Genomic DNA, 60948 nt, shown 5'->3' with positions numbered 1-60948 from the left:
AGACCAGGGAGGGAGAACACAGACCAGGGAGGGAGAACACAGACCAGGAAGGGAGTACACAGACCAGGGAGGGAGAACACAGATCAGGGAGGGAGAACACAGACCAGGGAGGGAGTACACAGACCAGGGAGGGAGAACACAGACCAGGGAGGGAGGGTAGAGGGAGAACACCGACCAGGGAGTGAGAACACCGACCAGGGAGGGGGGGTAGAGGGAGAACACAGACCAGGGAGGGAGGGTAGAGGGAGAACACCGACCAGGGAGTGAGAACACCGACCAGGGAGGGGGGGTAGAGGGAGAACACAGACCAGGGAGGGAGGGTATAGGGAGAACACAGACCAGGGAGGGAGGATAGAGGAAGGGTAGAGGGAGAACACAGACCAGGGAGGGAGGATAGAGGAAGGGTAGAGGGAGAACACAGACCAGGGAGGGAGGATAGAGGAAGGGTAGAGGGAGAACACAGACCAGGGAGGGAGAACACAGACCAGGGAGGGAAGGTAGAGGGAGAACACAGACCAGGGAGGGAGGATAGAGGAAGGGTAGAGGGAGAACACAGACCAGGGAGGGAGAACACAGACCAGGGAGGGGGGATAGAGGGAGAACACAGACCAGGGAGGGGGGATAGAGGGAGAACACAGACCAGGGAGGGGGGATAGAGGGAGAACACAGACCAGGGAGGGAGGGTAGAGGGAGAACACATTTTTTCTGAACAGCCTCCTATGTTATTATCCCTGAGCCTCTGAATGATAAACATGTTATATAACTGATCATATTAGAAAGTGATGAACAATCCCTGATGGTTGTCGTTGTACAGTATTAATCAACTGCTACTACTTGACATTAAGATGAGGAAGAGAGTGGTACTTCACACTGCCTCCTCTTCCTCATCTTTACTTACTGAGAATCTTGAAAATGTTCAACTACAACTTCAACTACCTCTTTTGCAAGTACAGCAATTCCAACTGGAATTGCTGCTGGTCCTGCTACCACCGCTGTGACAACAGTTGCTACCAATCCCAAAACCTTTCCCAATAGGTCCATTGACTTCTCTCTCGCCTTCTCTATCTCTCTCGCCTTGTCTGCCTGTTTCCTGATCTCCTCTCTCGCTTCGTCTACCTGTTTCCTGATCTCCTCCTGTTTCTTCCTCTCCTCCTCTCTCACCTTCTCTTCACGTTTCCTGATCTCCCCCTCCAGTTTCTCATTCTCTTGCTGTTCTCTCTTCTCCTCTTCCTGTTTCTTCCTCTCCTCCTCCTCTTTGATTTTCCTCTGGACCTCCTTGTACATCTCGTTAATGTAGTGTTTTCCTCCATTTTTCTTCACCATCTCATCTATCTTCTTCAGCAGCTCTTTGACCTGAGTGGTGTCATTCTTCTTTTTATTATTGAAGAAATGATGTCTGCCCTTAAAGACCTTGACGAGTTTCATAAGCTCCTCACTCTCATTCACCAAGTCCTCCACTGATACGTCCTTCAGCTGGTCTCCACCGGTGAACAGAATGATTGTGTAGTTTGATGCTTCTTCTCCAAAGAATTCCTGGATCCACTTCACAGTGTTCCTCTCCTCCTCTGTGAACCTCCCCAGTCCGATCACCAGCAGGAAGGCGTGGGGTCCTGGAACTGACATGTAGATGGCCTTCTCTATTTGACTTTTCATCTCTTCTTTAGACAGTTTTGTGTCATAGAGCCCCGGGGTGTCGATGACATCAATCTTCCTCCCATCCACCACTCCACTCTGTTTCTCACTTTTTTCAGTTACAGACACAAAGGAGGCCTCTTCTTTAAAGGCACCTCTCCCCAGGATGGTGTTTCCTGTTGCACTCTTCCCTGATCCAGTCTTCCCTACCAGAACAATCCTCAGTTCAGAGGAATGCCCTGAATCTGTGAAAACAGACAAGATAAATCAAATCAAAGTTTATTTGTTGCGTGGGACGAAAAAAACAGGTGTAGACATTACAGTGAAATGCTTACTTACAAGCTCTAACCATTAGTGTGAAAAAAAGGTATGTGTGTGTGTGTGTGTAGGTAAGTAAAGAAATAAAACAGTTAAAAGACATTTGAAAATAAGAGTAGCAAGGCTATATACAGACACTGGTTAGTCAGGCTTATTGAGGTAGTATGTACAGTGGGGCAAAAAAGTATTTAGTCAGCCACCAATTGTGCAAGTTCTCCCACTTAAAAAGATGAGAGAGGCCTGTAATTTTCATCATAGGTACACTTCAACCATGACAGACAAAATGAGAAAAAATAATCCAGAAAATCACATTGTAGGATTTTTAATGAATTTATTTGCAAATTATGGTGGAAAATAAGTATTTGGTCACCTACAAACAAGCAAGATTTCTGGCTAACAAAAATGTATCTCAATACTTTGTTATATACCCTTTGTTGGCAGTGACAGAGGTCAAACGTTTTCTGTAAGTCTTCACAAGGTTTTCACACACTGTTGCTGGTATTTTGGCCCATTCCTCCAAGCAGATCTCCTCTAGAGCAGTGATGTTTTGGGGCTGTTGCTGGGCAACACGGACTTTCAACTCCCTCCAAAGATTTTCTATGGGGTTGAGATCTGGAGACTGGCTAGGCCACCCCAGGACCTTGAAATGCTTCTTACGAAGCCACTCCTTCGTTGCCCGGGCGGTGTGTTTGGGATCATTGTCATGCTGAAAGACCCAGCCACGTTTCATCTTCAATGCCCTTGCTGATGGAAGGAGGTTTTCACTCAAAATCTCACGATACATGGCCCCATTCATTCTTTCCTTTACACGGATCAGTCGTCCTGGTCCCTTTGCAGAAAAACAGCCCCAAAGCATGATGTTTCCACCCCCATGCTTCACAGTAGGTATGGTGTTCTTTGGATGCAACTCAGCATGCTTTGTCCTCCAAACACGACGAGTTGAGTTTTTACCAAAAAGTTATATTTTGGTTTCATCTGACCATATGACATTCTCCCAATCTTCTTCTGGATCATCCAAATGCTCTCTAGCAAACTTCAGACGGGCCTGGACATGTACTGGCTTAAGCAGGGGGACACGTCTGGCACTGCAGGATTTGAGTCCCTGGCGGCGTAGTGTGTTACTGATGGTAGGCTTTGTTACTTTGGTACCAGCTCTCTGCAGGTCATTCACTAGGTCCCCCCGTGTGGTTCTGGGATTTTTGCTCACCGTTCTTGTGATCATTTTGACCCCACGGGGTGAGATCTTGCGTGGAGCCCCAGATCGAGGGAGATTATCAGTGGTCTTGTATGTCTTCCATTTCCTAATAATTGCTCCCACAGTTGATTTCTTCAAACCAAGTTGCTTACCTATTGCAGATTGTCTTCCCAGCCTGGTGCAGGTCTACAAGTTTGTTTCTGGTGTCCTTTGACAGCTCTTTGGTCTTGGCCATAGTGGAGTTTGGAGTGTGACTGTTTGAGGTTGTGGACAGGTGTCTTTTATACTGATAACAAATTCAAACAGGTGCCATTAATACAGGTAACTAGTGGAGGACAGAGGAGCCTCTTAAAGAAGAAGTTACAGGTCTGTGAGAGCCAGAAATCTTGCTTGTTTGTAGGTGACCAAATACTTATTTTCCACCATAATTTGCAAATAAATTCATAAAAAATCCTACAATGTGATTTTCTGGATTTTTTTTCCTCATTTTGTCTGTCATAGTTGAAGTGTACCTATGATGAAAATTACAGGCCTCTCTCATCTTTTTAAGTGGGAGAACTTGCACAATTGGTGGCTGACTAAATACTTTTTTGCCCCACTGTACATGTAGGTATGGTTAAAGTGACTATGCATATATGATGAACAGAGAGTAGCAGTAGCGTAAAAAGAGTTGGTTGGCGGGTGGTGGGACACAATGCAGATAGCCAAGCAAATAGTCCGAGCACTGGTTGGTCGGGCCAATTGAGGTAGTATGTACATGAATGTATAGTTAAAGTGACTATGCATATAAGATAAACAGAGAGTAGCAGCAGTGTAAAAGAGGGGTTGGGAGGGGGCACACAATGCAAATAGTCCGGGTAACCATTTGGTTACCTGTTCAGGAGACTTATGGCTTGGGGGTAAAAACTGTTGAGAAGCCTTTTTGTCCTAGACTTGGCACTCCGGTACCACTTGCCATGCAGTAGTAGAGGGAACAGTCTATGAATGGGGTGGCTGGAGTCTTTGACAATTTTTAGGGCCTTCCTCTGACACTGCCTGGTGTAGAGGTCTTGGATGGCAGGCAGCTTTGCCCCAGTGATGTACTGGGCCGTACGCACTACCCTCTGAATTGCCTTGCGGTCGGAGGCCGAGCAATTGCCGTACCAGGCAGTGATGCAACCGGTCAGGATGCTCTCGATGTTGCAGCTGTAGAACCTTTTGAGGATCTTCACATCTGTCTCGGTGTGTTTGGACCATTCTAGTTTGTTGGTGATATGTGGACACCAAGGAACTTGAAGCTCTCAAACTGCTCCACTACAGCCCTGTCGATGAGAAGGGGGCGTGCTCGGTGCTCCTTTTCCTGTAGTCCACAATCATCTCCTTAGTCTTGGTTACGTTGAGGGATAGGTTTTTATTCTGGCACCACCCGGCCAGGTCTCTGACTTCCTCCCTATAGGCTGTCTCGTTGTTGTCGGTGATCAGGCCTACCACTGTTGTGTCGTCTGCAAACTTAATGATGGTGTATGAGTCGTCCCTGGCCATGAAGTCGTGGGTGAACAGGGAGTACAGGAGGGGACTGAGTATGCACCCCTGGGGAGCTCCAGTGTTGAGGATCAGCCAGATGTGTTGCTACCCACCCTCACCACCTGGGGGCGGCCCGTCAGGAAGTCCAGGATCGAGTTGCAGAGGGAGGTGTTTAGTCCCAGGTTCCTTAGCTTAGTGATGAGCTTTGAGGGTACAATGGTGTTGAACGCTGAGCTGTAGTCAATGAATAGCATTCTCACATAGGTGTTCCATTTGTCCAGGTGGGAAAGGGCAGTGTGGAGTGCAATAGAGATTGTGTCATCTGTGGATCTGTTTGGGCGGTATGCAAATTGGAGTGGGTCTAGGGTCTCTGGGATAATGGTGTTGATGTGAGCCATTACCAATCTTTCAAAGCACTTCATGGCTACGGACGTGAGTGCTACGGGTCTGTAGTCATTTAGGCAGGTTGCCTTTGTGTTCTTGGGCACAGGAACTATGGTGGTCTGCTTGAAACATGTTGGTATTACAGACTCAATCAGGGACATGTTGAAAATGTCAGTGAAGACACCTGCCCGGAGCACACGTCCTAGGATTCCGTCTGGCCCCGCAGCCTTGTGTATGTTGACCTGTTTAAAGGTCTTACTCACGTCGGCTATGGAGAGCGTGATCACACAGTTGTCCGGAACAGCTGATGCTCTCATGCATGCCTCAGTGTTGCTTGCCTCGAAGTGAGCATAGAAGTGATTTAGCTCATCTGGTAGGTTCGTGTCACTGGGCAGGTCGCGGCTGTGCTTCCCTTTGTAGTCTGTAATAGTTTGCAAGCCCTGCCACATCCGACGAGCGTCGGAGCCGGTGGATTATGATTCAATCTTAGCCCTGTATTGGCGCTTTGCCTGTTTGATGGTTCGTCGCAGGGCATAGCGGGATATCTTGTAAGCTTCCGGGTTAGAGTCCTGCACCTTGAAAGCGGGAGCTCTACCCTTTAGCTCAGTGCGAATGTTGCCTGTAATCCATGGCTTCTGGTTGGGGTATGTACGTACAGTCACTGTGGGGACGACGTCCTCAATACACTTATTGATAAAGCCAGTGACTGATGTGGTGTATTCCTCAATGTCATCGGAAGGATCCCGGAACATTTTCCAGTCTATGATAGCAAAACAGTCCTGTAGTTTAGCATCTGCTTCATCTGACCACGTTTTTAGACCGAGTCACTGGTGCTTCCTGCTTTAATTTTTGCTCGTAAGCAGGAATCAGGAGGATAGAGTTGTGGTCGGATTTACCAAATGGAGGGCGAGTGAAAGCTTTGTACAATGTGTGGAGTACAGGTGATCTAGAATTTGTTCCCTCTGGTTGCACATTTAACATGTTGATAGAGATTTGGTAGAACTGATTTAAGTTTCCCTGCATTAAAGTCTCCGGCCACAAGGAGCGCCACCTCTGGGTGAGTGGTGTCTTGTTTGCTTATTTCCTTATACAGCTGACTGAGTGCGGTCTTAGTGCCAGCATCTGTTTGTGGTGGTAAATAAACAGCCGCGAAAAGTATAGCTGAGAACTTTCTAGGCAAGAAGTGTGGCCTGCAATTTATCACAATATACTCTACTTCAGGCGAGCAAAATCTAGAGACTTCCTTAGATTTCGTGCACCAGCTGTTTTTTACATATATGCACAGACCTCCCCCCCCCCCCCCCCCATCTTACTGTGTGCTTACTGTGTGCTGTTCTATCCTGCCGGTGCAGCGTGTATCCCGCTAGCTGAATATCCATGTCGTCATTCAGCAACGATTCCGTGAAACATAGGATATTACAGTTTTTGATGACCCGTTGGTAGGATATTCGCGATCGTACCTCGTCTAATTTATTGTCCAATGATTGCAAGTTGGCGAGTAATATTGACGGTAACGGCAGCTTTCCTAGTTGCCTTCTGCGGGTCCGGAAGAGGCATCCGGCTCTTCGTCCTCTGTACCTGCGTCGCTTCCTCTTGCGAATAAATGGGATGTCGGACCTGCCGGGTGTTTGGAGAATATCGTGTGAGTCCTGCTTGTTGTTGAAAAAATCTTTGTCTAATCCGAGGTGAGTGATCGCTGTCCTGATATCCAGAAGCTCTTTTCTGCCATAAGATATGGTTGCAGAAACATTATGTACAAAATAATTTACGAATATTGCGGGAAAAAACACATAATAACACAATTGGTTGGGCGCCCGTAAAACTGCTGCCATTCCTTCCGGTGCCATTTTACAAATGTGTCTGCCATTGTTGTTCAGAACCCACCGCTCGCAAGTTGTCAAGTTCAATGCCCCCCACCCCGTCTACTGGTTGTGCTTGTTTCCCAGTCTGCCCTGGAAGGAGACGCCCAGCTTGAGAGACCTTAACATTTGTTTAACACTTGATTTAGCCTACATCATCATCTGTATTCAGTCTGATTGGCTAATAGGAGCAGCAGAGAGGGTAAGAAAAAACAAAGGTAAATTACAATCAGTAAAATAAATAAAGCTAACCAGCAGATTAACATCAATCATCAACATCAATGATCAGCTGATAGCCCGTCCTCTTTTCCCCGTGTCAATCATGTCTTTAGGAGGCACTGAACTGAGTGTGTTGTTGCAGAAATAAATAACCTTTAAAATGTACACTACAGAGGCAATTTTTATTTTATTTTTAATTTTGAGCACCTTTCCCCTGAAAGGTCTGTGCATGGCCCTGGTGTGTGTACGTGCACGCATGTGTGTATGTGGGTGTGTGTACGTGCACGCATGTGTGTGTGTACGCGGGTTTGTGTCCTGTACCTTGGCATTGACCAGTGAAGGCTTGAAGACAGAGTGTCAACAGGAACAGAATCTTCAGAGTCCCTCCTCTTCCTCGTTCCATCGCTGCTACAGTCGGCCAATCAAAAACAATCAGAAACAGACGATAACCTCATGACAAAAACTAAGTCCACATAAACTAAATTGGGATTTCTTCTCAGCTATTTCGCTTTAAAACAATGTGAACTATAAGAAGATTGATGCTATGTGGTGTAACTGTTGTAAAACAAAGTACATTCCCTAACAACGTAACCAGCATCAGGTGAACATAATGTACTCATATAGGGGGTGTCAAATGACATTCTAAACATGCGTATCATTCTACAGTTGACATACTGCAGTGTGTTGGGACCAGATGGACCAGTTCCTGTACACCAGGGATGGGCAACTCCAGTTTTCTGGGGACTGATTGGTGTCACACTTTTCCCCCAGCCCTACAGCTAAAACACCTGATTCAACTAATTACATTCTAACCTGAAGACCATCATTAGTTGATTACTGGAGCCAGGTGTGTTAGCTGGGGCTAAAGTATGATCGTGGTTCCCTGCACAGGAGTTTCATTGCATCAACCAATGGTTGCATGCCACATCATCAACTGTGCTGTCGGGCACCAGATTGCCATAGCATATGATGTGGATATCTGATATCAGTGGAGGCTGGTGGGAGAATATTTAAGAGGAGGGTCTCATTGTAATGGCTGTAACGGTGTCAAACACGTTGTTTCCATGTGTTTGATGTGTCGGTACCATTAAATGTATTCCATTCCAGCCATTACAATAAGCCATCCCTCCTATGGCTCCTCCCACCAGCCTCCTCTGGCTGGTATGTAAAATACCTATCCAGGCGTTGTAATATCTGTCATGCATCATCAATGTAGTCAGTCAGGAATGCACTCAAAGTCACCAAACAGGCCCCAAATGAATGGAGATGCCCATCCCTGCTGTACACTGTGGCATAATGACCTGTCACTCAATATCAAGAAACCTGCAGGTCAGTCCCTCAGTACCAAGAAACCTGCAGGTCAGTCCCTCACAGCAACAACCTGCTATAAGGTGTGTTGACTCAAAGTTTGCCCACTTCAATAAGATATATAGCAGGGTTACCCAACTCGCGGCCCACAGGCTGAATTTGGCCCGCAGGTGGTTTAATTTGTACCATCAATTTTTATGAGCAAAACATTAAGACTGAAACAACACGAGGAAATCGGCTCCAATACATTTTTATTTAAGAAATCTGTCCCTAAATATTCCCACGCATAATAGAGAGACGTGATCGTACACAAATGTAAACAAGTTATGAAATTATTAAGTTTTAGTCAACATATCTGTTTGGGCTTCTTGCGGTCAATTTGCAGTCTACAAATGATTTGTAATTATGTTCCGGCCCCCCGACCGTCCCCTCCAGAAAAAAACTATCGGACCGTGGCTGAATCTAGCTGATGATCCCTGCAGGCTACTTAACCCTTGAACTCTCTTAGGTAAATATCATAGACCTGGACCTGTGCTGCACTACCTTGTCCTAGGCCCTCTGGTTTCTATTCAATAAAACAAGATAAATGTTTCAGGTAAAAGTGAAAAACATCCTTCTCCTTTCATTGTTTTACAATATTCAACCACATGTATAAATACAAACAGAAGAATGTGATTGTTGACTTTCCAAGAAACTTGTTTATTTTGATTGAATTGTCTTGACATGTCTAGTGATGTCATCGTTTGATTATGTATGCATCAATGTCAACAAACCTGGGATAAATAAAATGTTTACTCAATATTGTGCTACAGTGATTACAATACATTGTTGTACATTTCATTAGTAAGGTAGTTGAATACTCACTTTTAGTGTAGTTGCACGTATCTGTTATTTGTTGTCCCCTGTTGTGACTGTGAGAGCTGAAGCTATGTGCTGCACCTTATAGTCCGAGTTAAGTTTCGTTTCACCTGTAACTAGTCATTTCTAGCCAATGAGAGAAAGAATTCACCTCAGGACAGGCAGAGGCTAAATTCTGATTGGGTGTCACTATTATCAACCTACTCTGACAACTCAACCTTGGATTAGCCACAACTCTGGGTAAAATGAAATGTGTTGGACACAGACGTCTTCTTCTGGGAAAAAGGTTACAATTAAAATAGCAAAAAATACATTTTCAAATGTAACTATGTATTTGTCTAGCCTGGTCCCAGATCAGTTTGTTCTCTTTCCAACTCCATCGATCACTATCAAGCCATGACAATGAGTGACAAGGAGATTTAATGATACCACTGGATGTCATAAGGTGAATGCACCAATTTGTAAGTCGCTCTGGATAAGAGCGTCTGCTAAATGACTTAAATGTAAAATGTAAATACCACAAACAGACTGGCACTAAGGCTCATAGTTGCCTAGGTCTTCTAATGTAAATGTTTTAGTCATAACTGTCCTGCTCAGTTTATAGAGAAACAAAGTGCCGTCTAGAACCTCAAATATTTTAAAAATGTTTTTACATTTTATGTCATTTAGCAGACGGTCTGATCCAGAGTGACTTACAGGAACAATTAGGGTTTAGTGCCTTGCTCAAGGGCACATTGACACATTTTTAACCTGTTGCCATCTGTTGACATTTATACAGACATAATCAAATGATGACATCACTAGACATGCCTGGGTGTCTGGCTAGACTGTAAACTCTCTTTCCAGACTCATATTAAACATCTCCAAATTAAAAATTAAATCTAGAATCGGCTTCCTATTTCGCAACAAAGCCTCCTTCACTCACGCTGCCAAACATTCCCTTGTACACCTGACTATCCTACCGATCCTCGACTTCGGCAATGTCATTTACAAAATAGCACTAAACAAGGTACAGTATACTGCACTATCTCTGCACTAAACAAGGTACAGTATACTGCACTATCTCTGCACTAAACAAGGTACAGTATACTGCACTATCTCTGCACTAAACAAGGTACAGTATACTGCACTATCTCTGCACTAAACAAGGTACAGTATACTGCACTATCTCTGCACTAAACAAGGTACAGTATACTGCACTATCTCTGCTCGAAACAAGATACAGTATACTGCACTATCTCTGCACTAAACAAGATACAGTATACTGCACTATCTCTGCACTAAACAAGGTACAGTATACTGCACTATTTCTGCACTAAACAAGATACAGTATACTGCACTATCTCTGCACTAAACAAGATACAGTATACTGCACTATCTCTGCACTAAACAAGGTACAGTATACTGCACTATCTCTGCACTAAACAAGGTACAGTATACTGCACTATCTCTGCACCAAACAAGGTACAGTATACTGCACTATCTCTGCACCAAACAATATACAGTATACTGCACTATCTCTGCACTAAACAAGGTAAATGTTTCAGGTAAAAGTCTAACCATGTTTACCCTTTTACTGTTCTACAATATTAAAACGTGTATAAATACAAACATACTGTAATCACATGATTATTTACACAGAAATATTAACAGACCTGGTATCAATAAAATGTCTACCTAATATTGTGCAACAGTTATTCAAATACTGTAGAGTAGATTGTTGTACAACATTTAATTAGTAAGGTAGTTAATTTGAATACTCACTTTTACTGTGGTTGCACGGATCTGTATATTGTTGTCTCCTGTTGTCACTGAGAGACCTGCAGCAGTGGGCCTGCTGGTTTTGCATAGCCAGGTGCCCCAGGTGGGTGAATATTTACCTCGACCAATGGAATGGTCTAAAACTCATGCAAAACTAAAGCGCCCAATGTGCTGCACCTTACATTCTGTTAAGTTTCATTTTCCCAGCAACTAATCATTTCTAGCCAATGAGAGAATGCTGCGAGGCAAATATTATTCTACTCAGGACAAGTACTTATTCATTATAACCTTGGCTAGTTGCCAGAATCAGAAGATAGGCCACATCTTTGGGTAAGACGAAATGTGTTGAACAATTGGACACAAAAAAAGGTTAAAAATGTAATAAAACATAAAACTGCATTTTCAAATGTAACGTTATACTTGCCTAGCCCGGTCCCAGATCTGTTTGTTCGTCTTTCAAACTCCATAGAGTACCACAACATGAGTCATATTACCCATAAAGCCTAGCTGTCAAACAGGGAAATGGTTCCAATCGTTTTTCCACCATTCATTTGTCCCATAGATTTTAGAAACACTTAAAATGGTTACACTTTACTTGACACCCAGCATCATAACATGTTATGACACAGTCATAACTATATCATATGTCATAACAGCTGACATAACGTGTCATAATATGGTCACAACACTGTCATGATACATATATGTAGACCTGTTGTGACATATCTTACATTATTTTATGGTTGGTTATGACACCTACATAAGAGACAAACCCCACAGAACCTACCACTGTAGTTATTTTATGGTTGGTTATGACACCTACATAAGAGTCAAAACCCACAGAACCTACCACTGTAGTTATTTTATGGCTGGTTATGACACCTACATAAGATTCAAAACCCACAGAACCTACCACTGTAGTTATTTTATGGTTGGTTATGACACCTACATAAGAGTATGATGAAAAAACATGACGATTTTCTCTCAGCCTCATGACAAAATGTTTAAAATAGTATTACAATATCTGCAAGTAGAGTCGCAATTCAACGGCTCAGACACGAGAAGTATGTGGCAGGGTCTACAGTCAATCACGGACTACAAAAAGAAAACCAGCCCCGTCGCGGACACTGATGTCTTGCTCCCAGACAAACTAAACAACTTTTTGCTCGCTTTGAGGACAATGCAGTGACACCGACACGGCCCGCTAAATTAAACAGTGACTCAAAATAAACTTTATGACACTGTGATAAAGCATTATGTCGCTCCTGTGTCCCTTTACTTGGACTAAGAAAATACACTTTATGTCACTGTGATAAGGCATTATGTCACCGTGATAAGGCATTATGTCACTGTGATAAGGCATTATGTCACTGTGATAAAGCATTATGTCACTGTGATGAAGCATTATGTCACTGTGATAAAGCATTATGTCACTGTGATAAGGCATTATGTCACTGTGATAAGGCATTATGTCACTGTGATAAGGCATTATGTCACTGTGATAAAGCATTACGTCACTGTGATAAGGCATTATGTCACTGTGATAAGGCATTATGTCACTGTGATAAAGCATTATGTCACTGTGATAAGGCATTATGTCACTGCGATAAGTCATTATGTCACTGTGATAAGGCATTATGTCACTGTGATAAGGCATTATGTCACTGTGATAAGGCATTATGTCACTGTGATAAGGCATTATGTCACTGTGATAAGGCATTATGGTCATTTATGCCAGATAGGCCTATCATACCCTTACAGTAATGCAGTCATCAGTCATCAGTCTTGTCCTGTTCCTGAAGTACCACCTTCTGATCTACTACTGGTGCTGCTAAAGTACCACCTTCTGATCTACTACTGGTGCTGCTACAGTACCACCTTCTGAACTACTACTGGTGCTGCTACAGTACCACCTTCTGATCTACTACTGGTGCTGTTACAGTACCACCTTCTGAACTACTACTGGTGCTGCTACAGTACCACCTTCTGATCTACTACTGGTGCTGTTACAGTACCACCTTCTGATCTACTACTGGTGCTGCTACAGTACCACCTTCTGATCTACTACTGGTGCTGCTACAGTACCACCTTCTGAACTACTACTGGTGCTGCTACAGTACCACCGTCTGAACTACTACTGGTGCTGCTACAGTACCACCTTCTGATCTACTACTGGTGCTGCTACAGTACCACCTTCTGATCTACTACTGGTGCTGCTACAGTACCACCTTCTGATCTACTACTGGTGCTGCTACAGTACCACCTTCTGATCTACTACTGGTGCTGCTACAGTACCACCTTCTGATCTACTACTGGTGCTGCTACAGTACCACCTTCTGATCTACTACTGGTGCTGCTACAGTACCACCTTCTGATCTACTACTGGTGCTGCTACAGTACCACCTTCTGATCTACTACTGGTGCTGCTACAGTACCACCTTCTGAACTACTACTGGTGCTGCTACAGTACCACCGTCTGAACTACTACTGGTGCTGCTACAGTACCACCTTCTGATCTACTACTGGTGCTGCTACAGTACCACCTTCTGATGTACTACTGGTGCTGCTACAGTACCACCTTCTGATCTACTACTGGTGCTGCTACAGTACCACCATCTGAACTACTACTGGTGCTGCTACAGTACCACCGTCTGAACTACTACTGGTGCTGCTACAGTACCACAGTCTGAACTACTACTGGTGCTGCTACAGTACCACCTTCTGATCTACTACTGGTGCTGTTACAGTACCACCTTCTGATCTACTACTGGTGCTGCTACAGTACCACCTTCTGATCTACTACTGGTGCTGCTACAGTACCACCTTCTGATCTACTACTGGTGCTGCTACAGTACCACCTTCTGAACTACTACTGGTGCTGCTACAGTACCACCTTCTGATCTACTACTGGTGCTGCTACAGTACCACCTTCTGATCTACTACTGGTGCTGCTACAGTACCACCTTCTGATCTACTACTGGTGCTGCTACAGTACCACCTTCTGAACTACTACTGGTGCTGCTACAGTAGCACCTTCTGAACTACTACTGGTGCTGCTACAGTACCACCGTCTGAACTACTACTGGTGCTGCTACAGTAGCACCTTCTGAACTACTACTGGTGCTGCTACAGTACCACCTTCTGAACTACTACTGGTGCTGCTACAGTAGCACCTTCTGAACTACTACTGGTGCTGCTACAGTACCACCGTCTGAACTACTACTGGTGCTGCTACAGTAGCACCTTCTGAACTACTACTGGTGCTGCTACAGTACCACCTTCTGAACTACTACTGGTGCTGCTACAGTACCACCGTCTGAACTACTACTGGTGCTGCTACAGTAGCACCTTCTGAACTACTACTGGTGCTGCTACAGTACCACCTTCTGAACTACTACTGGTGCTGCTACAGTAGCACCTTCTGAACTACTACTGGTGCTGCTACAGTACCACCTTCTGAACTACTACTGGTGCTGCTACAGTAGCACCTTCTGAACTACTACTGGTGCTGCTACAGTACCGCCTTCTGAACTACTACTGGTGCTGCTACAGTACCACCGTCTGAACTACTACTGGTGCTGCTACAGTACCACCTTCTGAACTACTACTGGTGCTGCTACAGTACCACCGTCTGAACTACTACTGGTGCTGCTACAGTACCACCGTCTGAACTACTACTGGTGCTGCTACAGTACCACCTTCTGAACTACTACTGGTGCTGCTACAGTAGCACCTTCTGAACTACTACTGGTGCTGCTACAGTACCACCGTCTGAACTACTACTGGTGCTGCTACAGTAGCACCTTCTGAACTACTACTGGTGCTGCTACAGTACCACCTTCTGAACTACTACTGGTGCTGCTACAGTACCACCGTCTGAACTACTACTGGTGCTGCTACAGTAGCACCTTCTGAACTACTACTGGTGCTGCTACAGTACCACCTTCTGAACTACTACTGGTGCTGCTACAGTAGCACCTTCTGAACTACTACTGGTGCTGCTACAGTACCACCTTCTGAACTACTACTGGTGCTGCTACAGTAGCACCTTCTGAACTACTACTGGTGCTGCTACAGTACCGCCTTCTGAACTACTACTGGTGCTGCTACAGTACCACCGTCTGAACTACTACTGGTGCTGCTACAGTACCACCTTCTGAACTACTACTGGTGCTGCTACAGTACCACCTTCTGATCTACTACTGGTGCTGCTACAGTACCACCTTCTGAACTACTACTGGTGCTGCTACAGTACCACCTTCTGATCTACTACTGGTGCTGCTACAGTACCACCTTCTGATCTACTACTGGTGCTGTTACAGTACCACCTTCTGAACTACTGCTGTTGCTGCTACAGTACCACCTTCTGAACTACTACTGGTGCTGCTACAGTACCACCGTCTGAACTACTACTGGTGCTGCTACAGTACCACCTTCTGAACTACTACTGGTGCTGCTACAGTACCACCTTCTGATCTACTACTGGTGCTGCTACAGTACCACCTTCTGAACTACTACTGGTGCTGCTACAGTACCACCTTCTGATCTACTACTGGTACTGCTACAGTACCACCTTCTGATCTACTACTGGTGCTGCTACAGTACCACCTTCTGAACTACTACTGGTGCTGCTACAGTACCACCTTCTGAACTACTACTGGTGCTGCTACAGTACCACCTTCTGAACTACTACTGGTGCTGCTACAGTACCACCTTCTGATCTACTACTGGTGCTGCTACAGTACCACCTTCTGATCTACTACTGGTGCTGCTACAGTACCACCTTCTGAACTACTATTGGTGCTGCTACAGTACCACCGTCTGATCTACTACTGGTGCTGCTACAGTACCACCGTCTGATCTACTACTGGTGCTGCTACAGTACCACCTTCTGATCTACTACTGTTGCTGCTACAGTACCACCTTCTGATCTACTACTGGTGCTGCTACAGTACCACCTTCTGAACTACTACTGGTGCTGCTACAGTACCACCTTCTGAACTACTACTGGTGCTGCTACAGTACCACCTTCTGAACTACTACTGGTGCTGCTACAGTACCACCTTCTGATCTACTACTGGTGCTGCTACAGTACCACCTTCTGAACTACTATTGGTGCTGCTACAGTACCACCGTCTGAACTTCTACTGGTGCTGCTACAGTACCACCTTCTGAACTACTACTGGTGCTGCTACAGTACCACCTTCTGAACTACTACTGGTGCTGCTACAGTACCACCTTCTGAACTACTACTGGTGCTGCTACAGTACCACCTTCTGAACTACTACTGGTGCTGCTACAGTACCACCTTCTGAACTACTACTGGTGCTGCTACAGTACCACCGTATGAACTACTACTGGTGCTGCTACAGTACCACCTTCTGAACTACTACTGGTGCTGCTACAGTACCACCTTCTGATCTACTACTGGTGCTGCTACAGTACCACCTTCTGAACTACTACTGGTGCTGCTACAGTACCACCTTCTGAACTACTACTGGTGCTGCTACAGTACCACCGTCTGAACTTCTACTGGTGCTGCTACAGTACCACCTTCTGAACTACTACTGGTGCTGCTACAGTACCACCTTCTGAACTACTACTGGTGCTGCTACAGTACCACCTTCTGAACTACTACTGGTGCTGCTACAGTACCACCTTCTGATCTACTACTGGTGCTGCTACAGTACCACCTTCTGAACTACTACTGGTGCTGCTACAGTACCACCTTCTGATCTACTACTGGTGCTGCTACAGTACCACCTTCTGATCTACTACTGGTGCTGCTACAGTACCACCTTCTGATCTACTACTGGTGCTGCTACAGTACCACCTTCTGAACTACTACTGGTGCTGCTACAGTAGCACCTTCTGAACTACTACTGGTGCTGCTACAGTACCACCGTCTGAACTACTACTGGTGCTGCTACAGTAGCACCTTCTGAACTACTACTGGTGCTGCTACAGTACCACCTTCTGAACTACTACTGGTGCTGCTACAGTAGCACCTTCTGAACTACTACTGGTGCTGCTACAGTACCACCTTCTGAACTACTACTGGTGCTGCTACAGTAGCACCTTCTGAACTACTACTGGTGCTGCTACAGTACCACCGTCTGAACTACTACTGGTGCTGCTACAGTAGCACCTTCTGAACTACTACTGGTGCTGCTACAGTACCACCTTCTGAACTACTACTGGTGCTGCTACAGTACCACCGTCTGAACTACTACTGGTGCTGCTACAGTAGCACCTTCTGAACTACTACTGGTGCTGCTACAGTACCACCTTCTGAACTACTACTGGTGCTGCTACAGTAGCACCTTCTGAACTACTACTGGTGCTGCTACAGTACCACCTTCTGAACTACTACTGGTGCTGCTACAGTAGCACCTTCTGAACTACTACTGGTGCTGCTACAGTACCGCCTTCTGAACTACTACTGGTGCTGCTACAGTACCACCGTCTGAACTACTACTGGTGCTGCTACAGTACCACCTTCTGAACTACTACTGGTGCTGCTACAGTACCACCGTCTGAACTACTACTGGTGCTGCTACAGTACCACCGTCTGAACTACTACTGGTGCTGCTACAGTACCACCTTCTGAACTACTACTGGTGCTGCTACAGTAGCACCTTCTGAACTACTACTGGTGCTGCTACAGTACCACCGTCTGAACTACTACTGGTGCTGCTACAGTAGCACCTTCTGAACTACTACTGGTGCTGCTACAGTACCACCTTCTGAACTACTACTGGTGCTGCTACAGTACCACCGTCTGAACTACTACTGGTGCTGCTACAGTAGCACCTTCTGAACTACTACTGGTGCTGCTACAGTACCACCTTCTGAACTACTACTGGTGCTGCTACAGTAGCACCTTCTGAACTACTACTGGTGCTGCTACAGTACCACCTTCTGAACTACTACTGGTGCTGCTACAGTAGCACCTTCTGAACTACTACTGGTGCTGCTACAGTACCGCCTTCTGAACTACTACAGGTGCTGCTACAGTACCACCGTCTGAACTACTACTGGTGCTGCTACAGTACCACCTTCTGAACTACTACTGGTGCTGCTACAGTACCACCTTCTGATCTACTACTGGTGCTGCTACAGTACCACCTTCTGAACTACTACTGGTGCTGCTACAGTACCACCTTCTGATCTACTACTGGTGCTGCTACAGTACCACCTTCTGATCTACTACTGGTGCTGTTACAGTACCACCTTCTGAACTACTGCTGTTGCTGCTACAGTACCACCTTCTGAACTACTACTGGTGCTGCTACAGTACCACCGTCTGAACTACTACTGGTGCTGCTACAGTACCACCTTCTGAACTACTACTGGTGCTGCTACAGTACCACCTTCTGATCTACTACTGGTGCTGCTACAGTACCACCTTCTGAACTACTACTGGTGCTGCTACAGTACCACCTTCTGATCTACTACTGGTACTGCTACAGTACCACCTTCTGATCTACTACTGGTGCTGCTACAGTACCACCTTCTGAACTACTACTGGTGCTGCTACAGTACCACCTTCTGAACTACTACTGGTGCTGCTACAGTACCACCTTCTGAACTACTACTGGTGCTGCTACAGTACCACCTTCTGATCTACTACTGGTGCTGCTACAGTACCACCTTCTGATCTACTACTGGTGCTGCTACAGTACCACCTTCTGAACTACTATTGGTGCTGCTACAGTACCACCGTCTGATCTACTACTGGTGCTGCTACAGTACCACCGTCTGATCTACTACTGGTGCTGCTACAGTACCACCTTCTGATCTATTACTGTTGCTGCTACAGTACCACCTTCTGATCTACTACTGGTGCTGCTACAGTACCACCTTCTGAACTACTACTGGTGCTGCTACAGTACCACCTTCTGAACTACTACTGGTGCTGCTACAGTACCACCTTCTGAACTACTACTGGTGCTGCTACAGTACCACCTTCTGATCTACTACTGGTGCTGCTACAGTACCACCTTCTGAACTACTATTGGTGCTGCTACAGTACCACCGTCTGAACTTCTACTGGTGCTGCTACAGTACCACCTTCTGAACTACTACTGGTGCTGCTACAGTACCACCTTCTGAACTACTACTGGTGCTGCTACAGTACCACCTTCTGAACTACTACTGGTGCTGCTACAGTACCACCTTCTGAACTACTACTGGTGCTGCTACAGTACCACCTTCTGAACTACTACTGGTGCTGCTACAGTACCACCGTATGAACTACTACTGGTGCTGCTACAGTACCACCTTCTGAACTACTACTGGTGCTGCTACAGTACCACCTTCTGATCTACTACTGGTGCTGCTACAGTACCACCTTCTGAACTACTACTGGTGCTGCTACAGTACCACCTTCTGAACTACTACTGGTGCTGCTACAGTACCACCGTCTGAACTTCTACTGGTGCTGCTACAGTACCACCTTCTGAACTACTACTGGTGCTGCTACAGTACCACCTTCTGAACTACTACTGGTGCTGCTACAGTACCACCTTCTGAACTACTACTGGTGCTGCTACAGTACCACCTTCTGAACTACTACTGGTGCTGCTACAGTACCACCGTCTGAACTACTACTGGTGCTGCTACAGTACCACCTTCTGAACTACTACTGGTGCTGCTACAGTACCACCGTCTGAACTACTACTGGTGCTGCTACAGTACCACCTTCTGAACTACTACTGGTGCTGCTACAGTACGACCGTCTGAACTACTACTGGTGCTGCTACAGTACCACCTTCTGAACTACTACTGGTGCTGCTACAGTACCACCTTCTGAACTACTACTGGTGCTGCTACAGTACCACCTTCTGATCTACTACTAGTGCTGCTACAGTACCACCTTCTGAACTACTACTGGTGCTGCTACAGTACCACCTTCTGAACTACTACTGGTGCTGCTACAGTACCACCTTCTGAACTACTACTGGTGCTACTACAGTACCACCGTCTGAAATACTACTGGTGCTGCTACAGTACCACCTTCTGAACTACTACTGGTGCTGCTACCACCTTCTGAACTACTACTGGTGCTGCTACAGTACCACCTTCTGAACTACTACTGGTACTGCTACAGTACCACCTTCTGAACTACTACTGGTGCTGCTACAGTACCACCTTCTGAACTACTACTGGTGCTGCTACAGTACCACCTTCTGATCTACTACTGGTGCTGCTACAGTACCACGTTCTGAACTACTACTGGTGCTGCTACAGTACCACCGTCTGAACTACTACTAGTGCTGCTACAGTACCACCTTCTGAACTACTACTGGTGCTGCTACAGTACCACCTTCTGATCTACTACTGGTGCTGCTACAGTACCACCATCTGAACTACTACTGGTGCTGCAACAGTACCACCTTCTGAACTACTACTGGTGCTGCTACAGTACCACCTTCTGAACTACTACTGGTGCTGCTACAGTACCACCTTCTGATCTACTACTAGTGCTGCTACAGTACCACCTTCTGAACTACTACTGGTGCTGCTACAGTACCACCTTCTGAACTACTACTGGTGCTGCTACAGTACCATCTTCTGAACTACTACTGGTGCTGCTACAGTACCACCTTCTGATCTACTACTAGTGCTGCTACAGTACCACCTTCTGAACTACTACTGGTGCTGCTACAGTACCACCTTCTGAACTACTACTGGTGCTGCTACAGTACCACCTTCTGAACTACTACTGGTGCTGCTACAGTACCACCTTCTGAACTACTACTGGTGCTGCTACCACCTTCTGAACTACTACTGGTACTGCTACAGTACCACCTTCTGATCTACTACTGGTGCTGCTACAGTACCACCGTCTGAAATACTACTGGTGCTGCTACAGTACCACCTTCTGAACTACTACTGGTGCTGCTACAGTACCACCTTCTGAACTACTACTGGTGCTGCTGAAGTACCACCTTCTGAACTACTACTGGTGCTGCTGCAGTACAACCGTCAGAACTACTACTGGTGCTGCTACAGTACCACCTTCTGATCTACTACTGGTGCTGCTACAGTACCACCTTCTGAACTACTACTGGTGCTGCTGCAGTACCACCTTCTGAACTACTACTGGTGCTGCTACAGTACCACCGTCAGAACTACTACTGGTGCTGCTACAGTGCCACCGTCTGAACTACTACTGGTGCTACTACAGTACCACCATCTGAACTACTACTGGTGCTGCTACAGTACCACCTTCTGATCTACTACTGGTGCTGCTACAGTACCACCTTCTGAACTACTACTGGTGCTGCTACAGTGCCACCGTCTGAACTACTACTGGTGCTGCTACAGTACCACCTTCTGATCTACTACTGGTGCTGCTACAGTACCACCTTCTGAACTACTACTGGTGCTGCTACAGTAACACCTTCTGAACTACTACTGGTGCTGCTACAGTACCACCTTCTGAACTACTACTGGTGCTGCTACAGTGCCACCGTCTGAACTACTACTGGTGCTGCTACAGTACCACCGTCTGAACTACTACTGGTGCTGCTACAGTACCACCGTCTGAACTACTACTGGTGCTGCTACAGTACCACCGTCAGAACTACTACTGGTGCTGCTACAGTGCCACCGTCTGAACTACTACTGGTGCTACTACAGTACCACCATCTGAACTACTACTGGTGCTGCTACAGTACCACCTTCTGATCTACTACTGGTGCTGCTACAGTACCACCTTCTGAACTACTACTGGTGCTGCTACAGTGCCACCGTCTGAACTACTACTGGTGCTGCTACAGTACCACCTTCTGATCTACTACTGGTGCTGCTACAGTACCACCTTCTGAACTACTACTGGTGCTGCTACAGTAACACCTTCTGAACTACTACTGGTGCTGCTACAGTACCACCTTCTGAACTACTACTGGTACTGCTACAGTACCACCTTCTGATCTACTACTGGTGCTGCTACAGTACCACCTTCTGAACTACTACTGGTGCTGCTACAGTACCACCTTCTGAACTACTACTGGTGCTGCTACAGTACCACCGTCAGAACTACTACTGGTGCTGCTGCAGTACCACCGTCTGAACTACTACTGGTGCTGCTACAGTACCACCTTCTGATCTACTACTGGTGCTGCTACAGTACCACCTTCTGAACTACTACTGGTGCTGCTACAGTACCACCGTCTGATCTACTACTGGTGCTGCTACAGTACCACCGTCTGATCTACTACTGGTGCTGCTACAGTACCACCTTCTGATCTACTACTGTTGCTGCTACAGTACCACCTTCTGATCTACTACTGGTGCTGCTACAGTACCACCTTCTGAACTACTACTGGTGCTGCTACAGTACCACCTTCTGAACTACTACTGGTGCTGCTACAGTACCACCTTCTGAACTACTATTGGTGCTGCTACAGTACCACCTTCTGATCTACTACTGGTGCTGCTACAGTACCACCTTCTGAACTACTATTGGTGCTGCTACAGTACCACCGTCTGAACTTCTACTTGTGCTGCTACAGTACCACCTTCTGAACTACTACTGGTGCTGCTACAGTACCACCTTCTGAACTACTACTGGTGCTGCTACAGTACCACCTTCTGAACTACTACTGGTGCTGCTACAGTACCACCTTCTGAACTACTACTGGTGCTGCTACAGTACCACCTTCTGAACTACTACTGGTGCTGCTACAGTACCACCGTCTGAACTACTACTGGTGCTGCTACAGTACCACCTTCTGAACTACTACTGGTGCTGCTACAGTACCACCTTCTGATCTACTACTGGTGCTGCTACAGTACCACCTTCTGAACTACTACTGGTGCTGCTACAGTACCACCTTCTGAACTACTACTGGTGCTGCTACAGTACCACCGTCTGAACTTCTACTGGTGCTGCTACAGTACCACCTTCTGAACTACTACTGGTGCTGCTACAGTACCACCTTCTGAACTACTACTGGTGCTGCTACAGTACCACCTTCTGAACTACTACTGGTGCTGCTACAGTACCACCTTCTGAACTACTACTGGTGCTGCTACAGTACCACCTTCTGAACTACTACTGGTGCTGCTACAGTACCACCTTCTGAACTACTACTGGTGCTGCTACAGTACCACCTTCTGAACTACTACTGGTGCTGCTACAGTACCACCTTCTGATCTACTACTAGTGCTGCTACAGTACCACCGTCTGAACTTCTACTGGTGCTGCTACAGTACCACCTTCTGAACTACTACTGGTGCTGCTACAGTACCACCTTCTGAACTACTACTGGTGCTGCTACAGTACCACCTTCTGAACTACTACTGGTGCTGCTACAGTACCACCTTCTGAAATACTACTGGTGCTGCTACAGTACCACCTTCTGAACTACTACTGGTGCTGCTACAGTACCACCGTCTGAAATACTACTGGTGCTGCTACAGTACCACCTTCTGAACTACTACTGGTGCTGCTACCACCTTCTGAACTACTACTGGTGCTGCTACAGTACCACCTTCTGAACTACTACTGGTACTGCTACAGTACCACCTTCTGAACTACTACTGGTGCTGCTACAGTACCACCTTCTGAACTACTACTGGTGCTGCTACAGTACCACCTTCTGATCTACTACTGGTGCTGCTACAGTACCACGTTCTGAACTACTACTGGTGCTGCTACAGTACCACCGTCTGAACTACTACTAGTGCTGCTACAGTACCACCTTCTGAACTACTACTGGTGCTGCTACAGTACCACCTTCTGATCTACTACTGGTGCTGCTACAGTACCACCGTCTGAACTACTACTGGTGCTGCAACAGTACCACCTTCTGAACTACTACTGGTGCTGCTACAGTACCACCTTCTGAACTACTACTGGTGCTGCTACAGTACCACCTTCTGATCTACTACTAGTGCTGCTACAGTACCACCTTCTGAACTACTACTGGTGCTGCTACAGTACCACCTTCTGAACTACTACTGGTGCTGCTACAGTACCACCTTCTGAACTACTACAGGTGCTGCTACAGTACCACCTTCTGATCTACTACTAGTGCTGCTACAGTACCACCTTCTGAACTACTACTGGTGCTGCTACAGTACCACCTTCTGAACTACTACTGGTGCTGCTACAGTACCACCTTCTGAACTACTACTGGTGCTGCTACAGTACCACCTTCTGAACTACTACTGGTGCTGCTACCACCTTCTGAACTACTACTGGTACTGCTACAGTACCACCTTCTGATCTACTACTGGTGCTGCTACAGTACCACCGTCTGAAATACTACTGGTGCTGCTACAGTACCACCTTCTGAACTACTACTGGTGCTGCTACAGTACCACCTTCTGAACTACTACTGGTGCTGCTGCAGTACCACCTTCTGAACTACTACTGGTGCTGCTGCAGTACAACCGTCAGAACTACTACTGGTGCTGCTACAGTACCACCTTCTGATCTACTACTGGTGCTGCTACAGTACCACCTTCTGAACTACTACTGGTGCTGCTGCAGTACCACCTTCTGAACTACTACTGGTGCTGCTACAGTACCACCGTCAGAACTACTACTGGTGCTGCTACAGTGCCACCGTCTGAACTACTACTGGTGCTACTACAGTACCACCATCTGAACTACTACTGGTGCTGCTACAGTACCACCTTCTGATCTACTACTGGTGCTGCTACAGTACCACCTTCTGAACTACTACTGGTGCTGCTACAGTACCACCTTCTGATCTACTACTGGTGCTGCTACAGTACCACCTTCTGAACTACTACTGGTGCTGCTACAGTAACACCTTCTGAACTACTACTGGTGCTGCTACAGTACCACCTTCTGAACTACTACTGGTGCTGCTACAGTGCCACCGTCTGAACTACTACTGGTGCTGCTACAGTACCACCGTCTGAACTACTACTGGTGCTGCTACAGTACCACCGTCTGAACTACTACTGGTGCTGCTACAGTACCACCGTCAGAACTACTACTGGTGCTGCTGCAGTACCACCGTCTGAACTACTACTGGTGCTGCTACAGTACCACCTTCTGATCTACTACTGGTGCTGCTGCAGTACCACCTTCTGAACTACTACTGGTGCTGCTACAGTACCACCGTCAGAACTACTACTGGTGCTGCTACAGTACCACCTTCTGAACTACTACTGGTGCTGCTACAGTGCCACCGTCTGAACTACTACTGGTGCTGCTACAGTACCACCGTCTGAACTACTACTGGTGCTGCTACAGTACCACCTTCAGAACTACTACTGGTGCTGCTGCAGTACCACCGTCTGAACTACTACTGGTGCTGCTACAGTACCATCGTCTGAACTACTACTGGTGCTGCTACAGTACCACCTTCTGAGCTACTACTGGTGCTGCTACAGTACCACCTTCTGATCTACTACTAGTGCTGCTACAGTACCACCTTCTGAACTACTACTGGTGCTGCTACAGTACCACCTTCTGAACTACTACTGGTGCTGCTACAGTACCACCTTCTGAACTACTACTGGTGCTGCTGCAGTACCACCTTCTGAACTACTACTGGTGCTGCTGCAGTACAACCGTCAGAACTACTACTGGTGCTGCTACAGTACCACCTTCTGATCTACTACTGGTGCTGCTACAGTACCACCTTCTGAACTACTACTGGTGCTGCTGCAGTACCACCTTCTGAACTACTACTGGTGCTGCTACAGTACCACCGTCAGAACTACTACTGGTGCTGCTACAGTGCCACCGTCTGAACTACTACTGGTGCTACTACAGTACCACCATCTGAACTACTACTGGTGCTGCTACAGTACCACCTTCTGATCTACTACTGGTGCTGCTACAGTACCACCTTCTGAACTACTACTGGTGCTGCTACAGTGCCACCGTCTGAACTACTATTGGTGCTGCTACAGTACCACCTTCTGATCTACTACTGGTGCTGCTACAGTACCACCTTCTGAACTACTACTGGTGCTGCTACAGTAACACCTTCTGAACTACTACTGGTGCTGCTACAGTGCCACCGTCTGAACTACTACTGGTGCTGCTACAGTACCACCGTCTGAACTACTACTGGTGCTGCTACAGTACCACCGTCTGAACTACTACTGGTGCTGCTACAGTACCACCGTCAGAACTACTACTGGTGCTGCTGCAGTACCACCGTCTGAACTACTACTGGTGCTGCTACAGTACCACCTTCTGATCTACTACTGGTGCTGCTGCAGTACCACCTTCTGAACTACTACTGGTGCTGCTACAGTACCACCGTCAGAACTACTACTGGTGCTGCTACAGTACCACCTTCTGAACTACTACTGGTGCTGCTACAGTGCCACCGTCTGAACTACTACTGGTGCTGCTACAGTACCACCGTCTGAACTACTACTGGTGCTGCTACAGTACCACCGTCAGAACTACTACTGGTGCTGCTGCAGTACCACCGTCTGAACTACTACTGGTGCTGCTACAGTACCATCGTCTGAACTACTACTGGTGCTGCTACAGTACCACCTTCTGAGCTACTACTGGTGCTGCTACAGTACCACCTTCTGATCTACTACTAGTGCTGCTACAGTACCACCTTCTGAACTACTACTGGTGCTGCTACAGTACCACCTTCTGAACTACTACTGGTGCTGCTACAGTACCACCTTCTGAACTACTACTGGTGCTACTACAGTACCACCTTCTGAGCTACTACTGGTGCTGCTACAGTACCACCTTCTGAACTACTACTGGTGCTGCTACAGTACCACAGTCTGAACTACTACTGGTGCTGCTACAGTACCACCTTCTGAACTACTACTGGTGCTGCTACAGTACCACAGTCTGAACTACTACTGGTGCTGCTACAGTACCACCTTCCTAACTACTACTGGTGCTGCTACAGTACCACAGTCTGAACTACTACTGGTGCTGCTACAGTACCACCTTCTGATCTACTACTGGTGCTGCTACAGTACCACCTTCTGATCTACTACTGGTGCTGCTACAGTACCACCTTCTGATCTACTACTGGTGCTGCTACAGTACCACCTTCTGAACTACTACTGGTGCTGCTACAGTACCACCTTCTGAACTACTACTGGTGCTGCTACAGTACCCCCTTCTGAACTACTACTGGTGCTGCTACAGTACCACCATCTGAACTACTACTGGTGCTGCTACAGAAGCACCTTCTGAACTACTACTGGTGCTGCTACAGTACCCCCTTCTGAACTACTACTGGTGCTGCTACAGTACCGCCTTCTGAACTACTACTGGTGCTGCTACAGTACCGCCTTCTGAACTACTACTGGTGCTGTTACAGTACCACCTTCTGATCTACTACTGGTGCTGCTACAGTACCACCTTCTGAACTACTACTGGTGCTGCTACAGTACCACCTTCTGAACTACTACTGGTGCTGCTACAGTACCACCGTCTGAACTACTACTGGTGCTGCTACAGTACCACCGTCTGAACTACTACTGGTGCTGCTACAGTACCACCGTCTGAACTACTACTGGTGCTGCTACAGTACCACCTTCTGAACTGCTACTGGTGCTGCTACAGTACCACCGTCTGAACTACTACTGGTGCTGCTACAGTACCACCGTCTGAACTTCTACTGGTGCTGCTACAGTAACACCTTCTGAACTACTACTGGTGCTGCTACAGTACCACCTTCTGATCTACTACTGGTGCTGCTACAGTACCACCGTCTGAACTAATACTGGTGCTGCTACAGTACCACCTTCTGATCTACTACTGGTGCTGCTACAGTACCACCTTCTGATCTACTACTGGTGCTGCTACAGTACCACCTTCTGAACTACTACTGGTGCTGCTACAGTACCACCTTCTGATCTACTACTGGTGCTGCTACAGTACCACCTTCTGAACTACTACTGGTGCTGCTACAGTACCACCGTCTGAACAACTACTGGTGCTGCTACAGTACCACCGTCTGATCTACTACTGGTGCTGCTACAGTACCACCTTCTGAACTACTACTGGTGCTGCTACAGTACCACCTTCTGAACTACTACTGGTGCTGCTACGTCCTACAGAACAACTGCTGTTGCTGTCAACAAGCCATCTTAAATCTCCTTCTTCACTTTATATTTCCACTCATTCTGCCTCCTGTTCTTTCCACTTCCCTGAACAAACAGACTTTACCAACAAACAACGAGTATATACAGGAAGTGTAGAACAGGAACAATTCATTTTTGTATAGTCTTGGATGTCATGGTCATTCACTATGTCAACAGATATGACAACAAACCAGAACAAGTCTGGTGACTATAAACCTGCACCTTGAGTGTCATATATAGCACACTGTATATCATGTGTATTACAGAAACTCTAAATGGTAGTGCACTAGGGTCCTGGTTAAAGTAGTGCACTAGGGTCCTGGTTAAAGTAGTGCACTAGGGTCCTGGTTAAAGTAGTGCACTAGGGTCCTGGTCAAAGCAGTGCACTAGGGTCCTGGTCAAAGTAGTGCACTAGGGTCCTGGTTAAAATAGTGTACTAGGGTCCTGGTCAAAGTAGTGCACTATGGTCCTGGTTAAAGTAGTGTACTAGGGTCCTGGTTAAAGTAGTGCACTATTAAGGGAACATGGTGCCATTTGTGACGCCTCCTACATGCCGATGTCTCTTTAGATACTTATCTGATCTTTTACCACATGACCATTATTATCCAATGGAACGATGAGGAACTAGTTCTGCATGTTACCACATGTCCATTATTATCCAATGGAACGATGAGGAACTAGTTCTGCATGTTACCACATGACCATTATTATCCAATGGAACGATGATGAACTAGTTCTGCATGTTACCACATGACCATTATTATCCAATGGAACGATGATGAACTAGTTCTGCATGTTACCACATGACCATTATTATCCAATGGAACGATGATGAACTAGTTCTGCATGTTACCACATGACCATTATTATCCAATGGAACGATGATGAACTAGTTCTGTATGTTACCACATGACCATTATTATCCAATGTAACGATGATGAACTAGTTCTGCATGTTACCACATGACCATTATTATCCAATGGAACGATGATGAACTAGTTCTGCATGTTACCACATGACCATTATTATCCAATGGAACGATGATGAACTAGTTCTGCATGTTACCACATGACCATTATTATCCAATGGAACGATGATGAACTAGTTCTGCATGTTACCACATGACCATTATTATCCAATGGAACGATGATGAACTAGTTCTGCATGTTACCACATGACCATTATTATCCAATGGAACGATGATGAACTAGTTCTGCATGTTACCACATGACCATTATTATCCAATGGAACGATGATGAACTAGTTCTGCATGTTACCACATGACCATTATTATCCAATGGAACGATGATGAACTAGTTCTGCATGTTATCACATGACCATTATTATCCAATGGAACGATGATGAACTAGTTCTGCATGTTACCACATGTCCATTATTATCCAATGGAACGATGATGAACTAGTTCTGTATGTTACCACATGACCATTATTATCCAATGGAACGATGATGAACTAGTTCTGCATGTTACCACATGTCCATTATTATCCAATGGAACGATGATGAACTAGTTCTGCATGTTACCACATGACCATTATTATCCAATGGAACAATGATGAACTAGTTCTGTATGTTACCACATGACCATTATCATCCAATGGAACGATGAGGAACTAGTTCTGCATGTTACCACATGTCCATTATTATCCAATGGAACGATGATGACCTAGTTCTGTATGTTACCACATGACCATTATCATCCAATGGAACGATGATGAACTAGTTCTGCATGTTACCACATGACCATTATTATCCAATGGAACGATGATGACCTAGTTCTGCATGTTACCACATGTCCATTATTATCCAATGGAACGATGATGAACTAGTTCTGCATGTTACCACATGTCCATTATTATCCAATGGAACAATGAGGAACTAGTTCTGTATGTTACCACATGACCATTATTATCCAATGGAACGATGATGAACTAGTTCTACATGTTGCCACATGTCCATTATTATCCAATGGAACAATGAGGAACTAGTTCTGTATGTTACCACATGACCATTATTATCCAATGGAACGATGATGAACTAGTTCTACATGTTGCCACATGTCCATTATTATCCAATGGAACAATGAGGAACTAGTTCTGTATGTTACCACATGACCATTATTATCCAATGGAATGATGATGAACTAGTTCTGCATTGTAACGGCAGTCTAAGTCGTCCTCCTCCTCAGACGAGGAGAGGTGAGAAGGATCTGAGGACCAATGTGCAGCGTGGTAATTTTCCATGATTTAATTAACACAAAACAAGACACTATACAAAATGACAAAACAAACTAACCGTCACAGTCCTAGCTGGTGCAGACAAAACACAAAGACAGGAAACAACCACCCACAATCCCCAACACAAAACAAGCCACCTATATATGATTCTCAATCAGGGACAACGATTGACAGCTGCCTCTGATTGAGAACCATATTAGGCTGGACACAGAAACAGACGAACTAGACACACAACATAGAATTCCCACCCAGCTCACGTCCTGACCAACACTAAACAAGCAAAACACATAAAAACTCTGGTCAGGACGTTACATGCATGTTGCCACATGTCCATTATTATCCAATGGAATGATGAAGCACTCGTTTTGCATGTTTTCAAACAGGGAAAGAGAAACCGTAGATAACTGCAATGATTAAAAACAGTCATGAGATGTGCAGGGGTTATTTCAGCTCAGGCTCACTAGCATGGTGACTATAGTAGCTTATTTTATATGTCCTATTTCACACTTGTACATGTGTGAGTTGGACATGTGTTTCTTGCATATCCCAACACCCACAGAGAGCTGAGGTCTTTAGACAGGGTCAGACATTATTAATGGCATCCCTGGAGCAATTGAGGTGAATTGCCTTGCTCGAGGGCTCAATGACAAATGTTTTTTTTAATTTTTAAAATACAAGTATGAAGGTGGTTTGGAGCCTACCGAAAAAGATGGGGTTAAATATGTGTACAAAATATCTATATGTATCTATATATTTCCTGGGCTGTAATATACTGTATATTCTACTGTAACATTTAGGACACTTCAAATCCTTGTTTCTTATATTGTATTTTTGGACTGTATTTTTGGCCATTTATGAATGTGTTATTCAATTTACAAATAATTTCAAAAACTATTTTTTTATTCTACTTAATGGCATCCTATAATTCACAGCATGATGCTGCCACCACCATGTTTCACTGTGGGGATGGTGTTCTCGGGGTGATGAGAGGTGATGGGTTTGCGCCAGACATAGCGTTTTCCTTGATGGCCAAAAAGCAAAAATTTTGTCTCATCTGACCAGGGTACCTTCTTCCATATGTTTGGGGAGTCTCCCACATGCCTTTTGGCGAACACCAAACTTGTTTTCTTATTTTTTTCTTTAAGCAATGGCTCTTTTCTGGCCACTCTTCTGTAAAGCCCAGCTCTGTGGAGTGTACAGTTTAAAAAGGTCCTAAGGACAGATACTCCAATCTTCGCTGTGGACCTTTGCAGCTCTTTCAGGGTTATCTTTGGTCTCTTTGTTGTCTCTCTGATTAATGCCCTCCTTGCCTGGTCCATGAGTTTTGGTGGGCGGCCCTCTCTTGGCAGGTTTGTTGTGGTGCCATATTCTTACCATTTTTTAATAATGGATGTAATGGTGCTCCGTGGGATGTTCAAAGTTTCGGATATTTTTTTATAACCCAACCCTCATCTGTACCTCTCCACAACTTTGTCCCTGACCTGTTTGGAGAGCTCTTTGGTCTTCATGGTGCCGCTTGCTTGGTGGTGCCCCTCGCTTAGTGGTGTTGCAAAATCTAGGGCCTTTCAGAACAGGTGTATATATACTGAAATCATGTGACAGATCATGTGACACTTAGATTGCACACAAGTAGACTTTATTTAACTAATTCTGTGACTTCTGAAGGTAATTGGTTGCACCAGATCTTATTTAAGGGCTTCATAGCAAAGTGGGTGAATACATATGCAATTTTTTTCATTTTTTTCATTTTACTTCACCAATTTGGACTACTTTCTGTATGTCCATTACATGAAATCCAAATACAAATCTATTTAAATTACAGGTTGTAATGCAACAAAATAGGAAACACGCCAAGGGGGTAATTACTTTGCAAGGCACTGTATGCTAAATGCTTCACTCTCTTGCCTTTAAGAAGGATGTTTGTGTTGTGGGAGGTACATGTGGGTTTCTTCCCAAATAGCACCCTATTCCCTTTAAAGTGCACTAGGGTCCTGGTAGAAAGTAGTGCACTATAAAGGGAATAGGTTTCCATTTGTGACTCATCCTACATGTACCGATGTCTCTTTAGATACCTGTCATATCTTTCACCACATGACAATTATTATCCAATGGAACGATGATGAACTAGTTCTGCATGTTTCCAAACAGGGAAAGAGAAACTGTAGAAAACAATGGAGCAGAACATTCTGTTCTCTCTTTTCCAAACTGGTTGAATGGCTATTTTTACCCTGTAACCCAGCAACAAGTCTGGGAAGGGAGGGTATAGGGAGACTAGAGGGAGAACACAGACCATGGAGGGAGAGTAGAGGGAGGATAGAGGGAGAACACAGACCAGGGAGGAAGGGTAGAGGGAGGGTAGAGGGAGAACACAGACCAGGGAGGGAGGGTAGACGGAGGGAGAACACAGACCATGGAGGGAGAGTAGAGGGAGAACACAGACCAGGGAGGGAGGATAGAGGGAGAACACAGACCAGAGAGGGAGGCTAGAGGGAGAACACAGACGAGGGAGGGAGGCTAGTGGGAGAACACAGACGAGGGAGGGAGGCTAGTGGGAGAACACAGACGAGGGAGGGAGGCTAGTGGGAGAACACAGACCAGGGGGGGAGGGTAGAGGGAGAGGATATTATAGGAATTCTGGTATTTATATAACATTTCCCAGAGAATACATTTTTGGGGGGAGAATACACCCCAATACTGCTCTATGTGTACATTCAGAGGATAGGTGGTCTCTGTATTACAGTTATACCAAGTATTCATACCACTGAAAGACTGTTATAAGCTGTTTTGACTGCAACTAAGCATATATATAAGGTCATTTAGATATTATACATGGTCATCCTTAGTTATAACCACTTATAACCATAGGTGAGTACATACGGTGCTTCATCTCTGCAGGTGATATGTCTATCTCTGGTGGTAAGGATCACTTGTCATTATGTCTCCAGAGAAACCTAGATTCAAATAAATGTCCTATTTATCAAATTACTATGAGAAGAATTAGGTGTTTTCGGCTGAATTTTGTTAGGTCCATATTGTTACAGAATCACTAAACAATGATTTAGATTTGTTAAGAACAAGTTGATTGACAAACTCATAAAAATTGTGAAAAATTGAATAAACCACCTTTGGGCTATGATCATTAATATACCTGGAATTAAAATGACCCCAGTCGATAGCTCTGCCACCTTTCTCTGTGGATGACGAATGATGAGAAACAGACAGATTTGTATGGGGGATGTTGTATTCATATACAAATGAGATAATACAAAATAAATGTGTGAAGCTTGAATTCAATTGCACATACTATGCATCCATTCCCCCTGTCACGAAGGGATTTATGGCTGAATTAAGATGAAATCGTCCACCCTGTTTTAGTCAAACCTGTTACTTTATTTGGCACTTAATAGGCACTTTGAATGTTAAAATTAGGTGACATTTTTAGGTTTTTTAAAATACATTTAAAGTTGTCTTAGCTGAGTACAATACATACATATAGTATATAACATCATAGAGGATTTAAACCACAACAGTCTACTGAAATAGAATCATATATCATTTTACTTTAGAAGTTCACCTCTTTAACCCTTTTTGAATCACAAATAAATTCATTAAATTACCCCAAAAAGTTTAATCTGATTGTATTATTTTTAATCACCTACAGTATACATGTAATTATTTATAACTTAATTTGTTTATTAATTCATCAAGGACCATGCTTAACGTTAATAGCTTAAAACCTTTTGTCAATAGGGGGAGCTGTTAGCACTTTTTTTTTTGACATTGCCAAATTAAACTGCCTAGTACTCAATTCTTGCTCGTACAATATGCATATTATTGTTATTATTGGATAGAAAACACTCTCTAGTTTCTATAAGCGTTGGAATTATGTCTCTGAGTGGAACAGAACTCATTCTACAGCACTTTTCCTGACAGGGAGTGAGATTTCAGAAATCTTGGCCTCTGGTCCCAGGTCAGTTTTAATGTCCCTGTGAATGCTATGAGGATACAAACACTGCCTACGCCTTCCTCTAGATGTCAGTAAGTGGTGACAATTTGAATGGAGTCGATTGCGCAATCAGGGCCTGTATAAAACACCAAAGACCGGAAGGAGCTTTCTTTCGGACCCTGCGCTCGACGCACAATGGACATCGGGACTGGCCTCTTTTCAAGCCTTGGTTTAGCCAGTAATATATCGCCGGTCATGTTTTTACTCGTTATAGGTGTTTAAAACATCATAAGGTAGTTAATTTAAACCGTTTTATAGCAATTTATATCCGTTTAGTGCGATTTTGAGGCATTTATTTGTGACGTCCTTCCATGAGCTGGGGACATTTCCTGTACATACCGAACGTTAGTGGCCAGTTTGACGGGACAAGAGGACATCTTTCGACCAAAAGACGATTAGACCGGAGAAAGGATACATTGCCCAAGATTCTGATGGAAGAACAGCTCAAAGTAAGCACTATTTATGATGATAAATCGCTGTTCTGTTGAAAAATGTTAAACGCATATATCGCCATTTTGTTTTGTGTAGCTTCGCTTTGGCGGACCCGGTATTGCACAGTAAGGATAATTTTAGAAATGTAATTCAGCGATTGCATTAAGAACTAATTTGTCTTTCGATTCCTGTCAACCCTGTATTTTTTAGTCAAGTTTATGATTAGTTATAGATCAGACTAGATCACTCTCAAAGATGGCGCCCGACATTTTCAGGCCAGTTTTGCTACTATTCTCATTGTATAACCACGTTTTTTTGTGGCTAAATATGCACATTTTCGAACAAACTCTATATGTGTGTTGTAATATGATGTTACAGGAGTGTCATCGGAAGAATTCTGAGAAGGTTAGTGAAAAAATTAATATATTTTGGTGATGATAACGAGATCGCTCCCTTTGCCTTGAATTCATGCTGGGGTAACGTTTGCACATGTGGTATGCTAATATAACGATTTATTGTGTTTTCGCTGTAAAACGCTTAGAAAATCTGAAATATTTTCTGAATTCACAAGATCTGTGTCTTTCCATTGCTATGCTTTGTCTATTTTTATGAAATGTTTTATGATGAGTAAATTGGTAATACACGTTGCTCTCTGTAGTAATTCTAGTCGCTTTGGGGAGATTTGTGATGGTGGCTGCAATGGCAAACTATGATTTATACCTGAAATATGCACATTTTTCTAACAAAACATATGCTATACAATAAATATGTTATCAGACTGTCATCTGATGAGGTTTTTTCTTGGTTAGTGGCTATTTATTTCTTTATTTGGTCGAATTGGTGATAGCTAGTGATGGAGTGGAAAAATAGTGGATTTAAAAAAATGGTGTCTTTTGCTAACGTGGTTAGCTAATAGATTTACATATTGTGTCTTCCCTGTAAAACATTTTAAAAATCAGAAATGGTGGCTAGATTCACAAGAAGTGTATCTTTCATCTGGTGTCTTGGACTTGTGATTTAATGATATTTAGATGCTACAATTTACTTGTGACGCTATGCTAGCTATGCTAGTCAGTGGGGGGGGGTGGGGGGTGCTCCCGGATCCGGGTTTCTGAGGCAGTAGAAGTTTTAAGTATTGTACCAGCTTCTGTATACAGTAGCTAATTTCCATCTGTGGTCACTGGGCAGAAAACATACTTCTGTTTTTTACTGTTTTTTCTTCGTTACCAAGGATACTATACTATATACAGCTGCCCCAGCCAACAGAATGTGTCCTGCTACCACAACCACTGCTGCTTCAGCAGCAATAAGTGCTGCAGCCCCAACTGTTACTGAAGATAAAACTACTATTTTCTTCATCTTTTCTTCAGCCCGTCTCCACTTTTCTTCCTTCTGTCTCTTCCTTTCTTCTTCCAATTTCTCCTCCATCTTTCTCCTACTCTCTTCCTCCATCTCCTCTCTCCTCCTCTTCTCCTCCTCTCTCAATTTCCTCTGGACCTCCTGGTACATCTCATTGGTGTAGTACTTTCCTCCATTCTTCTTCACCATCTCGTCTATCTTCTTCAGCAGGTCTCTGACCTGAAGACCGTCATCCCTCTGATCATTATTGAGACAAAGGTACCTTCCACAACAACTTTTGATCAGTTCCTGAAGTGCAACACAAGGATTCAGACACTCTTCAACTGATCTTTACCAGTGAACAGCACCATGGTGTACTTTGAGGCTTCTTCTCCAAAGTTCTCCTGGATCCACTTCACAGTGTTCTGCTCCTCTGTGAACCTCCCCAGTCTGATCACCAGCAGGAAGGCGTGGGGTCCTGGAACTGACATGTAGATGGCCTTTTCTATCTCACTTTTCATCTCTTCTATAGACATTGTTGTGTCATAGAGCCCCGGAGTGTCGATGACATCAATCTTCCTCCCATTCACCTCTCCACTCTGTTTCTCACATTTTTCAGTTACTGACACAAAGGAGGCTTCTTCTTCAAAGGCACCTCTCCCCAGGATGGTGTTTCCTGTTGCACTCTTCCCTGCTCCAGTCTTCCCCAGCAGAACTATCCTCAGGTTAGAGGGCTGCCCTGAAACTGTGGAAACAGACAAGAAATTGATTTTGTAATAATATTTTAAGATAAATGCACAACGCAGAGGACTAAAGGTCAAGAGGACTAAAAGTCAATAGAGAACTAACGATCAATGGAAATAGTGTTTTTTCTGTAATAGCGAATATTGATCAATGGGTCAGAGACATGGGAGGAATTTGTCTAGACATTGAGACTGAAATAGGCCATTGGCCCAGTTTTATTGCAAGGAATTATAATTGGTCAACCGCAGGCTAGGGTTGGGTTATAAAACTACATCTTGTCCCTTTGTTCTGCGGAGAGAATCACTGAAAGGAGAGAATAACTGAGGACAGGGGAGAATGAACATCTACCTCTCAGCATAACATCTATGATTTGTCCTCTTTGAATAAACCTATTTGTCTCCCGCTGATTTGCTTTGGGGTCTGTGTTATTGAAGAGTAACGTCAACTGCTAACACTGATAGTGGGTGTCTTGATAAAAGGCTACTGAAAACCCTATGTAAGTCCATGCATATAAATATATATGTGTGTGTGTATGTGTGTGTGTGTGTGTGTGTGTGTGTGTGTGTGTGTGTGTGTGTGTGTGTGTGTGTGTGTGTGTGTGTGTGTGTGTGTGTGTGTGTGTGTGTGTGTGTCTTTCCTGGTTAAGGGTTGACAAGACATTAGCTGCTTCTCTTCTAGTCAAATAGTCAAATAACATTCAGCTTATACACCCGTATAGACCCAATAAGACATGCCACCAGAGGTCTCTTCACAATCCCCAAGTTCAACATTAAACAAATAAATAAGATGAATCAACTTCTCATGGAATGGCAGGACATGTGAAGGGACACACACCCAAACAAACTTTTTTTATTATTTTTTTATTATTATTATTATAATAATATATATGTATTCATTTATTTGTGTGACTGTCCTTGTCTATCAGTGTTTTGTTACTTGTCATGTTTTGTGTTTTTTTGTGGACCCCAGGAAGAATTATGTGCTGCCTCTGGAAAAGACAATGGGATCCAAATAAACAAACAAGTGTGTATGTGTGTATTGTTTGTGTGTGTGTACCTTGGCATTGACCAGTGAAGTCTTGCAGACAGAGTGTCAACAGGAACAGAGTCCTCAGAGTCCTTCCTCTTCCTCGTGCCATTACTACAACTGCAGCCAATCAAAATCATGGAAACAGACGATGACCTCATTACAAAATACAAAGTCCACATTTCTTGACTTATGCAGAGTGTTCGGCAAAGTTCCTACGTTTTTCTCAGCTACTTGACTTTCAAACAATAAAAACTATTAAACTATAAACTATAAAAGAGTAATGATATGTGGTATAACTGTGGATAAACAAATTACATTTCCTAACAACATAGCCAACATCAGATCAACATAACGTACTCACATAGGGCGTATTAAATGACATTCTAAACATGGCTACTATTCTACCGTTGCCTGGCTGCTACTGTTAAGACGAGATAAACCAGTTAGAGGTGAACACTTAAACAACGTGTAAATCGGGAGGTGTCGGAACACAAAGGGTGTGTTCCTCTGCTCAGACGTTGCTGACGAATATGGTGAAAATTGCAAGATTATGTTATAATACTTTTATTGCATCAAATGGTTGTTTTATGCAACAGAAAATAAGATTCTTATAGCTATTGTGTGTTCTACTGAGGATGGCCTCTGGGAGATCACACTGACAGAGGAGATTTACGATGTCTTTTGGGTGATGAAACCTAAAGAGCATTCCAGAGAACATGAGTTAATGTTTCTGTTCTATACCGTACCAGGGAGACATGGCTCTAGTATGGAGTTGGGGTGCCAGATACTGGTCTTTACACAATGAAAACTGTTGACACAGCAGATACTGACTGCTATGAATTATAGGTGTCTTTCATACAAATCTTAATAAGTGAATAAATATTTAGTTTAAGTATAATTCTGACTTGTGTGATAAGTTTGTCTCTCCACATTTGATAGTAAAGAAATTAACCACCACACGCCAGATCTTACTACGCCTGGATAGGTATTTTACACATCAGCAAATCCTATCATGTGTTTTTGCCATCTGTCAGTCAACCATTGGTTGATGCATGCAACGTCTAAGCAGTGTGACCTTAATCAGTACTGACAAAAACCTACAGGTGTGTCCCTCACAGCAACAACCTGCTATTAGATGGATGTTGACCCAAGATACAGTATACTGCACTATCGCTGTACTAAACAAGGTACAGTATACTGCACCATCGCTGTACTAAACAAGGTACAGTATACTGCACCATCTCTGCACTAAACAAGGTACAGTATACTGCACTATCTCTGCACTAAACAAGGTACAGTATACTGCACTATCTCTGCACTAACCAAGGTCCAGTATACTGCACTATCTCTGCACTAACCAAGGTCCAGTATACTGTACTATCTCTGCACTAACCAAGGTCCAGTATACTGCACTATCTCTGCACTACCAAGGTCCATTATACTGCACTATCTCTGCACTAAACAAGGTCCAGTATACTGCACTATCTCTGCACTAAACAAGATACAGTATACTGCACTATCTATGCACTAAACAAGATACAGTATACTGCACTATCTCTGCACTAAACAAGGTACAGTTGTAGCGCTATTAATTAGAGAAGGGTAAAGAAGATTTTGTTCGGGCGCCAGTGTAAGAAATTGAAATAGATACTGGAGACTAGTATAACAACATTCCAACATAGGCTATCCTTTGTACAAAATGAACCCACCCTCTCTTTGTCCTTAGGCACATGCCGATCTCATTAGATACTAACCTCAGACACACACACACCCCACTCAGGACAGGCCCCTGAAACATCATTTAGACATACACATTCTTTCCAAGGGTGTGACTCAAGACAAAGAACTATGTCAAGAGCCAATGGAACGTCGACACCTGGTCCGAACAGGACCACTCACGACCAAGATTGACCAAGAGGAAGGCCAGACGACAAGACCACCTACTTTGCTAGTTGCCTATATAATTTGAATGTACTGTTTAGAGCGGTCTCTTCTCCGACGATTTCATAAGAATCTGACAGAAAGGGGCCGTGCACGTTTTTACCTGATATCTTTACACTTGAATAAAACGGCCTTATTATAAAATTATCCACCTCGTCCTATGTCTCCACTTGATCTCCTGTCTCCAGTAAACGTATTATCAACAGAAACTTGGTAGCAGAGGATGGTTATTAGACACCTTTGATTTCGGTCCATAGAAACGTTTTACTAACAGACTTGGTAAGCAGAGGATGGTAATACACCTTTGATTTCGGTCCATAGAAACGTTTTACTAACAGACTTGGTGGCAGAGGATGGTTATTAGACACCTTTGATTTCGGTCCATAGAAAGTTGATCAGACAGGAGGCGAGTGGGAGAAAGATTCAAGAAGGAGAGGTGACCCGCTCGAGGGAGACGTCGGCGATTCAACCCACCCAGGAAACTGATCAAAGAGCTCGAAAATATTAAGGTAAGCAGAGCCGGTTTAATCAAAATCTGCATATTGTATTATAGCCAATATCTAAATTATGATCAGGAGTACTGTGGTGAGTGTGAATTGTTGCTAAATTTATGTGGAATTGTTTAGAATTTAAGGCATTGTGTACAGATATCTAAGTATTAATAGGTCAAAGACTTATTCACATAGTCTGGCACTACGCGGTATGCTGATCGAGTAGGTGTACAGTGAAGGATAAGCTTTATAACGATTCACATAGTCGAGCCATATTTGACAGTCGATCAGATAGGGGTTACCGTGAAGAATCCACAATTAAAAGATGGGATCCATATAGCCGGGCAGTAGTTAGATTTGGCAAATCAGCTAAGTGTTACCGTGAAGACCCATAAAAAATAAAAATAAAAATATATAACGATTCACATAGTCGGGCCATATTTGACAGTCGATCAGATAGGGGTACCGTGAAGAATCCGTAATTAATATAATACGATTCAAATAGTCGTGCAGTAGCTATACTTAGCTAGGTGTTACGTGAGGAATCTAATGTGATAAGTTGTGCTGTAATTGTATGTGTAAGTTGTGTTGTCGCAATGTGGGGGATTGAACGTTCCACGAGACCAATTGCTACTAACTAGCCATATGCTAAGTTGAGGCTGTGCTAAAGTGACCGCCGTGTCGATGTGTATATATTGCTGTGAAGCAACTATTTTCTGCTGATAAGTTGACCGGATTTTTCCCTCTCCTACTGTTGATAAATCCCTAAGGGTTAGAATCAATTTGAAAATTATTATAGAAGCGCGTGAATTACTAGTATATTGTCCCCAAAGGAAATTTCTGAAATGTTTTGGCAAAGTATTTAATTAATCGGAAAAAGTTCAAATTAATCGGAAAAGTTAATAGAAATAATATCTTTCGAATTATATATCTTATAATTGCCATTCCAATTATATCAGGAGCGCCTGAATTACTAGTATATTGTCCCCAAAGGAAACTTCTGAAATATTTTGCCAAAGTATTTAATTAATTAACCTGTCTAGGATCAGCGTGGCGCTAGCGGCACACCCCCCCCCCCCCCCCACTGAAAAACCAGTGCCGCGAAATTCAAAAAAAATATTTTTTTAAAATATTTAACTTTCACACATTAAAGTCCAATACAGCTAATGAAAGACACAGATCTTGTGAATCCAGTCAACATTTCCGATTTTTAAAATGTTTTACAGGGAAGACACAATATGTAAAGATGTACATCTATTACCTAAAAACACATTAGCATAATCCACCATCTTTTATTTGTCCACCAACACCAGTAGCCATCACCAATTCGGCTAAACTAAGATATTTATAGCCCCTAACCAACAAAAAAACTCATTAGATGACAGTCTGATAACATATTTATGGTATGGGATAGGTTTTGTTAGAAAAAAGTGCATATTTCAGGTATATGGCATAGTTTACAATTGCACCCACCATCACAAATGGACTAGAATAATTACAATGAGCAACGTGTTTACCTAACTACTAATCATCAAACATTTCGTAAAAATACACAGCATACACGAATCGAAAGACACAGATCCTGTGAATACAGACAATATTTCAGATTTTCTAAGTGTCTTACAGCGAAAACACAATAAATCGTTATATTAGCTTAGCACATAGCAATTAGCAGCCCAGCATTGATTCTAGCCAAAGTGAGCGATAAAAGTCAACATCGCCAAAAGATATTAATTTTTTCACTAACCTTCTCAGAATTCTTCCGATGACACTCCTGTAACATCACATTACAACATGCATATACAGTTTGATCGAAAATTTTTATATTTAGCCACCAAAATCATGGTTAGACAATGTGAAATGTAGACAAGCTGGTAAAGAAAATGTCCTTGCGCCACTTAGACAGTGATCTACTCTTATACATAAATACTCATAAACGTGACTAAAAAATATAGGGTGGACAGGGATTGATAGACAATTTAATTCTTAATACAATTGCGTTATTACATTTTTTAATTTATCCTTACTTTTCAATACAGTTTGCGCCAAGCGAAGCTACGTCAAAAAACATGGCGTCCTAAGCCACTAAAATGTTTCGACAGAAACACGATTTATCATAATAAAAATGTCCTACCTTGAGCTGTTCTTCCATCAGTATCTTGGGCAAAGGATCCTTTCTTGGGAGAAATCGTCTTTTGGTGGAAAGCTGTCCTCTTGCCATGTGGAAAAGTCAACTGCGTTCGGGATGAACTGAAAAGCGTGCCCAACTTTTCACATCGTTGCAAAAATAAATGTCCCAAAATCGCACTAAACGGATATAAATTGCTATAAAACGCTTTAAATTAACTACCTTGTGATGTTTTTAACTCCTATAACGAGTGAAAAGATGACCGGAGAAATATAACAGGCTAAACTAACGCTTGGAACAGGAGAGGGTCGGTGTCTTCCACGCGCGTTACGCAGCAAGAAAAGACTTGCTAGCTAAAGGTTTTTTTCATTTGTAGGGCCTGTGAACGTGCAATCGAGCCCGTTGGAATCGTCATCACGTAAAGGCATCCAGGGGAAGACGTAAGAAGTGTCCGTATAGTCATAGCAACGACAGTGCCCTTTTAACTGACTTCAGAAAAGTGGCCAACATTTCTCAAATCTGACTCCATGTCAGGGAAATTGCTGTAGAATGGGCTCTGTTCCACTTAGAGACAAAATTTCAACTCCTATAGAAACTATAGACTGTTTTCTATCCAATAATAATAATAATATGCATATTGTACGATCAAGGATTTTGTGGGAAGCCGTTTAAAAAATTAGCCACATTAGCATAAATAGTCTAAACAGCGCCCCCATCCCCAACAGGTTAAATTAGCGAAAAGCAATAATATTTTTTATTATAAGTACCTAAAACTGTCATTCCAATTATAACAGGAGCGCGTGAATATATTCATATATTGTTTCAAAAAGATATAGCTGAAATATTGTTGGAAAACGAAAATAATTCATCGAATACACGGCAATAAAATTCTTTGTCCACGCGAGTCGGACACGAGACTGGGGGAGGTTAGAGGAAGAAAATACATCGCTGGTTTCGATCAGTGACGGGCTAAAGTATACAAAGATAATAATAGACCCAGACATTGCTTAACGACAAAATGACCACGACTATCGTCCCCAAACACAAATTCAACGAATATTTAGATCAGAGAATGAAAGACAGAGCAGGCGGGAGATTACATTACAAACCCGTTAAAAGAATTTGGGAAGAAGTGAGGCTGAAATGGACGCAAGCCGGTTTCCTTAGTGGAGTCTCCCCATCAAAAGGGCAGCTCCTCACTATGGAGAAAGAATTAGGGGAAGCAGTGAAGGAAAAGATAGAAAGTGAAGCTGAAAAGAATAAGAGTCACTTATTTAAAAAGGAAGGAACAAAGCAAAGGGAAAGAGCAGAGGCTGAGCTGAAAATAGGAATTTGGGCAATTGAAGAAATTAGAAGAGCACTCCCTTACAGGAAACCTGATACGATGGGGGTGGGCACTGGAGCACCAACTGACACCAAAGAGGGCAGGCCCAACAATAATGATGCCCCACCTACCACCACAGCAGCCCCATCGGCCCCAATCCATCTCAGGGGCACTGTGGGGTTAATGGCAATTCCCCAGGCTCAGTTCAACTCCCATGTGCATCACCACATCACCCAATACAATAAGGATAAGGGAGGGGCTGAACCACAAATCCAGTCCCTACAGGTACAACTTCTGAAACTACAATTGAAAGAGGCCCAGAAAGGAGAGAAACCCAAGAAACAGATGGTGGCTGAAGACCAACAAGAAATCTCACAAATTATTGAAAAAACTGTTTCCCGAATGATACAGCAACAACAACTACCCAGCTTCACCCAGCAGGGACCAACTATACACCCACCCCAGGAGCAGCCATTCCAACTGCCGTATGCCTACCCGCTTCAGCCATACCCTTCGTCGGAACCACCACTACAACCCTACTACCCACTACCACAATCAAACTATTCACCCACATGGGGACAGCCCCAGAGGTACTCTGGATCTTATGGAAGCTGTCATAATTGTAAACAAGCTGGGCACATGGTGCGACAGTGTCCGCACCCAATAACCCCGGCCCAAAGCCAGTTTCTGGCCAAAAGGGGACGAGGATACGCCCCTAGACCAAGGGGGAGTCAGGCCAATGATGTATCAACCACGTGCGGCCCTTCAACCCGCATACAATCACCCCAATCCAGACCCGAATCAGCAATCACCTCCCCCTTTTCAGGGCATGGCTGACGAATATGCCCCATGGCCCTGAAGCTGCTCACCACTAACCTACACTCATCATTGTCCTGGACTACTGAAGCATCAAAGGCTTTTGCACTCTTGAAAACAGATCTCTAAGTGGCAGTAGCCCTAACAGCACCTGACTAAAAAAACAAGTTCCATCTGGATGTTTCTGAAAAGGAAGGATTTATATCATCCATCCTTTTCCAGAACCTAGAGGGGAGAGTAGAGTGTTGAGGTATCACTCCTCCAAACTGGACCACATTGAAGAAGGGCAAACCACATGCTCCAGGTATGTGGCTGCAGTGGCAAAAGCTATTGGAAAAACAGCCCACATGATAATGTGCCATCCATTGGAAATCCACACCCACCATGGGGTTGCAGCATATCTGATGAGCAAAGAATTCACGTTCAGCGCTGAAAGGAAGTGGCTGCAAACCGAACTCATGTGTATTGTTTAATGACAAACGCTCCATGTACCAATAGGGTCGGATGTGTAAATGTCAACTGATTAATGGATGTTGTTTAATGATGGGGTTAGTGTACAGGCCACAATCTCATAAGTCTCGTGGAACGCGCCAATCAAATGTATGTGCAGGTTTGAAGTTGATTTGGGTTAAAGTCCTGCCCCTGGCGTTGCTGGCCATGATAGCCTCTCCAGGTGCAGGCACCCATCTCTCTCCTCATGAGACAATGGCTGGAGGAGTCATGCTGGGTTCACCAAGGGAGGGAGGTCATATGCCCGCCCTTGATGTATAACAAATTGTAATGTCTGATAATTGACGGAACTTTCTGCAGCTCTTTCCACACAGATTCACAAGGTCCAAATGGGGAAGCTGACAGAAGATCCGCCATCACTGAAGGTAAAAAATTGGTGACTGGGTGGGGTTAAAAGTCCGCAAGAGAAAGTGGCTAGAACCCAGGTGGACTGGACTGTACGAAGTGAGGGAAGTTACTTCACACTCAGTCCAGGTCAAAGGTAAATCAGGCGCACCTTGGCACCACCTCACACATTGCACTCCAGCCCCAATCCCTTCTAGAACACTGACAGAAGTCAGAGCTGATTTAAACAGCTTAAATTCGATTCCAAATGAAGACATTCCTGACTCAGGTGATGCGGAATCAAACTCCGCCTCCCCTGATAAAGGAACCTCGCCCAGTTAGAGGGATATTTCTCCCTCCCTGGGCAAGGCTAGGGATATCTGGCCCCTTATTTGTGATATTCCTACTGATATTTGGGGTGTCCCTGGGCACTTTCACATGGTTAATAGAATAACTATAACCGGATCCCCATGGATGTATGTCACGGACACTCTAGTCTAACTAGGTAATAATAGATTTTAAAAAAATTACATTAAATTAAAAATTTAGAAAACAATAGTTAAAATAAGAAACTAATATGGCTCAAATTGAGAAGGTTGAATAAGAGTGGGTGGAGAGCTGTGCAGAGAATGGACAGAAGATGGCAGTATTGCAGTACCCAATGGTCTCCCAGTCGATGGGGGGCCTGGTTGAATGCTGGTGACATGATTTTGTTTTTTGGAGTAAACATTAAGGTTAAGGGTTTCCGTGTTCCCAGAGATAAGATATCTTAAAAGAATACACTCATATTGGAATAGGAGTTTTACTTTCTGAGTTTTATTTAGGCAAGGGACTTTGAGAAGATAAAGGGTTCTTTTGGTATGTCTAGATATGGAACACGAATGTAGGTGTAACCTTTTGGCCTATTTTCTGTTTTCGTTGCATTTTTCCGGTGACTTGATCACTCACGGGGAAAATGTAGTGAGAATAATGAAGTTGTGTCATTTGGGATACTAGTTTATAACTCTTGACCATAAGGTTAGCATTTGTTTTGGCCATTAGAAGATAGAGATAGGTTTATGTAAGGACTTTAGAGATTGACACTATAAGACATGTTGTTATTTTAAATCCATTTGGGACAGATAAAGTCAAAACAGTGAGACACTTAGTTAATATTGCAAAAGAACACATAGTTGTTATTGACTATTATTAGAAAAAGGCAGACAGATGGGTCTACCCCGCACTGTTGAGACTTTGAAGGTTTGAGAGTAGAGTGGGGAGGGTGGACCGGGAAATGAGCAAGGTAGGCTGTGAAATAAGAAAGGAGAGAAAGGGTTTAACATATATAAGCAGCACAGATACATTTTAAAGTAGATAAGTCACTTGACAGAGAATTGGAAAAAAATAGATATGAATGTACGCCCAAGGGAGAATTGGATATGCGGCGAATGAATGGGACGTTTCTATATTATAATGTACTAAGTCATTATTTAGAGTAGGTAAGGTTGATACCTGGCCAGAGCCAGGTATCAAACGGGGGAGGGGTACATTGTGGTCTAGGATAGGATGGGGCCTATTGGAAAATAAACTAATGTAAAATTCAAAATTATAGCTAACAAATAGGTATAGAAGTTAAATATATAATCAGATAAAACAAATGAGAAACTGGTGGTTAACCAAATCTGTATGTCCAGGATTTTATGCGTTGCAGGTGAATTAAAGGAGAAGGTGATTCACTTGACCTGGGGGCATATCGCACTTGGAGGGTGAGACACACTGACACTGCCGAATGATCACAGAGTTAAGGAGAAGAACTGTTGCTAATAAAGCTCGGGGGTCAACTCCTTAATGAAGAATTCCCTGACCCCGACCTTTCCTCACTGTGTACGTTCATAGAAGTGAAAGTGTTGTTTGACCTCTGGCTGATGATGTGTTCTCTGGGAGAGGATGTGGTTTTACAGGACTGCTTGTAGTCCTGAGCTGTCTGATTAGGATACGATGGGGATGTTACCATCACAGTGTTGCCAGAACCACCACCAGTTTCGACGGACCAGGGTTCAGCCGGCCTCCTCCACCACTTCAAGACCAAGTCCCACGCCATCACCTAAGCTCTCCAATCTGGGACAGGTAATAAATGTAAAAGACATCTCAGATAGTGAACAATTGGGGACTGAAACTGGTTATGAGGAAAGGGAGAATATGTGGTTGGCCTACAGAATACTTAATAGAAAGGACTGTGTCGTATGTGGACATGCCAGACCTATTCTGGCTGCTCACCCATTTGCCCTAAGTAATGTGGAAGGTTGGATGTGTATATTGGAAAGTTTAAGCCAAATTCAACCTTGTGTAAAACTCTTGAGTTTTGTGTTCCCAGAAGTACCTCCCCAGAAGGTACCGTGGGGAGTTAAGGCATATGGAGGATATTACAGCTGTAACACTGGTACAGGTAGAGGTAGAGACTATGGGAGGTTCCCTACTGCTGCCTGCATCACTAATGTCACTATTAACTAGAGGTGTTGCTGATGTATGGTGGATGTGTGGACCTGCCAGGCAGTTGACCCCCATTTTGAAAGGAAATTGTCGTTGCACATGTGTTTTGGCCAGTCTGATAACACCATTGCCTATTATTGAGGTTACAGCTAATCAACTTCTGGGAGCTGCACATGACACAGAGACTCGGTACCAACCCAGGAGACGGCAGAACCGTGACGCTCCTTGGTCCGAGGGTACAGATAACATGCACACCAACCTGTTGGGGTCCCAATAGGGGTCCCCCACGAATACCAGACATCAAACAGGAATGATGGCCTGTGGCATCTATTGCCCAGTTTGGCCCAGCTATTGTTGATACTAAGCAGAATGCTTGGATCAATTATATCTACTATAATCAACAATGATTTGTTAAACTACACCCACACAGTACTTACGGGGATGGCTGAACGATTGGAGGCTACCTCTCAAACCAGTAGACAAAATAGACTAGAACTGGACATGATTCTGGCCAACCAGGGAGGTGTATGTAAAATGATTGGAGAACAGTGTTGCACGTTTGTCCCTAAACAATACTAGTCCGGATGGGAGCATTTCAAAAGCTCTGAGTGGGTTGGCAAGGTTATCAGTGGAGATGAAGGGTCTTGCAGGTGTGGAGGAGAGTGGACTGTTCTCTGGCTGGGTGGTTGGTTTGGTAAGTATACTACAATGATGGTTACTGGATTTCTGACTCTAGTTGTTGTTCTTCTTATGCTCATGTGCTGTGCTACCTGTATCATACCTTGTTTGAAGAAGTCTGTTACAGATGTGGCAAGGAGGCTGATACGAAAACAAGTTTTCGCAGGAGAGTGGGCCTGACAGAGGAGGACCCTTGGTTTGCTGTAGTTGATGTTGTCAAATGAATAAAAAGTGATGTTTGTCCTCCCTGTTGTGAAGGTTTGAAGTTCCCGGGTGGCGACGAGCCCACCTGGTACAGGTTGTATAGAGGGATGGACCTGAGGGTTTAACATATTCTCGTTTTTTGGTTTACTAATGTGTGGTTGGCCACTCCAGGTGTAGTTATTGGAGTGGTCTCCTTTTTGGTCCTTGCTCATTTACGACTCAACTTACATTGATGCTATTGGTGTCCCTAGGGGGTGCCAGATGAATATAAACTGGTGGACTAAGTGACAGCTGGGTTTGAATCTTCTGTCTGTTGGTGGTGAACAGTTAGTAAAAATGTGGACAGAATTAACTACATTCATTTTAATGTCCAGAAACTGGGCAATTGGACTCAACAAGGCTTCGAGGTGGTCCATGGACAATTGGCAGCTACGTCCCTGATGGCATTTCAAAATAGAATCGCGGTGGATATGTTATTGGCAAAACGGGGGGGGTCTGTACCATGTTTGGTGAGCAGTGCTGTACTTTCATTCCCAACAATACAGCTACGGATGGGAGTCTGACTGAGGTATTGGAGGGACTCCGTACCCTTAATGGTAAGATGAAACAGCATTCTGGAGTGGACACGTCTATGTGGGACTCATGGATGGATGCTTTTGGGAAATATAAGACGCTGGTTTCCTCCATCCTAGTATCTATTTCCGTGTTTGCAGGCATTCTTGTACTTTGTGGATGCTGTTGCATTCCATGTGCGCGCACGCTTGCTAGTCGTGTTATCACTGCCGCCATAGACCCTAATCAGGAAAGGGCCCAAATGTTCCCATTGCTTGATGATGGGGAAGCTGGACCTGTCTATCTATTTGAGGACTAAGATATTTTTATGTCACGTCTCTTGTGAGACGTGAAGAGGGGGAATCAAAAATTTGTCTTCTGACAAATTTTATCTAGTTTATTCACGTCTAGAAGACGTGAAGAGGGGGATTTGTAAGAAATTGAAATAGATACTGGAGACTAGTATAACAACATTCCAACATAGGCTATCCTTTGTACAAAATGAACCCACCCTCTCTTTGTCCTTAGGCACATGCCGATCTCATTAGATACTAACCTCAGACACACACACACCCCACTCAGGACAGGCCCCTGAAACATCATTTAGACATACACATTCTTTCCAAGGGTGTGACTCAAGACAAAGAACTATGTCAAGAGCCAATGGAACGTCGACACCTGGTCCGAACAGGACCACTCACGACCAAGATTGACCAAGAGGAAGGCCAGACGACAAGACCACCTACTTTGCTAGTTGCCTATATAATTTGAATGTACTGTTTAGAGCGGTCTCTTCTCCGACGATTTCATAAGAATCTGACAGAAAGGGGCCGTGCACGTTTTTACCTGATATCTTTACACTTGAATAAAACGGCCTTATTATAAAATTATCCACCTCGTCCTATGTCTCCACTTGATCTCCTGTCTCCAGTAAACGTATTATCAACACCAGGCAGGTATTAACCATGCCGAAAGGAAAATAGTAGAACAGCGAGAGTACCACTACCAGACCCACACACATCAGCAGAAGAGACTGCCTAGAGTGTAGCCTGTTGACCAGATAGCCAGCGGAGAGAAAAAAAGACTACACACCCTATAGATCCCACATCACAGCACAGTTCTTCCACAATTCTTGGTAACCCCACCAAGCATACCTCATATAATAATAATGGCAGAGCAAATAAACAGCAACTTCATACAATAAAGAATGAACCCAGTCATCACACAGAGGATTTGCAAGAGTTTGTATTCTCTTCCAGGGGAGGAGTGCAGAGGGTATGAATGTGTGGTGTTCATATACACACTAGTCCAGCTCCAATGAAACTTCAATGCATTTATGAAAATAGAGTCGGTAGCAGTGTAAAGCACTGGACCATAGCGGGCAGAGAAAGAGAGAAAGGGAACAAGAGAGGGCTTAGCTGTGGTCTTGAGGGTGCAGTGTAAACCACTGGACCATAGCGGGCAGAGAAAGAGAGAAAGGGAACAAGAGAGGGCTTAGCTGTGGTCTGGAGGGTGCAGGGGTACGGTCTGACTGTCCGATGGAGTGTTGGGTTGTAGTTGAACGCTTCGCAACAATGTTGCTACTAATCCCTTTGATCCATAATCGTCGCGGTCCCACATGAGAACAACCACGTCGTCGAGCGATCACACCGAGGATTGATCCAAACACTGTACAACCACATACGCTGAAGACAAAACAAAAAAACTCTGCAGCATAGCACACACAACCAAAACTATCGCGCCACAAAAGAGCTCCTCCCCAAAGAGCTTAACGAGCTCTTTTATCTCCTCCTTCCTACTGCTCATGCGCTCTTAAAGTGACACCGCATGGTGAAGGCTCCGTGCAGGATTTCGCCACACAGTATACTGCACTATCTCTGCACTAAACAAGGTACAGTATACTGCACTATCTCTACACTAAACAAGATACAGTATACTGCACTATCTCTGCACTAACCAAGGTACAGCATACTGCACTATCTCTGCACTAAACAAGGTCCAGTATACTGCACTATCTCTGCACTAAACAAGATACAGTATACTGCACTATCTCTGCACTAAACAAGGTAGAGTATACTGCACTATCTCTGCACTAACCAAGGTACAGTATACTGCACTATCTCTGCACTAACCAAGATACAGTATACTGCACTATCTCTGCACTAAACAAGGTAGAGTATACTGCACTATCTCTGCACTAAACAAGGTACAGTATACTGCACTATCTCTGCACTAAACATGGTACAGTATTCTGCACTATCTCTGCACTAACCAAGGTAAATGTTTCAGGTAAAAGTCTAACCATGTTTCTCCTTTCTTTGTTCTACAATATTAAAACGTGTATAAATACAAACCTACTGTATAGCAGAATGTATAAATACAAACCTACTGTATAGCAGAATGTATAAATACAAACCTACTGTATAGCAGAATGTCATTGTTAACAGCTACATGATTTGTTTTGACATTTTGATGTTAAGTGATGCAATCATATGATTATTTATGCATAAATGTTAACAGACCTGGTATCAATAAAATGTCTACTTAATATTGTGCTACAGTTATTTAAATACTGTAGAGTAGATTGTTGTACAACATTTAATTAGTAAGGTATTTAAGTTGAATACTCACTTTTAGTGTGGTTTCATAGATCTGTTAATTGTTGTTCCCTGTTGTCACTGAGAGACCTGAAGCAGTGGGCCTGCTGGTTTTGCATAGCCAGATGCCCCAAGTGGGTGGATATTTACCCCAACGACCAATGGAATGGTCTAAAACTAATTCGTGACCAAAGCACCCAATGTGCTGCACCTTACATTCTGTTAAGTTTCATTTTCCCAGAAACTAGTCATTTCTAGCCAATGAGAGAGTGTTGCTAGGCAAACATTATTCTACTCAGGATAGGTAGGATCTGAATCCTGATTTGGTGTCGCTTTTTAACCTTGGCTGCTTGCCAGAATCAGATAAAATGAAAGACATAGACGTCTCCTGGGAGAAAAAAGTTACAAATTAAATATCAAATTAACCTACATTTTCAAATGTAATGTTATACTTGTCTAGCCTGGTCCCAGATCTGTTTGTTCTCCTTCCAACTCCATAGATTACCACAGTATGAGTCATAATACCCATAAAACCCAGCTGTCAAACACGGAAATGGTTCCAATCGTTTTTCCACCATTCATTTTTCACATAGAGGATTATAGAAACACTTAACACTGTTAAGACCCATATATTTACACCTGTTGTGACATATATTGCGTTATTTAATGACTGGTTATGACGCTGCCAAGAAGTTTCCTTTCGTTTGAAAGTGTTTCTTAAGTCTTCTATAAAAATTATATTTTTTAATCATATTGTAACTATTCCTTTCAGTGATACCCATCCCGGATCCGGGATCCTCCTCATCAAAAAAGCTGACTAGCATAGCCTAGCCTAATGGGACAGGGATATCATATAATATAATTTTCATGAAATCACAAGTCCAATACAGCAAATGAAAGATAAACATCTTGTGAATCCAGCCATCATTTCCGATTTTTAAAATGTTTTACAGCGAAAACATAATATGTATTTATATTAGCTAACCACAATAACCAAACACACAACCGCATATTTCCACCATGTTTCCACCGCATAGGTAGCTTTCACAAAACCGACAAAATAGAGATATAATTAGTCACTAACCAAGAAACAACTTCATCAGATGAGAGTCTTATAACATGTTATACAATAAATCTATGTTTTGTTCGAAAATGTGCATATTTGAGGTATAAATCATAGTTTTACATTGCAGCTACCATCAAAAATATCACCAAAGCAGCCAGAATAATTACAGAGAGCAACGTGAAATATCAAAATACTCATCATAAAACATTTATGAAAAATACATGGTGTACAGCAAATGAAAGATAAACATCTTGTGAATCCAGTCAATATTTCCGATTTTTTAAGTGTTTTACAGCGAAAACACAATATAGCATTATATTAGCTTACCACAATAGCCAACCACACAAACGCATTTATTCACCGCATAGATAGCATTCGCAAAAACCAGCAAAAGATATAAAATGAATCACTAACCTTGAACAACTTCATCAGATGACAGTCTTATAACATCAGGTTATACAAAACACTTATGTTTTGTTCGAAAATGTGCATATTTAGAGCTGCAAACCGTGGTTATACATTGTGAAAATGTAGCAACATTTCCCCAGAATGTCAGGAGCTATTTTGGACACTCACCTAATCTGACCAAAGAACTCATCATAAACTTTACTAAAAAATACATGTTGTACAGCAAATGAAAGATACACTGGTTCTTAATGCAACCGCCGTGTTAGATTTTTTAAAATAATTTTACCATAACAAACAGCTTGCGTTATTGCGAGACAGTGCCCGCCAAAACGGCGGAGAATAGAAATAGCATTTTCCACAGAAATAGGAAATAACATCATAAATTGTTCTTACTTTTGCTGAGCTTCCATCAGAATCTTGTACAAGGAGTCCTTGGTCCAGAATAAGTCGTTGTTTGGTTTTAGAATGTCCTTTTCTCCTGTCGAATTCGCGCCACAATGCTAGCCAATGTTGATGACGTTCCCATTTTCTCTCGACGCAAAGAACGGAAAACTCCAAAAGTCCCAATAAACGTTGAATAATCTGATAAAACTCGGTTGAAAAAACATACTTTACGATGTTATTATCATATGTATCAAATAAAATCAGAGCCGGAGATATTAGCCGTGTTTACCGAACGCTTATCAGAAGATAATATGGAGGTGCTTCGCGCGTCTTGGTAGAGAAAGGAAATTCCTGACCTACCACTCCAAAAGCTCTTGTTCGACCTCAGATCAAGATAGACACCCCATTCCACCTTCCACTGCCTGTTGACATCTAGTGGAAGGCGTATGAAGTGCATGTATATCGATAAGTATAAGCCAGTTGAATAGGCAGGCCCTGAAACAGAGCCCCATTTTCAGAATTTTCACTTCCTGTCTGGAAGTTTGCTGCCAAATGAGTTCTGTTTTACTCACAGATATAATTCAAACAGTTTTAGAAACTTGAGAGTGTTTTCTATCCAATAGTAACAATAATATGCATATTGTATGATCTAGAACAGAGTACGAGGCCGTTTAAATTGGGCACGATTTTTTCCAAAGTGAAAATAGCGCCCCCCCCTATTGACAAGAAGTTATTAATACGCCTTCTTCTTCTTTTAATACATGCAGATAAATGAAAGTCAGTTATTAAATAAAGAGCTGATTTCTGCTGGGGTTATATAGACAAAATCATTTAAACCTAATCTACATACAGTATGTACATTAGGAACAGAGCAATTACACATAAAAAGAATGATGTGTTAAATCGTGATAATAATAACAATACTGCTATCAGACGTAGTGTTCTTATGAAGACAAATTAGTCAACTAGAAATTTTAAAGACATTATTACATGAATGATATTAGTGCATTTAGTTTGGACAGATAATTCTACAGATATCGTCACATTTGAGGGGTGAATCTTAACTTCCACTTCTAAGTAAATTAAAGTGTCCATTCGACATCAATACAACACGATGAGAAAATTTGATCCAAGTGGAAATTAGGATTCAACCCATTATCACCAAAGTCATATGATCTATTGTCTTTCGCTATAATGCTGGAATCCGTAATGGTAATACTGCCACGTCCGTTTGCGCTATTACAAAAACAAAGAAGTTACTTCAAACAACGGACCCAAAGAATTCCCCATTATAGAACAGCAGAGTGTGTACTGCAATGTTTTAGTAACACGATGCTGGATGCTCCTTTATTCTGGTTGCCTTTATAATACAGTTAATGCATCAAATGGTTGTTTTATGGAGTAGAACAGGGTTCTTAGAACTCTCTCATCTGTGTGTGGTCTTCTGAATTGGGCCTCTGGGGCTTAATGCTGACAGTGGATTTACGATGCCTTTGGTGATAAAAACATAAAGACCGCATTCCATGGCATGAGTTGATGTTTGTTTGCCGGAAGGTACCAGGGTGGAGATGGCTCCGGTATGGATAATGATGAGGAGAAGCTTGTTTTGGGGGCCAGACCCTGGTTTCTACACGATGAGAACAGTCTTTACAGCAGATACTGTCTGCTGTGAATTATTAGTATCTTTCATACAAATCCTAACCTTGTGACACATTACGTACATCTGTTGTTAGTCATGAACATTCAGGAGGATGTAATTTGATATAAAATCATGTGGCTCAAATCTGCTCGTTGGGCTCTCAACGAATCATCTTGGGGTGGTTCATCGACCAGCTTCATTATTGCAATAATTAATCGATGTTATTAATACGTTTTGAATAAAGTAATATCCTGATTGGTGATTGACCTTGTCTCCTTATTATTGATTAGTATTTCCACGACACGTTACATCAACAACAACAAAATCAATACCAAATGTCCTGGGCCGAACAGTGGCGCTGTTTTCCCTGTTGCAGATTACAGCTGAATCACTGATGGGACAATAGCCAACAACAGTGTAAATGTCTGTGATCTATGCTAACTGGTAATGCTCCAAAGCCTTGTGACTGTGATGTATGCTAACTGGTAATGCTCCAAAGCCTTGTGACTGTGATTTATGCTAACTGGTAATGCTCCAAAGCCTTGTGACTGTGATTTTTGCTAACTGGTAATGCTCCAAAGCCTTGTGACTGTGATTTATGCTAACTAGTAATGCCCCAAAGCCTTGTGACTGTGATGTATGCTTACTGGTAATGCTCCAAAACCTTGTGACTATGGTCTATGCTAACTGGTAATGTTCCGAAGCCTTGTGACTGTGGTTATGCCTGCACAAACCAGATATACCTCTCTCATTGTTTTTTGTCTTTGGTAAGTTAACAAAGGATTTAAAATATTTACTTGTGTCACGCCCTGACCTTAGAGATGCTTATTTATTCTCTATGTTTGGTTAGGTCAGGGTGTGACTCGGGTGGGAAAATCTATGTTTCTATTTCTTTGTTGTTTTGCCGAGTGTGGTTCCCAATCAGAGGCAGCTGTCTATCGTTGTCTCTGATTGGGGATCATATATAAGTTGTCATTTTCCGTTTGGGTTTTGTGGGGTGTTGTTTTCTGTTTAGGTTGTTTCCCTGACGGAACTGTGCGTTTTCGTTTTCTCTTTTTGTCATTTTGTTTGAGTGTTTTAAAGAGAATTAAATCATGAACACTTTCCACGCTGTGCTTTGGTCTCATTCCAATGACGAACGTGACACCTTGGGCTATTTTTTCATTTGCTGTACAATCTTAAACTTAAACAAAATTACAAATCAGGGTCATTATATTGCAATGACAAAACTTAATTATTTGCCCTGACAAAAAATCTTAAGTTTCAATGCATTTGAGGACCAGATAATTCACAATTACCAAGATTAAATAAATTCAAAAGATGTTGGCTATAATCGTTCTTTGGGGTGACGCATAATGACAACTCAAAAGTTATTTAAATTTGATCAAATTCAATTGATTGGTGTTGAAATAATGTCCAAAATAGAATAACACATTTTATATTTCGTTCTCCTATCACATGTCATATTACAGAATAAACAGCATTATAAAACAAGTATTTTAGTTCTGGCTTTTACCTTGCTTGCCGTTGACTGTCATTTTCGGCTTTGTCTTCCTTGGTTGTGTTCAGTTGAGAGGGATATACCTGCAGAGCTACGACAACAAAGTTAACTTCTTTGGGATAGGGGGCAGCATTGGGAAGTTTGGATGAAAAGCGTGCCCATAGTAAACTGCCTGTTGCTCAGGCCCAGAAGCTATGATATGCATATAATGTGTAGATTTGGATAGAAAACACTCCAAAGTTTCCAAAACTGTTAAAATAATGTCTGTGAGTATAACAGAACTCATATAGCAGGCGAAAACCTGAGAAAAATCCAACCAGGAAGTGGGGAAATTGTAGTTTTGTAGTTTTCATTTCAACCTCTATCGAATATTCAGTGTCTGTGGGGTCAAATTGCACTTCCCAAGGCTTCCAGCAGATGTCAACAGTCTTTAGAAGTTGTTTCCAGACTTCTATTGAGAAAGGGAGTCGAATAAGACCAGTTTCATTAGGTGGTTCGCCCGAGGACAATGGGATGTTTACCTCTAGGGCAAGTGGGCGCGCCGGTCGTTCCTTTTCCTCTGTAATGGAAACGCTATTGTCCAGTTGAAATATTATTACATATTTATGATAAAAAGACCCTAAGGATTGATTGAAAACATCTTTTGACATGTTTTTACTAACTGTAATGGAGCTTTTTGACTTTTCGTCTAGATAATGGTAACGCGCTTTGTGCTTTTGGATTTGTGTACTAAACGCGCGAACAAAACAGAGTTATTTGGACTTTATCGATGGACTTTATCGAACAAAACAAACATTTCTTGTGGAACTGGGAGTCTTGCGAGTGCATTCCGACGAAGATCAGCAAAGGTAAGAGAAGATTTATAATGCAATTTATGACTTTTGTTGACTCCACAACTTGGCTGGTAACTGTATAGCTTGCTTTGATGGCTGATCGCTGTACTCAGAATATTGAATAATGTGCTTTCGCCTGAAAGCTTTTTTGAAATCTGACAAAGAGTTTGCATTAGAAAGAAGTGTATCTTTAATTCTATGTAAAACAATTGTATCTTTAATCAAAGTATATGATGAGTATTTCTGTAAATTGATGTGGCTCTGTGCAAATTAACCGGATGTTTTGGAGGCAAAGCCTTACTGAACATAACGTGCCAAGTGTAAACTGAGGTTTTTGGATATAAATATGAACTTGATCGAACAAAACATACATGTATTGTGTAACATGTTGTCCCGGGAGTGTCATCTGATGAAGAATATCAAAGGTTATTGATTCATTTTATCTCTATTTCTGCTTTTTGTGACTCCTCTCTTTGGTTGGAAAATGGCTGTATGCTTTCTGTGACTAGTTGCTGACCTAACATAATGATATGTTGTGCTTTTGCCGAAAACCCTTTTTGAAATCGGACACTGTGGTTGGATTAACGAGAAGTTTATCTTTAAAAAGGTGTATAATACTTGTATGTTTGAGAAATTTGAATTATGAGATTTCTGTTGTTTTGAATTTCGTGCCCTGCAATTTCACTGACTGTTGGCGAGGGGTTCCCAGACAGGTAAACGTGGAACCGTCATCCTCACGTCCTCGGAAAGGCTGAAGGCCTCGCGTACTTGGAACAGCTTATTATCTGAATCCTTCTGACATCGGACCATCGCCCTAATGTACCCGGGACAGCAAGTTATTCGCCCTTTTAACGCAGAGCCTGCAGGACTCGCGTTCTCGGAACAGGAGGTTACATTTTCGTCAAGGGCTTATATAGTGGAGGGAGAAAAGGGTGTGTTTCATAGTTTATAACCAATGTCTCTTCACAGGGGCGGACCACTGATTGAGAAGATCTCTAACCTTATGAAAACCCAATTCTATAATTTGGAAGGGAAAATTACAATTAATCTTATCACAAATAGTTTCATATTTAAACATTTAAATTGCACAACAATTCCATGTGAATTTGATAACTATAATGTGTAGACTTTCCACGATACAGTTTGTCATCCTATCATTAATAAGAATGTCTGAAATGACAACCGAACTGACATCATATTCATTAAGTACCAACGTATATTTTCAACTGGTTGGATTACCGAAATATGGTTCCTTTCCCCCCACCTTTTGATGTTCCCCGACTCTCTATGTTTAACAAAGGCTTTTCAAGAGTCCTTCAGTAGAGTCAAGAGAGGAAAGGGAGAAAGGTATTTATTGAGGGGTCATAAACCTTAGCCTTTGGGTAACGTCATGAGATTCCCCTCATGTTGGGTTCAATCTTGCGATTAACCTGCAAGTTGCAAACCAACATAAAAATGACCGTGGGTTGTCCTGGTTGTGGACCATTGGACCAACCCCCTTTCCTTTGTGTTACCAGCCGTCATGTCGGCTCCGTCCACAGGGACGTTTTCTGTATGACATAATTTGCATTCTGCATTCTGCGGCCCGTAATGCACTAGTTACATAGGTGGGGCCCGTAATGCACTAGTTACATAGGTGGGGCCCTTAATGTACTAGTTACATAGGTGGGGCCCATAATGTACTAGTTACATAGGTGGGGCCCATGAAGACAATACATCTCTTGGCACTGAATAGATTCATACTATAGTCAGACAGGAAGAAATACTTTAACTTCTCCAGCGAACCAACACTGGAATGAATGTAGTCCAACAAGAAAGACAGAAGAGAAAACTCCTTACAACACCGTTCAATTGAAATGGGACACCTTTCCCTTATCCAGATTGACATTCCTCTAAACTGTGAAGTAAAAGTGAGTTTAACATCATCACTCCCTTGTTCCAGCTTAATCTGTTCACTATCACATAGAGACAGATCAGATTCTTGCAGAAAGCATTAAGGCTTTTCAGATATATATTTTTTTGTGCAGGCCAAACTGTTAGGACGCTATAGAGGGAAGTAGGCAAAAATTAAAACAATTTAAAAAATATTAAAAAATATTAAAATAAAGAAAAACCCTTGAATGACTAGGTGTGTCCAAACTTTTGACTGGTACTGTATATCAGCTTCATATCAAAATGTTGAAAATAGCATGAGATTAGCTGGGTACGTCTCACGTTACTGTGTCCGGTTACATATCTATCGCCATTGGATGCTGGGAAATCCTGCCTAAAATGTAATTTGCTCATCAGAGTGTCTGTTATATTCCTGTGGAAGGATACGCCCGACTGTCTCGACTACAACACTGCCCTCTGGTGACATGGTAGTGCCCTGTGTTTTGGTTGATCATGTCACATGACCTGGATTTTAACTTTTTATTTAAAGCCTTTTCCGGAAATAAGAATTAGACCCAAAACTTTAAGGAATTGTCTGAAGGTGGTGTTGGACCATCTGACATAAAGAAAAAGGGGACAGTTTGATGAAACATATTTAAGTAAAGGTTAATATCCAGGTCATGTGACATAATCAACCAAAACACATGACCCCATGATGTATTCACATCATGTTGGAAGTTCGGGACCGCTGAGTTAAAATGAACCTTATAAAATTAAACTTAAAATTAAGATATTTGAATAGAGCTTTGTATTGGTTGATTCTGATACCTCCCAAGTGGGAAACTCCAACTCTTCCACCTAGGTTAGCAAGTGGGAAATGTCTGAGTTCCCAACATGACGTGAAGTTGGCGTTAGACAGGGGGAATTGCCAAAGTAAACTTTTCAGATTCCACTGCAAAGTATGCATCCTTCCAGTAATTGACAATAAAATGTGGACTTTATTTAGAAATCTACTATATAATGTTGATACATTCTCTGTAACAAGGTTTTGGTATTCTCTGAAACACTGAAAGTCTATCTGTAAATGTTGATAGTACTAATATTGTATCCTAAATGTATATATTCACATAATGTAAAAAATACTCACACTGTATATGTATAGACCAAGCTGTAGATTTAGAATTAAACTAAACAGAGCTTGTTATAAGTAGTAATGGGGCTTGATCAGTTGCAACAGTTTTATGATGCAGTCTGCTGTAAATGGGCCTGTCCTTGACCTTACTTACTGTATATCTTG

General features: G+C 43.1%; 1 protein-coding gene and 1 pseudogene across 1 annotated transcript; both read right to left on the bottom strand.

Moving 5' to 3' along the window:
* Positions 1-304: 304 nt before the first annotated feature.
* On the bottom strand, positions 305-9421 carry LOC129839668 (GTPase IMAP family member 4-like). Its single transcript, XM_055907216.1, has 3 exons — positions 9283-9421; positions 7432-7518; positions 305-1877 (listed from the first exon to the last, which is right to left on the bottom strand). The coding sequence occupies exons 2-3, from the start codon at positions 7511-7513 to the stop codon at positions 895-897; spliced, it is 1065 nt and encodes a 354-aa protein (XP_055763191.1). The 5' UTR covers positions 7514-7518; positions 9283-9421; the 3' UTR covers positions 305-894.
* Positions 9422-32021: 22600 nt separating this feature from the next.
* On the bottom strand, positions 32022-38030 carry LOC129839669 (GTPase IMAP family member 7-like; annotated as a pseudogene).
* Between the last annotated feature and the right edge of the window lie 22918 nt (positions 38031-60948).

The sequence above is a fragment of the Salvelinus fontinalis genome, chromosome 40 (assembly GCF_029448725.1).
Source record: "Salvelinus fontinalis isolate EN_2023a chromosome 40, ASM2944872v1, whole genome shotgun sequence".
NCBI classification, from domain to species: Eukaryota; Metazoa; Chordata; class Actinopteri; order Salmoniformes; family Salmonidae; genus Salvelinus; species Salvelinus fontinalis.
This window is presented reverse-complemented; position numbering and strand designations above follow the sequence as displayed.

What these genes read in the sequence shown, in the direction of transcription:
- LOC129839668 (XM_055907216.1), bottom strand. Translation starts at nt 7,513, where the DNA reads ATGGAACGAGGAAGAGGAGGGACTCTGAAGATTCTGTTCCTGTTGACA. An exon ending in CTTCACTGGTCAATGCCAAG is followed by an intron (nt 1,878 to 7,431) that starts GTACAGGACACA and finishes CTGTTTTCACAG; the next exon opens with ATTCAGGGCATTCCTCTGAA.